Source organism: Ziziphus jujuba, chromosome 3 (assembly GCF_031755915.1).
Source record: "Ziziphus jujuba cultivar Dongzao chromosome 3, ASM3175591v1".
Classification (NCBI taxonomy): Eukaryota; Viridiplantae; Streptophyta; class Magnoliopsida; order Rosales; family Rhamnaceae; genus Ziziphus; species Ziziphus jujuba.
This window is the reverse complement of record NC_083381.1, coordinates 3,859,543-3,931,631: the sequence shown is the minus strand read 5'-3', so window position 1 is coordinate 3,931,631 and position 72,089 is coordinate 3,859,543. Positions and strand designations below refer to the sequence as shown.

The 72,089-nt window shown below is 33.1% G+C and overlaps 2 protein-coding genes and 1 pseudogene across 3 annotated transcripts; 2 read left to right on the top strand and 1 right to left on the bottom strand.

Annotated features, from left to right (window-relative positions):
- The first annotated feature begins 7,233 nt into the window (after nt 1-7,233).
- LOC132803269 (disease resistance protein Roq1-like) lies at nt 7,234-8,105 on the top strand. The gene is made up of 2 exons (XM_060815860.1): nt 7,234-7,520; nt 7,634-8,105. The coding sequence occupies exons 1-2, from the start codon at nt 7,234-7,236 to the stop codon at nt 8,103-8,105; spliced, it is 759 nt and encodes a 252-aa protein (XP_060671843.1).
- Nucleotides 8,106-46,237: 38,132 nt separating this feature from the next.
- On the top strand, nt 46,238-50,014 carry LOC132803215 (disease resistance protein Roq1-like). 2 transcript variants are annotated; one of them, XM_060815546.1, is made up of 2 exons: nt 46,238-46,870; nt 49,146-50,014. In XM_060815546.1, exon 2 carries the CDS (start codon nt 49,256-49,258, stop codon nt 49,793-49,795), a length of 540 nt encoding a protein of 179 aa, XP_060671529.1. In that variant the 5' UTR covers nt 46,238-46,870; nt 49,146-49,255; the 3' UTR covers nt 49,796-50,014. The 2 variants fall into 2 exon arrangements, with proteins under 2 accessions (XP_060671529.1, XP_060671528.1); XM_060815545.1 differs by having other exon boundaries at nt 49,162-50,013.
- An 8,159-nt stretch (nt 50,015-58,173) lies between these two features.
- Nucleotides 58,174-65,825, bottom strand: LOC132799377 (pentatricopeptide repeat-containing protein At5g16420, mitochondrial-like; annotated as a pseudogene).
- Nucleotides 65,826-72,089: the final 6,264 nt, after the last annotated feature.

Here is a 72,089-nt window from a genome sequence, read left to right as displayed (position 1 = left end):
AAATCTCAACCGTGAAGCCAAGAGCTGATTAAAAAAAAAAAAAATACTGTTTTAATATTAAGGTGACCTAATGTAAGCTTGATTGATATATTGTACTACATAGTAGTCTATGATCAATCTGGTACACTCTAAAATACAGTATTAATGTTATCTTTTAAAATTTTTTATATAAAAAGAGTTACATTCTATTTTTCTTTGAATTATGAAGGATAATGAAGCAAAATTTATCAATGAGTTAGTTTTAAAGGTATCAAGAGAATATGTTATTTTGCCAAACATTTCTGAGGACTCATTTGGAATGCTTTTAAGCATGGAGAAGATGATTTCATATGTTTATAAGCCAATATTACATTTTAAATATAAGCTAGTAATACATTTTGAAATCTTAATCCTAAAGCGATCCAAGAGTTAAGTAACAAAAAAAAAAAAAATACAGTTTTAATATTAAGGTGACCTAATGTGAGCGTGATCGATATATTGTACTACATAATAGTCTATGATTGACATGGAACACACTAAAATACAATATTAATGTTATCTTTTAAAATTTTTAATATAAATCTCTGGTGTTATATTCTATTTTTATTTGAATTATGAAAGATAATGAAGCAAAATTTATCGATGAGTTAGTTTTAAAGGTATCAAGGGAATATGTTATTTCGCCAAACATTTCTGAGGGCCTATTTGGAATGCTTTTACGCATGGAGAGGATGATTTCAAATGTTTATAAGCCAATATTACATTTTAAAATCTTAACCATTCAAAGGATTCAAGAATTGATTAGAAAAAAGTTACAGCAGTTTTAACATTGAGGTGATCAATGTGTGCCTAATCGATGATTGTCTTTCAAAGTTATAGCAGTTTTAACATTGATTTCAAAGTCTATCTTGTGGACAAAACATTCTACATAATTGACTATAACTTGTTGAAGTGTGGCAATTTTGCCACTTGATGGTGCATGTCACCGGCTAGCATGCACACCTTGGTATCAAATCCTTTCCTTTTATGAGTTTATATTTTTTTTTGTATGTTTTTAATTTATGCAAAGTATATTTTGATAATGTTTTGTGCCTAAGTTATGTATGCAAAAGTATAGGCAAAATTATGCACAAAAGAGTAGGAATGTTATGCTTGAAATGCCTATGGTGCTGGATTCATAATTTCCAGCAACATAGTTCTACTATTTATCTTATATCTCAGGTTGCAAATGGAGTTTTGGGCTGAAATTTTGAGGGATGTCTACAGACATATATAGAAGACTATGGTTCAAATGTCAGGTCCAAATGACATGGGAAAGTCCATTTTCTATTCCAAACAGATTGCTGTATCTGATGGGCCCAGTATGCAGAGTATGGGTCAGTTTTGGAGCTGTTTGGCCCATGATCCGGTTCCAGAACATTCCTAGCTCTTGGAACAATATTTATTGATGACCAAGGATACTTCAAACCAAGTTTCATAAGCAGATACAAAGGGGAACTAAGTAGGTGAAGCTAGTTTGGTTGTTTACCCAAACTAGTTAAACAATAGGAACTTAGTTCAAACCATGTGCCACTTTTTACTATATTTGGAATAGACATGTTGCAGCTGGTTTTTGACTCTTTTGTGTATGAAAAGTTAGGTGTTGACCATTTTATTTTTTAAATTTCAAATACTTTACTCATTTTGTAAGCTCACATGCTTGGCATGTGTGAACTAGTTGTAATTTCAAGCTTATATTGTAAAATGAATGAAATGGCTATTGATCCAAGCCTTATTTTCAAAAGCCAACGTGTTCCTCTTCTTCTTATCCCTTCTTCAACACCTTAGAACACTTTAGGAACCCTAAAAACCAGAAAACACCATAACCAAAACCTAAAAACACAACTCACACACAACCATTCCCAAGAGCATCACCAAAAGCTTGCTTGTTGCTAACACTTCAAGCTAGCTTGCTCTTGGTCATAACCTTCTCACCCCAACAAAGTGGTATCAGAGCAAGGCACATTTTTGTGAGATTTGTGAGGTTTTTGGGCTGGTTCGTTCCTTGAGAGTGAAGAGATACTTGAAATCACAAATATATTTTCATATTCCTTCATACTAGAAAGCAACATTCACATGGCTTCTTCAAGTTTTTCAACTCCTTCTCCTCCTATCTTCAATGGGGAGAACTACAACATTTGGAGTATCAAGATGCAAGCCTACTTGAAGGCTTATGGTCTTTGGGAGGTCACCATAAATCCCCAAGAACCCGAGCCTTTGAGACAAGGGGCAACGGTCAACCAAATCAAGCACCATGAGGAGGAATTGGCTAAAGGTTTCAAGGCTCTCACCGCCATTCATTCTTGTATTAGTGATACCATTTTCACAAGGATAATGGCATGTGAGAGTGCCAAAGAAGCTTGGGACAAACTTCGAGATGAGTTCCAAGGAAGTGCAAGGACAAGGCAAATGCAAATCCTTAACCTAAGCAGGGAGTTTGAGACCATCAAGATGAAAGACAAAGAAACGGTTAAGGAGTTCACCACAAGGCTTCTTAATGTGGTGAATCAAATTAGGGTGCTAGGTGAAAGATTAAGTGACCAAAGGATTGTAGAGAAGGTGTTGGTCTCCTTGCCCGAGAGGTTTGAAGCTAAGATATCTTCATTGGAGGAGTCAAGGAACCTAAATGAAATTTCCTTGACCGAGTTGGTGAATGCCTTGCAAGCTACGGAGCAAAGGAGGAGGATTAGACATGAAGAATCAATGGAGGCTGCATTTGTGTCTAAACAACATCAAAAGACACAAAATCAAAAGAAGAACAAGCTTAAAGTCATAAAGGAGAAAGGTGAAACTAGCAAACCCGAGAGGAAGTCCTATGAACCTTGTCACCATTGCAAGAAGAAAGGTCATCATCCAAGAGGGTGTTGGTGGAGGCCGGATGCATTTTGCCATAAATGCCAACAAAAGGGTCATGTGGAGAGAGTATGCAAGGCAAACAAGAAAGATAAGCAACAAGCAAATGTTGCTAAAGATAATGCAAGTGATAGTGAATCCGAAGAGTTGTTTGTTGCTACTTGTTTTAGTAGCATCAAGAATGATGAAGGATGGATCATTGATAGTGGAGCAACACACCATATGTCTCACAAGCATGAGTGGTTCACAAACTTGGATAGGAGCAGCCACAACAAAGTCAAAATTGGAAATGGAGCCTTGATGGAAGTGAAAGGCAAAGGAGATGTGGTGATACACACCACCAAAGGTATCAAAACTATCCATGATGTTCTCTATGTACCTTCTTTATGTGAGAACTTACTTAGTGTAGGTCAAATGCTTGAAAACAAATATGCATTACACTTCTCAAACATGACATGCACTATAGTTGATCCACATGGAAATAAATTAATGTGTGTTGGAATGAAGAACAAGAATTTTAGGTTGAATATGGATGAAAATGGTGCATCGGTTGCATTGAACACCAAAGTTGAGAACACCTCTCAACTTTGGCATAAAAGACTAGGCCATGCTAGCTTTAAGTCATTGGTAGGCACACATGAACTTGTTAGAGACATGCCATTGGTGGAGAAGCAAGAACATGTGTGTGAAGTGTGTCAAAAAGGAAAGCATACTAGGCTAGCATTTCAATCTTGTTCTTGGAGATCAAAGGAGAAGCTAGGACTTATACATTCGGATATTTGTGGTCCTATGAGTGTTCCATCCTTAAATGGCAACAAGTATTTCATAACTTTCATTGATGATTACTCAAGAATGTGTTGGGTGTATTTCCTTGAAAGAAAATCACAAGCTTTGGAGAAGTTTGTAGAATTTATGAAGTTAGTGCAAAATCAATCCGGTTGCACTATAAAGGTGTTAAGGACGGACAATGGTGGGGAATACACAAGTGAGGCTTTCAAACAACTTTGTAAGGATCATGGTATAGTTCATCAATTCACTACACCATACACACCACAACAAAATGGTGTATGTGAAAGGAAAAACCGTACCATCATGGAGATGGCTAGATGTTTGTTGTTTGAAAGTGGCTTGCCAAAGAAGTTTTGGGCTGAAGGAGTTAATACATCCATCTACATCCAAAATAGGCTTTACTCCAAGTCTTTGAGGAGTAAAACCCCATTTGAGCTTTGGTTTGGATATAAGCCTTCTCTTGATTATCTAAGGGTATTTGGAAGCATTTGTTACATCCTAGTACCACAAGAGAAGAGAGGAAAGCTTGATGAAAGGTCACAAGTTGGTGTTTTGGTTGGCTATAGTGATGTGACCAAGGGATATAGAGTGTATAACTTGGAAACCAAGAAACTTGTGATAAGTAGAGATGTGAAAGTTGAAGAGGAAGCTAAATGGGTTTGTAGTAAGGAGGAGTTGGCTAGTATGGATGAAGACAATCGGCGTGAAGCTCATGATAATGATGAGGAACAAGGAAATGATGAAGGTGCTGCCCATGATGATGAATATGATGAGAATGAGCTAGAAATCTCCATAGGGGCTGATTTGGAGATTGGTGATGGTGTGAGAGGCACAAGACCTCTTAATGAGATTTATGAAAGGTTTAATGTGGCATTGAGTGATCCAATCAATGTCCATGAGGCTATGGTAAGAAAAGAGTGGAGACAAGCCATGCAAGATGAAATCGATGTGATAAACAAGAATGACACTTGGAGCTTGGTAACAAAACCGAAGGGAAAGAATGCTATTGGGGTGAAGTGGATCTTTAGGACCAAGTACAATCCGGATGGGTCCATAAATAAGCACAAGGCAAGGCTTGTTGTCAAAGGATATGCACAACAAGCCGGTGTGGATTATGGAGAGACTTTTGCACCGGTTGCAAGGATGGAAACCATAAGACTTCTTCTTGCAATTTCGGCACAAAAGTCTTGTTTAGTATATCACCTTGATGTGAAGTCAGCCTTCTTGAATGGAATATTGAAGGAGGAGGTCTATGTTGTGCAACCCGAAGGTTTTGTGAAGAAAGGAAGTGAAGAGAAGGTATACAAGCTACACAAGGCCTTGTATGGCCTTAAACAAGCTCCTAGGGCATGGTATGCCAAGATAGATGGTATTTTGACAAAGCATGGATTTAGGAGGAGTCCTAATGAGCCTACATTGTATATTAGGACTCATGGTTGCATGGTGTTGGTGTCTCTTTATGTTGATGACCTCCTAGTGACCGGTGGTAATGAGAAAGAAGTGAGCAATTTCAAAAGTGAGCTAGAATTGAACTTTGAGATGTCTAGCCTTGGAGAGATGAAATACTTTCTTGGAATTGAAGTTGTCCAATCATCCAAGGGCATCTTCATATCTCAAGAAAGCTATGTGAAGGAGTTGCTCAAGAAGTTTGACATGGAGGATTGTAATAGCGTTGCCACACCTATGAATGAAGGCACCAAGTTGGTGAAGGATGATGATTCTCCAAAGGTAAATCCTTCCATCTATAGAAGTTTAATTGGTAGCATTTTATATGTATGCTCTACTAGACCAGATATCATGTTTAGTGTGGCTGTTTTGTCAAGATTTATGCATAGTCCATCACAAAATCATCTTAGTTGTGCAAAAAGAATCCTAAGGTATTTGAAAGGAACTAGTGATTTTGGTATATGGTACAAGGATGGCATGAATGAAGGTTTGCTTGGTTATAGTGATAGTGATTGGGCTGGTTCTTTGGATGATAGAAAGAGCACATCGTGCTACATTTACACTCTTGGAAATGGTCATTTCTCATGGAATTCCAAGAAGCAACAAACCGTTGCACAAAGCACCGCGGAAGCCGAGTATATTGCTTGCTCAAGTTGTGCTAATCAAGGTGTTTGGCTTAGGAAATTATTGGAGGACTTGAGCTTGAAGCAAGAGGAAGCCACGGTGATATTGTGTGACAATACTTCAGCAATAGCAATTGCACAAAATCCAGTCCAACATGGGAGGACCAAGCACATACCGGTCAAGTATCATTCCTTAAGGGAATTTGAAGCAAGTGGTGAAGTGAAGTTGGAGTATGTGACTTCCGAGGAGAACTTGGCGGATATCTTCACCAAGCCATTGGGAAAGAAGAGATTTGAGATATTGAGAGGACTTCTCAACGTCTCATACAAAATTGCCAAGGAGGAGTGTTGAAGTGTGGCAATTTTGCCACTTGATGGTGCATGTCACCGGCTAGCATGCACACCTTGGTATCAAATCCTTTCCTTTTATGAGTTTATATTTTTTTTTGTATGTTTTTAATTTATGCAAAGTATATTTTGATAATGTTTTGTGCCTAAGTTATGTATGCAAAAGTATAGGCAAAATTATGCACAAAAGAGTAGGAATGTTATGCTTGAAATGCCTATGGTGCTGGATTCATAATTTCCAGCAACATAGTTCTACTATTTATCTTATATCTCAGGTTGCAAATGGAGTTTTGGGCTGAAATTTTGAGGGATGTCTACAGACATATATAGAAGACTATGGTTCAAATGTCAGGTCCAAATGACATGGGAAAGTCCATTTTCTATTCCAAACAGATTGCTGTATCTGATGGGCCCAGTATGCAGAGTATGGGTCAGTTTTGGAGCTGTTTGGCCCATGATCCGGTTCCAGAACATTCCTAGCTCTTGGAACAATATTTATTGATGACCAAGGATACTTCAAACCAAGTTTCATAAGCAGATACAAAGGGGAACTAAGTAGGTGAAGCTAGTTTGGTTGTTTACCCAAACTAGTTAAACAATAGGAACTTAGTTCAAACCATGTGCCACTTTTTACTATATTTGGAATAGACATGTTGCAGCTGGTTTTTGACTCTTTTGTGTATGAAAAGTTAGGTGTTGACCATTTTATTTTTTAAATTTCAAATACTTTACTCATTTTGTAAGCTCACATGCTTGGCATGTGTGAACTAGTTGTAATTTCAAGCTTATATTGTAAAATGAATGAAATGGCTATTGATCCAAGCCTTATTTTCAAAAGCCAACGTGTTCCTCTTCTTCTTATCCCTTCTTCAACACCTTAGAACACTTTAGGAACCCTAAAAACCAGAAAACACCATAACCAAAACCTAAAAACACAACTCACACACAACCATTCCCAAGAGCATCACCAAAAGCTTGCTTGTTGCTAACACTTCAAGCTAGCTTGCTCTTGGTCATAACCTTCTCACCCCAACATAACTGATATGATACACACTAAAAATAAAATATCAATGTTATTGTAAAATGTTTTGTATTAAAAATATTTAATACTTTTATTGTTACGTAGTACATGCTCAGTTACCACAGTTGTATTTTCATGAAGGGATATAATCAAGCAGAATTTATCGATGAATTTGTTTTAAAGGTATCAAAAGAATATGTTGGTTCTCCAAAAATAATTTTTGATGGCCTATTTGGAATGCATTTACGCATTGAGAAGCTGAAATCATATGTTTATAAATCAAACAATGGCGCTGAGTTTATTGGAATATGTGGGATGGGTGGTGTAGGCAAAACAACAATTGCTAGAACCTTTTATGAATTGGAGTCTTCTCAATTTGAGAGTATTAGCTTTCTTGAAAACGTTAAAGGAAATTATCTAAAGTCCCTTAAAGAACAGCTTCTTTCGGATACTTTGAGGGGAGAATACACAACCAACTGTGGAACTATAAGAAATAGATTATGTCTTAAAAGGGTTCTTATCATTCTTGATGTAGACACTTGGTAATTGCTCATGGAGTGAAAGCAATATACGACGTGGAGCCATTGGATGATGATAAATGCTTGCAACTCCTTACTTGGAAGGCCGGCTTCGAAAAGGATCATCTTCTTTCAGATGAATATAAAAGGTTGTCTCAACGTGTGGTAAACTATGCCAAAGGCCTTCCATTAGCTCTAAATGTCTTGGGTTCCTCTTTACGTGGAAAAGATGAAGAAGAATGGAATGACCGATTGGAAAGACTCAAAAATAACCCCAACGACAAGATTATGGGAGTACTTAAAATAAGTTTTGATGCACTGGAGAACGAAGACAAGAATATATTCCTACTCATTGCTTGCTTTTTCGAGGGAAATGGTCACAAAGATTATGTTACAAGCATACTGAAGAAGTGCAATTTCAATGCAATAATAGGTATAGGAAATGTTAGTAACAAATCTCTCTTGAGCATTAAAGATAACGAAATCTGAGTGCATGATTTATTGCAAGAGATGGGTTGGAAGATTTTGGGGGATAAATCGCTTGCGGAGGACCATGGAAGAAAGATTAAATTGTCGAATGTTACAAATGCCTTACATGTTTTGAAGAGTTGTTTACCCACTCCTGCACAGAAAAATCGGTGGGAAAAAAAAAAAAAAAAAAAGAAGTAAAACTTATATTGATGTGGGAGAGAATGGAGTACTCGAGGAACCTAGTGAGAGTGAAAAGTGTATTCCTTTCCAAACGGCAATGAGGAATCTACAACTGCCTCGCCTATATTATCAAAAATCCCCATTCAATTTCAGGACAATCCTCCTCAACGAAAATTTCTTAATAAGCAAACAAACTATTTATATATATATATAAACGATGGTTTGTTTGCTTTTCACCGTTTCTGGTGAACCAAAAGAACAAAGATTAAAAATTGTTTTCTTCAAGAATCAAACACCTGAAAAGGAGAAGATAAAAGATACCCAAAAGAGAAAAATGAAAGAGGTGGAAAACTCAACGAAAGAAAGCATCAAGAACCAATATTGGAGCCATTGCAATAATATATATATTTGTACACCAGTTGGAAAAATCCGTATTAAGGAGTAAAACAAATCACCGATTAATAATTAAAACCCCAAATCTCATTATATATATATATATATTCAAGTGGAAAACAAGGAGAGAAAACATAAGAATTAATAGTAATACCTCCAGCTAGTTGTCTAACAACTGCTAGAGCCTAATAAAATCCTCCTGATAAACCAAACGGACGCCTGAAGGAGACATATAAGAAGCGGCTATGGTGGCTATGGTGGCCAGTACTCCAGAGCAGCAGAAGAGTTAACTCTATTTTTCCAGTCTCCAAACTAAAACAATATCAGAAAAATGCCAAACTCCGAAGTTGTAATACAGAGGATTTCGAAATTCAAAAGTGTATAAAAGTTTTGAGATGTTTATACTTAAATTTGACAGGATTGCATATAAGTTTAATAGTATTTAATTCAGATTTTAATGGATTTTATAAAAGATTATTAAAATTTTGATATATTCAATTAAGATTTTGTAGAATTTTTTTTAAATATAATGGTATTTAAAAAGTTATTAATTTTAAAAATTGATAGATTTTAATGGATTTGAAAGGATTTTAACAGTGAAATTGTGAAAAAGAATTATCAATATGAAATCTAATCTTAATCTCAAAATTTTCATTAGATTCTCATAAATTTTTTATGAAATCTATAAAATTTCATTACAATTCATGGGAGTCTAATACTACATTGAATTGAATTAATATATTTTAAGCTAAGAAACTTAAATTAATATATTGAAATAAATATTGAATTTGGTTTTCCATTTTTTTTTTTTAAAAGAGCCAATATAAAAATTTGTTGTAGTTGTTTTTTTTTTTTTTTTTTTTTTTTTTTTTTGTTAGATATTTTGTGTAATCTAACTATAATCATGTGACTCACTTACAAAGTTTATTTATACCAATAATAGAACTGGCTTGCTTATTAACCTTTTCAGTAAAGCCCTTGGATATACACTATCTGCAATATTTCAGTTGATCCATTGAATTGAAGGACATGTTTTTTCTAAAAGTTTAATTAACTTATTCTCTGTTTTTATTATTATATTATTGTTATTATTCATTATATATTACATTTATTATTATTCCTATTATTTTTCTATTAATTATTTTGTATATATATATAAATAAATTGGGAATAAGTTACTAGTGAGAATAAAATGATACATATAATTGATATTAGAGTTATGAGGCATAGGCGTCTATAATACCTATACGGTGAAAAACTGAGGGAGAAATGTTAGAGAGCAGCGTGTCCATTAGGTACTACTTCTATCACTTTTTTTTTCTTTTTCTTTTTTTCTGTTTTGTAGATCAAAAAAATTTATTTTATTAATAATTCAATGGCTATGTTTAAAAGGTTACTACATTGTATTTCAAATACAATTCTATAATTGTGTATAGATCCTTGATTTACAATGCTGCAATTGATATATGTTTAATTGTTCATTGTTATGGTAGCACTAACAATTGGTATTAGAGCCAAGATACATAAATCCATAAACTATATCTTTATGTGTATTTTATGTGTTTTGCATTGTGAAAGCATTGGGATTCTATTTTTGCATTGTGATCGATATTGGTTTGAACGAAATTAAATTTTGAATTTTATTAATTGACTTGTTTCGATCTTTTTGGAGCCCTTTAATTGTATAAATATATATATATATATATTATATTTTATGGGAGAATGCGTTTTTTTTTTTTTTTGCACAAAAAAATTGGAAAAATTATTTTTTGCATGAATTCATGACTTGGGCTATGTTGGAAATTGATTTTCGAGTTGAATAGAGTGATTTAGCAACTTCAATTTGGCCTAAAATCATGTGAAATCTGGCAACAGTGCGAAATTCTTGGTCGACAAATTGATGTGTTTAGGCATTGGCCTACTAGCGATTATAAGCCTGTTTGACATTGGAATCACATCACGGGTGTCTAAACGAATCAGATGGCATAAGAATCACAAAAAACGGTGGTCAAAATGTTGAGTATTAGGTGGGTTAACCATATAGGTCTGCGACCCACTTGCTTGGAAAACGCATCAAACTCGACCTAATTGAAGAAAGGGAAGACCTGAACGATACGTCCTGCTGTGTCCTCTGCTAGCATCATCATGATGACATCAGCACGATGTGTCATTTGCTGACGTGAGCAGCTGACGTCAGTAGCTGCTTTATAAAAAAAAATTATTTATATTTACTTATTTATCTTATATGTGGTTTTATTCATTTATTTATTTATTATTATTTTATGAGAAATTATCTCGATTCCCGATTTATTAAATTAAAATGCCCAAGGTTCAAATTGATTATTTTTAGTGAAATTGTTATTGCTTTATGCTATGTTTGATATAGCAGTGAGGATTGGCTAAGTATTTGCCTATCGCAAGACCTGATATGTCCAAACCATAAATTGTCATGAGGCTTAATGCCTAGTTGGTGTAGTGGTGTGGAATTTTAAGTATTCACATGTCGTGAGACTTAATTTGTCTATATCATAAAGTTGTCAATGTAATAGAATTGACATAGTAAATGTAATTTTACTTACTCACCTATAGTGAGGTTTAATTTTATTTAATTTATGGGTGTCAACTTGTCGTTGGCATAGCAGATAGGATGTTAAATATATACCTGTCAAAAAACTTAACTTGCCTATTTTATGAAATTGCCAATGTAACTCATATTTTCTCCCACTTATGAACCAGGGTCCATATGGGTGATTAAACTATCCTATCGGTGGTTTAATTATTTGGTAGGATACTTGGAATGGCAGTGAAAGTTGATTAAATACCATGAATCACAGAATCTGAGTTACCCTGTTGGTGACTTAGTTCAATGCATTTGATTTTGATGATTTTATTGACTGTTTTTATGACATGTATGGGTATCCTTTGTACTATGAGGACCTTAGTGATATTATGAGGTTTGATATGATTGAAGAGGGCTGGGATGATAGTATTTGTATAGTGCTTGTGATGTATTGTATTTTTGTTTTTTGTTATTTCACATTTGATAGCACCCCTAATACTCTGCTTGAATGCCATGATAGAATTGAATAGACTAATTATCAGAGGTGGCAAAAGATTCTAATAATATTTGACCCTTATAAAGCTAGATATGACTTTGAAAATTAGACCACCGGAGATACTAAATATTTATAATATTACTGAGGTTAAATGTTGTATAAGGACTTCAAGCACTTGTATAAGTGTTATATGATGGTTATGGAGAATGACATATATGATTCTATATTTTATATATTATGTTATATAAATATTGTTCATGCCTCTTTGAAATTAGTAGTAAATTTATCAATTTTGATAAATTGAGAAACACCACTATTTGGATTTATTGAACTCTATTGTGTACGGTGGAGTTAATGGTGTGAATGAGTTTATCGTGAAACGTTCCACTTATTATATTGATCTCACGGACAGTGATAAGGAATAGTAAGTTGCCTGAGATTTTATGTGGTATTTTATGGTAAAGTTGGTTTATAAGTTGCTGCTTGTATTAATCTCCTTGTTTTGTTGTTGTTACTCCTTCAGTTGCCCTAGCATATACCAAAATTTGTAATAATTCTTTATATTATGGCTATAGATATTTTTATTACCTTTATTGATAACTTTTCCTATTATGGATATGTTGAGATTAATAGTAAGAAGTTAGACTTTTGGTTGTCTTTAAGGAGTTCAAGATGAAAGTGAAGCTATAGAAGAATAAGAAGTTGAAAGCTATGAGGTTTGACAGGATGATGAATATTATTGTAGATATGACAAGATTGGACAAAATCCAATGTCATTTGTAATTTATTTGTTTGAATGTGTCATTGATATGTAATCTACAATACCACGTACTCTTTAGCAAGTGGCATAGTTCAAAGGAGGAACCACTCTTTTTATGGATATTGTGCAGTGTGTTGGTAAATTTTAATTTACCATTGTTCTTGTGGGTAAAAAGTTGTGCCTAGTTTATACATTTTCTTATGTATGAGGTTGTAAAGCTAAGGTTATGATGTATAATTCCAATATTGAAAAGTTAGAACCTAAAACCTTTAATTATTATTTTTATTGGTTCTTATAAAAAAAAAAAAAAGATCCAGGGTTCTTGATTTCCATGTTCATCTTACACTATCAGGGTCGTTAAGCCAAATATGGCTATTTATTTTGTGAATGTTTTAGTCTTGATGAGAGCAAAGGTCCAAATATTTTTATATTTTAGAGAGGAAAGTGTATTGATTCCCAATGTTGATGTTCTTGTTAGAGATTTTATTGTTTTCAATAATTATGGAACTAGTAGTCATTTAGGATTGAACCCCTTGAGATAGAATGAGATATTCTGGTTGCAGTTAATGCTGATGTTTGTCTTTTGAAAAGGTCACAAAGAGTTCGAAATTTTATTATACCTGATAATTATGAGGTTTTGTTTGCAGGGGCATGAGTTTAACATAAGTGATGAATTGAATCTAGTCACTTATGAGGAAGCCAATAAGTAGTTCAGTGTCTCTTTTTTTGTACAGTTACTTAAAGGTAACAAATCTATTAGGTGCAAACAGGCCTATAAGACCAAGAGAGACTTCAATAGTCAAGTTTACAGGTATAAGCTGGACTTGTTACCCAATAATTTAGTCAGTAATGAGGAAATTAACTATAAAGAGACGTTCTCTTATGTATCCACAAAGGATTCATTTAGAATCATTAAGGCAATTGTGGCTAATTTATTTAGAGTTTTATTCTATGGATGTTAAGACTACTTTCTTAGATGGAATTTTTGTATTCAAACGTGTATATATATATGGTCCAACCAGTATGCTTCCAAGCAATAGGGAATGAAAATTTGCTTTGTAAACTTAAGATATCTATTTATGATCTTAAGTAAACCTCGTACAGTGATATCTAATTTTTGATGAAGTTGTTACCTAAAATGATTTTAGAGAGAATGCAGTTGATCTGTGCATATGTTTAAAGGTCAGTGGGAGCAATTTAATATTTATAGTATTGTATGTTAAAAACATATAATAGCTTTCATTGATACTAATCTATTAACCGAGATAAAACTATTATTATGTAGCCATTTTTTATATTAAGGATCTTAAAGAGGTTTCATGGGTACTAGAAATAAAGATTCTTCGAGACAAGGCTAATTGTGTATTGTAATTGTTTTAGTTAGAGCCTACATTGATAAGATTGTATTAGATTTTCATATGCACAATATTCTCCTACTATGGTTTCGGTGGTATTGGTGAAAAGCTCTCTAGGATTCTATGTCCCGAAAATGAGAGAGTGATAAAAGGGACAAAAGGGACAAATTATAATAGTGCAATATTCTTTTGCATTTAATAATTTGTTGTTCACTCAAGATTGCACACTATTGGATATTATGTTGTGGGTGTGTTCATATAAATGTTTGAGTAGTCCCGGTTATGTATACTATGAAACAGCCAGTTTCGATCTTAAGATCAATGCAACAATACTTTGATGTAGTGGGGTTTTGTGAGCTAATTATAATGACTGTATATTTATAGATGTTTAAACGTTTAACATCGGGAATGTTATTTATCATGGAAGTAGAAGTTATTATATGAATTAGTATTGAACAAACACTTATAGCTTCATTGATTGTAGAAACAGGGTATAGGACATGTTTTGAGACTATGATATATGTTTTTGGGTTCACTTTTGTAATATGGCCAATAATTCTGCAACTGTATCATTTTGGTTAAGGTATCATTTTGTTATGTACAGGCCTCTTATAACATGATGGCAGACCCACTAATAAATGCTAGCCTATAGACTTGTTTGAGAAGCATATATCTCTGTATAGGTATGCAGTAGTTGAGATTGCGATAGCTCGGTTGGAGTTTTATAATCTATAATAATTTCCATGTTGTATATAGTATATATTGAGTATTTCCTTGTGAACAGTATATGTATGTATGTGGATCATTATATTATGATGTTTATTACATATATTGTTGCTCCTTATGCTAATAAGCCTATATGAGACTTTAGTCTCTGTATATATGTGTATATTGATCCACAAGTACGATGGTGAATCCTTACTACTTAGTTTGAGTATGTTGTTATACCCTGTCGACTCGCAATGTGCTTCAATGAAATGTTATCGTATGTTGGGAGATTGCACTCGATAAGGTAAATATCTATCACCTAGACTGAGTTTATGGCATGCAAAATGCTCAGTTGAAATTGTATCTAGTTTTTTTGGAAATTTACTGAGAGAATCTCTACTATTTAGTCTGGTATATTGTTATGACTTGTTGGCATGCTATATGTTTAGATGAAATGGTATGTAGTGAGTTTGTTGTTATTTGTGATGATTATGTAGTCCAAGTGGAAGACTGTGAGACATTTTGTGTGTACGAGCCATAATCATGTGATTCACTTAAAGATATTGTTTATACTAGTAATGGGACTGACTTATTTATTAATCTTTTTAAAAAGAGTTCTTGAGTACACACTTTCTATAATACTTCAGTTGGCCCATTGGACTGAAGGATATGTTTTCTCTAAAGGCCCAATTAACTTATTCCCTATTATTATTATTATTATTATTATGATTCATTATATATTATATTTATTATTATTTCTATTATTTTTTTATTAATTATTTTGTATATATATAAATAAATTGTGAATAAGTCACTAGTGAGAATAATATGATACATACAATTGAGATTAGGGTTATGAGGCATAGGCATATACGATGTCTACTTGGTGAAAACGTAAGGAAAAATATTAGAGAGCAATGTGTTCATCAGGCAGTGCTTTTGTCACTTTGTTTTCTGTTTTACAGACTAAGAATTTATTTTATTTATGATTCAGTTACTGCATTTCAAATGTTAGTACATCATTTTCTAATTACAGTTTTGTAATTGTGTATAAATCCTTAATGTATAGTGCTACAATTTATACATGTTTAATTTTTCGTTATTATGGTAGCACTAACAATTTTTGGAAGTTATCTCTTAGAAAATGTTATTTGATTCGAAGAAATCCCCAATTACAATTTCTTATGCAAACGGCTACAAATTTTTATATTTTGGTTGAAGCAATTTTTATGTGTCAACCCTTCCACACATTATTATTATTATTATTATTATTTTCTTTATGCTGGAAGACCCTTATATTTCAGAATTATTATTTATCTTTATCATTTTTTACAAGATTTTTTAAAATTTCTTTTCTAGCATTAATAGTAACAGTGTGCCCGTGTATCTTAAGCATAGAGGCTGTAATACTCTTAAGTCTTAACTATGGCAGTTGTAATACTCTTAGACCTCATCTCACATGCGAAATGGGATTAAATATAAGAAGGTGAATTCGACTGGATGGACGTATTGGATCATTTCTTTATTATTATTTAGCACTTTCCACAAGAATGACATCCTGAATAATAAGGAATATCTTGTATTCGGATAAAAAATGTTGGACAACACATTACCAAATTCTTTTATCAAATAATACATATTATTGTTTGAAAAATTAATATAACATAAAAATACTAATTCTAATATTTGAATTTTAAATAAATAAGTGAATTATAAGTATGAATCAATATAATATTATTTAAATATGAATCAATATAATATTATTTTATAAACAATTTGGTTCCATTATTGACTTGTTTGGTACCATTATTGACTTGCATAATGATAGCATAAAAGTGAACATGTGCCATGACACATCACATATCCATAAACACCATCAATTGGTTTGTAACTTGCAACTTCTTGCTATAAATTGCAATTAATGGAATCAGCAACTTAATATATGTTAAATAGAATTAGTTAAAATAAACAAATAAAAAAGTTGTCAATTGGATATAATGTTTTTTAGATTTGGGAAAAGTCATTCCAAACTCTTCTTCTTCTTCTTCTTCTTTATTAGTTTTTTATTTTTTTGGTCTAGGACTTGTTTACATGCAGCATACTAAAAGTGCCAACAAAAGGTTCAATAACACCTATGTAATTTTTTCAATTTTTATTATTTTTTAATCATATGGCGTTACTATTTTTCGCTTGCTTTCCAATAATTAGTTTTAATTTTACAAATTTACTTTTTATATTTGTTGTTGTAAATGGATATGATATGGTTTTTATATAATTTTATTTTTCTCAATCTCCAATTAATTAGTGTTGATTTTAAAAGTTTACTCTCTACATTTGTGGTTCTAAATTGATCTGATATGGTTTTTAGGTAATTTTATTTTGCTTGCTCTCTAATTAATTAATGTTGATTTTATATATTTATCTTTCATATTTGTGACCCTCAAATGGATATAATATAGTTTTTAGGTCTTTGTACTATTTTTCTATGCTTACCCTCCAATTAGTGCTAGATTTTACAAATTTGCTTCATATATTTGTGGTTTGAAATGGATATGATACGTTTTTAGATAATTTTATTTTGCTTGCTTTCCAATTAATTAATGTTGGTTTTACATATTCATCCTTCATATTTGTTGCTCTCAAATGGATGTAATATAACATTTAAGTATTTTTTTTATTTAATATCATCACTTATATATATGTGATATTTTTGTTAGGGTTGGTATTCATGAAGAAATTAAGAATTTGTTAGTGCTACCAATCTTTTTCGACTTTCTGATATTTCTTCTTGTTTTAATGCTCCATTCTCATTTTCCAATTTAGAATACTTTTTATATTGTATTTCATTTTATATGCTGAAGTAGTCTAAAGAATGTTTAGGATCGGCATGCATTTTGTATGAGTTCTTTTTCAGACCAAGAATACTAAAAGGATTCTTTTGCATAGTTTGGAGGTTTATTATTCTTTTTGCTATTTCATTTTTGGATATTTGGGAATGGATATCAACTTAGGTTATTTCCCAGAAAAGTAGCTATTACCATTTGGTTCTCTACAGGAAGTATTCCTTTTGCTATTTCCTATGAGTTTTTCCTTTTATAGCAAGTTACTTTAACCCCTTGAATTGCAATCTAAAATTTTCTAATTAAATCCTATTACGTATGCAATAGGGGTGTATAAAGTTATAATAAATCCAATAAAATCAACCAATTCAATCCAACTAAATTAGATTGGATTGAAAAGTTTTAAATCCAAACAAATTGGATTAGTTATTGATTTTGGTATCTAAAAATAACCAATCAAATAAATATATAATATGTTAAAATTTTATTAAATTTAGATGTGATTGTTGGTTTTCTATGATCGTTGGTTGTTTATGATTTAATCCATTTGTACTCTTTTTCTATTATTCTATGTTTTATTTATTTATTTATTTATTTTTGGCTTGAACTATATTTTATGTTTTATGTTTTATGTGAATTACAACTGTAGGTGCTTTTGATATTGGCAAGATGTAGAAAGTCAGTTACCAGTCAAAGAGCACCCAACTCTAACTAAATAAACTTACAATATTTTTCCTTTTCAAATACTTAATCCTTGTTTTTTGTGAAAGCATTAAACATAAAAAGTAAATTCATAATCTCCTATTTACATTATTCCAAATTTTTAATAGCAATCATGACATTGAACAACTATATTTTTTCTTTAACAATGTGAACATGAAATTTTTGATTTGTTATAACTAGAGATGTTACCAATTTTAGATTGGTTCTTTCAAATAGGAAATCTTGGTGTTCGAAAAAAAAATCAAATTAAATAATATTGCTAAAGTTTTTTAAATTATAAGATGTGAGCTACAACTAAATATGATATAAGAAAGTTATTGAGCACAAAATTTATGTGTTGGTATAATTAATATTTGTAATATCAATTTAACATAGTTATTGACTCAGACAAAAGCGAGGCATGTCAAACACACCTAATGTGAGAGTTACATGCACCTTGCATTTGGTTGTAATCACTAAGCTGAGTTCATCCAGGGTTATTAGTCAAGCCCATGGTCACTTGCGTGGATTTATATCTTTGCATTGTAAGAAATAGTGTCATTATGATTACTTGCATGTTTCAATGTATATTCCTACTAGGATGAAAATGACTAAATAAGTTCTTTAGAGGGGATGGCTGGTCGACGAGGTGTTGGGCTAAACCACCAGCATAGGTAAGAACTTTTAATAGCATGCTTGTAAACCACTCTACTGTTCTCTCCTCCGAGACACAATAAAATGAGTACTTTTATTCAATCGTGTTGTTGCCTTATGTGTTTGCCTTTTTTACTATCGATTATTGTTATTTGCTTTGTTGCTTGTTTGGTACTTGCATAATACTAATATTGTGTGGGCTGTTTGTTTGCGAGGAACACTAACGGTTGGCTTCCTACCCGCGAAGCGCTAGTAAGCACCGCACGATCCATTTTGCACACCCAAAGGAGTGGAATCGTGATAGTTAATATCAAAGTGCGATTGCAAGTTAAATCACAGAGATGCCAATGATGACGAATGAGATGCGATTTGATGCCATCCATCAGCAGCTCAATGAGCTCGCTGGGATTGTGGATGCACATGTCAAAGGCCACAACTGGCATGAGGTCTTTGAAAGGTGGAGATGATTGATAACTTAGCAAGTCAAATGAGAGCACTCAAAAGGAAACAAAACTTGTGGGGGCCTTTCGAGCTCAACTATGAGCAAGCAAGATGGAGTTGTGGAAGAGGCAATAATAAGTCTATTGACTACTGTGACCGACTTGATAGAAGACTTCCAAGCCACCATAGAGGCATTCAAAATTTAGATGGGACAGATGAATACCAAACTCACTTTCACTATGCGGGTAGTGGAGAACCAACCTGCTACCCCGATGGGAGTGGAGTACGGGTAACTCAAAGTGCCCAAGCCTCAGGCATATGGAGGTGCGCATGATGCAAAAGAGCTTAAAAACTTTATGCTCGACATGGAATAATACTTTCGAGCAGTGAAACCTGATTTAAAGGAAATGAAGGTGACAATGGCCACAATGTACCTAACAAACAATGCAAAATTGTGATGGCGGTCCAAATATGAGGACATTAAGAACAAAAAATGCATTATTGACACATGGGACCAATTGCAGAAGGAACTCAAAAACCAATTCCTTCTCGAGAATGTAGATTACATTGCCCGTCTGCATTTAAGAGAGTTGAGACAAACTAGCAATGTGAGAGAGTACTTGAAGGCATTCTCAGCACTCATGCTAGACATCTGTAATATGTCAAAAAAGGACAAGATCTTTTACTTCTTGGAAGGTTTGAAACCTTGGGCCAGGACAGAGCTTCAACGACAAAGGGTGTAGGATCTAGCTTAAGCGCTAGGGGCAGCAACATGCTTAATGGATTATTCGACAGAAATCCCTAACAATAGGAGACCCCAACTTCCTCCATCAAATACCAACAGTGGTAGGTTCGTTAAGCCTACCAATTTCGTAAAACATAGGGGAGGTGACAACAGGAAACCCCTCAGCATGAGAGACCATTCATCTCGGACTTTCAATGCATTTAGGACCAAATCTAGACTTATGGTGTGTTTCTTATGTAATGGTCCACATAGAGTTGTTGAGTGTTCTCATAGAACTGCCCTCAATTCCTTACAAGCTTTTATTCGCACACAAGAGCCCATGAAAGTGCAAGAGGAAACAATCGAAGCAAGAGAAGATAGTGCCCAGGTTGGGGCACTAAGATTCTTGAATGCCCTCAATAAGCAGGCTGTTCAAGCCAAGAAGATCGATGAGAAAAGTCTAATGTTCGCGGATGCGATGATTAATGGGAAGGTCGCGAAGAGCGTGATGGTGGACATGGGTGCCACCCATAACTTTTTCTTAGAAAGTAAAGCTAGCAGATTAGGCTTAAGCCTACACACAAATGCAGGGCAAATAAAGGCTGTGAATTCTAAAGCCTTACCCACAATGGGTTTACCAAAACAAGTGCCTCTTAAGTTGAGATCTTGAGAAGACTGTGTGGACTTAATTGTGGTCCCAATAGACAATTTCGATGTCGTCTTCGGAATGGACTTTCTAATGAAGAAGAAGGCGATCCATATTCTTGCTGCCAATAGCTTGTTGATGATAGGAGAGCAAACTAGAGTGATCCCAGCACAAAGAAAGCAACTAAGTGACTCCAAATTCTTATCGGTGCTATAGTTTAAGAAAGGGTTGAGATGCAAAGAACCTTTTTACGTAGTAATAGTAGTGGCAAAAGAAGGCGAGCCCTCGACATGACGTTGACCACAAAATTGAACTAATGCTTGGAGTGAAACCCCTAGCAAAGGCACCCTATCGAATGGCTTTCCTAGAGATGGCCGAATTGCAGAAACAGATGATGGAACTTTTGGAAGCAGGGTTCATTAGATCTTTAAAGGCACCATACAACACCTCAGTGTTATTTTAAAAAAAGAAAGATGGAAGTCTATGCCTGTGTATAGACTACCAAGTGTTGAACAAAGTCACCGTGTAGAACAAATACCCAATCCTTTTAACTGCGAACTTGTTCGACCAACTTAGTGGTGCTAAATTCTTCACTAAATTAGACTTGAGATCAGGATCTACCAAATGAGAATTACTGAAAGTGATGAGGAAAAAAATACTTGTGTCATGCGATATGGGACTTTCGAGTTCTTCGTGATGCCATTTGCTGTGACCAATGCATCAGCAACATTTTGTACTGTTATAAACCATGCATTCCAAGACTTCTTCGACAAGTTCTTTGTGGTGTATATGGATGATATTGTGATTTTCAGCCCCACCCTTAAAGAGCATGTCGAGCATATTTGATTGGTGTTTCAATGCCTTTGGGAGAATCAATTATTTCTAAAAAAGGAGAAATGTGCTTTGGTAAGAGACGAATTAAATTTTTAGACCACATTACTGAGGAGGGGAAGATCTGCATGGACATGGAGAAAGTGAAAGCGAATGGAAAATTCCTGCCAATGTTAAAGAACTTAGATCATTTTTTGAACCGGCAAACTATCATCGATTTGTGAAAGGATGCTCCAAGAAGTCAACCCCTTTAATGGAACTACTAAAGAAGGATGTGTCATGTGAATGGAACAATGAGTGCCAAATTGCATTTGATGAGTTGAAGGAAGCTATGATGAATGACCCGATCTTAGCACTTCTAGATGTCATGAAACCATTTGAGGTACAAACTGATGCATCAGACTTTACTTTGGTTTGAGTCCTACTTCAAGATGACCACCCCATCACCTATGAAAACAGGAAGCTGTTAAGGGCGGAAAGGAATTAAAATGCCCAAGAGAAAGATATGCTTGCTGTGATTCACTGCTTGAGAACATGGAAACACTAGTTATTGGGTTCAAGAGTCGTCGTAAAGATTGATAACTCAACAGTTAGTGACTTCCTCACGCAGCCAAAACTAACCTCAAAGCAGGCTTGTTGGCATGAATTTATTGCGGAGTTCGACCTTCACTTCAAACATAAGGTGGGACCAATAATCAGGCCGCTAATGCATTGAGTCATAAGATCGAGCTTACAGCATTAAGGATGCTAGCTAACGTGGTAGCCAGCACTATAGCTACCACGATGCAAAAGCTTATAAGACAGCATTTAGGGGGAGAGTCATGCAAACAAAACATCCTAGAATTGTGTAAATAGGGGAAAACATGCCAAGTCAGGGAGGAAAATGGCCTATTGTGGACCAAAGCGGATAGATTGTTCATCCCAAGATCTGGAAATTTGAGAAAGATGCTATTGCAGGAATGTAATGATACCCTATGGGCTAGACATCCGAGATGGCAAAAAACATATGCCTTGATCAAACAAGGGTATTACTAGCCACAAATGCACGAGTAGTTTATGGACTACACCCGAACTAGTCTTGTGTGTCAACAAGACAAAATGGAGAGACAGAAACCACTAGGGTTATTGGAGCCACTTCTTGTCCCTACCCATCCATTGGAGAGTGTAGCACTTGACTTTATCACCAACCTTCCAAAGATCAGAGATCTCTCTAGTATTTTGGTGGTTGTGGACAAATTCTCAAAATATGCAACTTTTACGCCAACCTCAAAGTATGGCATGGGTGAGGCAACCACTCGCCTATTCTTCAAGTTTATAGTAAAGTATTGGGGTGTGCCCCAACATATTGTTAATGATTGGGATGCTAAATTCATAAAGTCTTTCTAGACAAAATTATTTGGGTCCCAGCTTAACATCTCCTCTAGCTATCATCCACAAATAGATGGGCAAACTAAAGATTCGATGGCATGTTGAAGGAATACCTACAACACTTTGTCAATGCCAACCAAACGAATTGGGTGAAACTCCTTAATATAGCCCAATTCTGCTTCAATGGGCAAAAGGGACCCCCCAAGTGCAAATGCCCATTCGAAATAGTTAACGATCAGAAACCCCTGTTGCCACATACAGTCAATAAGTATCAAGGTAAGAATCCAAAGGCCTTTAACTTTACGAAGGAATGGAAGACCAGCATGGAGATAGCCAAAGCCTACTTAGAGAAAGCGGCCAACCAGATGAAGAAATGGGTGGATAAAGAGCAGAAACCTTTGGAGTTGAACATGGGAGATATGGTGATGGTGAAGTTAACATAAGTTAAATTATGCTAGCTAAGAGATAGGGACCCTAGATTGAAAGAGAAGTATGAAGGGTCAATGTCAATCATCGCCAAAGTCAGAAGAGCCTAATATAAGGTGGTAATCCTAGAGTGGATGAAAGTGCACCCAATATTTCATGTCAGCAACCTCAAGCCATATTGCCCGGACAAGGAAGATCCAATGCGTAATAGTCAAGTCAGAGCCAACATCAACATTAGGCTGCCGAAAGATTTGAATAAAATCTCATAAAACCCAAATCCCAAATATACTTCACAAACAAAGAAGAAAACCAAAAACAAAAAATATCTTCATATATATATATATATATATTAAATTCTAAATGAAGCAAAGAAACTAACCACATATACAGTGCAAAATGAGAAGCTTTTATACAAACCCATTGTCAAGCAACTTTGGACCTTCCACATAAGTATAATTTTAAACCGCATCATCGACTTACGCACTCAATTATCTTAGGCAAAACTCCTCTCTTTATAAAATAAGGAAGATGAAAATATTCAAAATCCTAGTGGACTATAATGATATTTAAAAGATTTATCCAAAAAAAATTGAAAATTATAAGAAAATTCCAAACCAATGAGATAATAGCACTATGCAATCTCATAGAATATATCATTCAAATCATCTTGTTATCCATCGACCTACAAAAGCAAGTTGATAATGAAAATGTCAGTAGACATTCAAGCAACAGAGAAATGGCAATGCGTAAGAATTATTAAAGTTACTAGAACAAGAAACTTCTGCAAAAACTAGACCAACTAATGGACATATTGTACTCAAGATTCCATTCCACTATCAAGTTGGTGCAGGAATCAAAAAGAAAATCAACAGGACAATGCTCCAAGTATTTGGAAATATACGTATATGTCATTTCAAACACCGACATAATTAGCAACAACAACAATAATGATGCAATGACTACCTGCTACACCATGACCACCAAAATGCACACTAATAGAAGCTAACAACCCTTAGCGTGTTCCCTTCTTTGCCCTAACACACAAAGAAAGAAAAAATAAATAATAAAAAAAAGGGAATAAAAGATATGCACAGTGAATATATTTTAACTAATAACAAGGTTTGAGTACAGGAACCCTCTAGTTGGAGACATCAATTTGTGGAGGATGAAAAGAAAGCACAAAGACAATAGCATAAGACCAAACATTAATTTAAACCAGAGAAATAGATAGATGTAAAAAAAGTTGTATAGACCCGATAACTACTGGGCACATTCGATCCATTTATTTTATAATAGAGCCTTATTAATATATATATATATATAATAAAAAAAGCCCTCAAAAATCCATTTATTTGTCTGCTACATAAAATGGACACTCCATAGGCAATCAACGAGAAAAAGAATCCTCAAGACAAACAACAAAGCCTAGTGCTCTAAATAGTTCAAATGCCTGAATTTTTGTTATCTTGTAAGAGTTCATCCTATAAACAAATCCTATCACCTCCCTTCCATCCCTATTCATCAAAGTTTCATATATCTATCTTTTTCAATTACTCATTGAGAAAATTGAGCCAAGTATACCCTTGTATCGTAAACCTATGAAAATACTTACATAAAATTATTAAGGTTTGCCAAGCCAATTTGTAACCATCTAAGGACACACATATTTACATAATTCAAACCAAAATAACTCTACACTATTGCCCACAAGATAGAACAATGATAGAACAATATGACCACAATATCTAAAGCAATACATAAGCATAAATATTAAAAAACAAAACAAAAAAACAAAAACAAAAAAGGAAAAAAAAAATTCTAAATTCAACATTGGTCATATGGATGGACTTCATTGCATTTGCAACATGCCTTCTTTTTTTTTTTTTTTGGGTGTTCTAAACGATAAATATGTTGGAAACTTTGTACCGTTGTAAGTTATCTTCCAATTGCATTATGAATTCTTCATGCATTTGCTATTCTTGTTAGAGATTTTGGCTTGTGATTTATCACTTGCTTTTGCCCAAAAAAATTGGATTAAAAAAAAAAAACTCTTATTAGGAATATTATGAGAGTTGTGTTTTCTGTTCCTAACTGACAATGAATAACAACTAAAAAGGACTGAGATCCACTTCGTTTGCGAATTCTAAAGAGACCAGTAACAAAGTCACAGAGTCTTGAAGGAGACAACTAAGTAGCAAATTCAGCAAAAGTAGCTATAAAAAGATAAAAGGAATTCCAAAGTAAAAAAAATATAGGAGAACAACAATAAAATAAATGAAGCAAAAGAAAAGCATATAAAAAGATACAAAATGAAAAAAGAAAACTTAGAGTTAAAGATAAATAAACTAGACCAAAAAGAATAAGTGCTCACATGAGTACATAAAAAAAAAATTGCGTTTAAAAAATAATGCATTGAAAAGAAAAAATGAAATTCATAAGTTCTAAATGATTTGAGTAAAAACAACAAACTAAAAAATGAATAAAAAAGCAAAATTTTTAACCAATCACATCTTCTAGTTGCTGCTATTTCTCTATGATCCCCATTTAGATCAAACTAAATCAACCAAAAAAAAAAAAAAAAACAGAATGAATGAATATAAATCCTTTGAAGACTACCCATTTGATGCAACTTCTCCATATGAAGGTACCCAATACTATCCATCTTATGGCGCTTTATTTATTTTCAATCAAATTGATTGTCGAACCATATATATATATAACCATAATCAGAAACAATAATCTTTAGCTTCCACAAAAGGCTAAGAGTGCTAAGAACCATATAAACCTTAAAGATAAGTCCTTGACGGTCTCATCACTACCTTGAGATGTAGTGCGACACAACGGAAACTTGTTGCATGCTAAGTTCAAACTTCCCCTAATCTTTTGGAGAGAAAAACCAACATGTTCGAACCTTAAATGGTCTAGTTATATAAGAAATGAGTTATGCAAATTCTAGTAACTCACTTTCTAATTTGGGATTATCGAGTGTTTTCTCATCAACTCTTAGCAAATTATTCTTAAGTATGCATAAGACAAGATCTCTGACAATCTTGCTGTATTTCCTATATGTAACCCACTACATATAGCACTCTCCATTCTAAATCAGGGAGTAATTCCTGTGTATGTAACAATGATAAAGCATCCAGGATAAACAGAAATTGCACTAGAATACAAAACATTCGATGTCGAATGGAAACAAAGATGAAAAATTAAAGATAGGTTACTAGCATCACACTGGTAGGAATCATTCCTAGGAATCATAGGTGATGTACGATAGAAACAAAGATAAAAAATTAAAAATAGGATTTTAGCATAATGCTAGTAAACTCTAAGAATCACTCGTGAAAACCATAGGCATCACACTTATGTTTGTTTTACATCTCTAGTGGATAAAATCTGCATCTCTATTATCATCGATATTCTCTTTATATAGAGATCTAAGTACATGAACTTGAAAACACATAATTAATGAGGTACATGTCTCAAGAGATATTAATGACCCTAGATATTACTAGCTAATTAGATACGGTTCATGTCCATGAATTTAGATTAATTCATGAACCTTCATTAATAATGTGGATATTCTTAAGACTTGTATTAAAGGTACTAAATCATGTGCAGATGGTAATATGTCTACACATGGTAATCTGTCATGCAAAGGTTGTACTGGCTTACCATGCAAAGTTTGTATTGGTGGTGTTAAAGGAAAATCATGTACAACTAATATTAAAGGAAACCAATCATCAAAGTCAACTGGACATTGATCCTAAAGAATGAGATTCATCCTTACAAGTCAAGTATTGATGTCTGTTTATTTTTGCTTATATTCATTTACAATGAGTTATGACATTACCTTATACAATTCATATGGTAATATATAGTATATAATAATCAGTTTGTATAATAGGATGAAGAATAAGAAAAAAATAACATTAACAGTTCTTGAAATTCTTTTATCTTGCAAACAAATTATTATTGAAGTATAACCTTCTGTGCTGACGTGGAGATAGGCATTGAGGCGAATAAGTGGAGTTGCATAGGTGTATTCCATCTTGGCTTACATGCCAAGTGTCATAAAACAGCAAGAAGAATGTGTGTGTGTGTGAAAGTGTGAGAGAGAGAATCTGAAAATTATGCTTTATAATAGAATTTGTAATCATTGCCTTTATGATGTAAGAATTGATATATACAAGTTAAGCTCACATTTTTCAGTCTTCTAACTTTTCTCTTAAACTTTCATCATCTTCTTTACAAATACATAAAAATACACAGAGCTTTATTGTAACACCTCGTCCTGAATCACCGAAAATTTTCATGTTGACTAAGGTTGATCGGGTTTGACTGTTGACTAAGTGGGTCAAAATATTGACTTTTTGCTCTGGATGGAATTTTGCATTAACCAATGAGCCATTAAAGAGCACACATTGATCCGAGTTTGTAGACTAGTAGCACATCGAAAATGGGGCTATGGTTTAAAAGTTATGAGTGAAGCAAGATACGACCCAGATTGGTCAACAAGCCCAAGTTGACTTTTAGTTACGTAGATTCTAGTGTTGACCCATTTATTATATGAAAGTGCTTGTCGATACAAGTCCGTAACTAGTGGCATGCCTAATTTGGATCTACAGTTAAAAAGTTACGGGTCTATAAAGTTATATCCATATTTTCCAATACTGATTTTTACTGGGTAGCAAAATATTTGAGAGAGTCATTAAAGTTCTGCCATGTGTCACCATTTGAAAGTTGCCTGTATCATGGTTAAAGAGAGACATGTGTCATGATGGAAAACTACCACGTGTCATATTAATTAAGTATTATATTATTATTTGATTATTTTAATATTATATTATTTTATTTATTTATTTATTTTTCTTTTCTTTTTCCTTTTCCTTCTCCCCATGTGGGGACATACCACCCACCCCCCGACCCTTCTTTTTTCCTTTCTTCTTCTTCTTTTCTCCCCCCTCTCTCTCTCTCTCTCTCTCTCTCTCCCCCCCCCCCCCTCTCAGTTCCATCGGAATTTAAGTTTTTCTAGTCACCAATATGCTACATGTGCCAGAGGGGTGGAACGAAGGTGAAGAGTGCCGGCCGGCAGCCAGAAAACTACAACCAACCATCACCAAACGCGCCCAGATCAGGCCTCCATCACCAGTGATGGCAAGTTTGGTCTTTCAGCGATTCGGCCATTACCCGACCAAATTGATACTCCTTTCCAATATTTTTGAACCCTTTGAGCTCAATTTTGAGGTCCATTCAACTCAATTCCTTGTTGTTTGAGAGATATGAGAAGTTGAACTTTGGCCAAAACTTTCCATTCATTTTCTAGCCATCGCCGGTCGAATTGCAAATTATGGTGGAGCATTTTGAAAGCTGCCATTTTTGAATAAAACATTATTTTTTATTAGGGTAATCTGAAAATTATATCTGTTTAATATTTAAATAATTATTAATTATATGGAAGATGCAAAATTGTGTTGAATTGAATAAGTATGGTCACGAATTAATATTTTTAAAATTTTGGAAAATCTATAATTTTAAATTGCTATTAAATTATTGTTAATTTTACTGTAAAATTATGGTATATAATAAAATGTATCTTTATATATTAATTATATGTGAAATAGTAGGTTTAAATGATATTTTTTATACGAATTTATATATATTTTATAATATTTGAATATTTAAAATTCATGTTGTATGTTGAATGTTTAATAAAATTGTTATTTAAAATTATGATGCCAAAGCTATGTTGAATTAAATATGTATATCATTTAAATTATATCTTTGAAATTAAGAAATTGTAGTCTTCAATTGTTGTTAAGTTATTGTTAATTTTATTGTTGAAGTTTGACGCATAACAAAAGTATTCTTATGTATTTAATTATATATAAAATATTATGTGATTTTAATGTAACTTTTGGTATAAATTGATTTGATGGTTTGAGAAAATAATTATGTTACATTACTGTGATTAAAATATATATTTATGTATATAATTATTTATTTATTTATTAATGGATTTGGGTTATGATGATAGAAATCAAAATATTTATATTGATGGATTTATGAGGATGGATTAAAAGAGAATATGAAATTTTATGGATTTGATAAAAGTGTACATATTTAAATGTATTTTTTTAAAATTCAAATTTTATAATATTATACTATATTTTATAATATTATATTATATTATTATAAAATTTTATCAATTTTCGATGCGCCATACACATACCGGTGTTCTGTAGTTGTGGATGTGATGAGCGCATAAATTGTATACTCTCCCGTGGTTGCCATCGGGTCGAGGGCAGGCAAGATTGATATTGGCCATGGCTGGGATTGAAGGTTATAGCATTGGCGTTGTTGGGATGCCACGGCAACCGGATACAGGTTCTCTTCTTAACATCCCTGTCAGAGTGGTATTCGAGATGTTGGGTACCACCTGATACCACTGGTATATACGTACTGGTGATCTGCATAACATCTGTTGTTAACACGCATGTATATAGGGTTATCTTGTGAGATGTTATGAACCTGAGGGTAGGCAGGTATAATGAAGAGTGAACATCAGCCCCCCCCCCCCCCCCCCCCCCCCACCACCATGGCCAGGATGACTGTTGATAGCATTGGTGCCAGTGGGACGCCAAGGTGATCGGATGCATGTTCTCTTCTTAACACCCCCCCTGGTCAGGCGGTGCTTAGGATGCTAGGTACCGTCGGGCATTACTGGTACATAGTATATGCATCAAGTATCTTTGTATATATATATATATATGTATGTTATATTATATTATATTATATATGTATGTATCACACCGTACAGGGGCGACGATCTGATGTGGTCCATGAAGAGTTAGTTTTGTAACTATGTTGCCTACGAGTCCAGGGGAATGGACGGCCAATTTAGGCAACCACCCTCAGACTGTACTGGTAGCAAGGTACTGGCGATAGTTGAAATCATGGATCACGCAGCATATTAGAGGGTATCGTTCGTACCTCCGATGTGAGTGTATATTTTATAATATGTTTTGAATTTTAAATATTATTTTACTTATATTATCTTAACTATTCATAATCTGATTTTTCTAACATTATACTTAATTGCTTTTATTGTCATTACAATTGTTAATATTATTCTTATTATTAATATTGTTATTATTATTTATCATAATTTCGTTTACAATTATTTTCATTGTCACTCTTATTATTATTATTATTATTATTATTCCTTATCATTGATATGGTCAATCATTATTATAGTCGCTATTATTAATTGTTGTAATTACTATTATTGTCATTAATGTTGTTATTGTGAGTATTGTTTTTTTTATTATCTATTTATTCATTATTGCAATTATTATTATTATTTGTTTTTATTGTTATAGTAATTATTAATATTATCGCCATTATTATAATTTTTATTGTTACCATCATTCATTATTATTATTATTATTATCATATGGTATCTCTGGACAAGTATCATAGCCTATGGACAAGAAAGATAGCTACCGGACAAGTATAATAGTCTTTAGACAAGTAGTAGCCTTTGGACAGGCGTGGTTATGTGATAGCCCTTGGATAGGTGATCACATTCGGATAAGTATAATAGTCCTCGGGCATGTATGGTAATATGGTAGCCCTCAAACAAGTTATATTAATACTATTATTATCATTAAAATGGTTGGTATTATTATTGTTGTTAATGTAGTGGTTGTTTTACCTTTCTTTATATTTTACGCATTGGTATGTTTGTAAAACGACATTTGAAATATATTTGAAATGCATGGTATTAAGTGGGAGGTGTGGGCAAATGTGAACGTTTAAAGATATACTTTTGTTGTTTATTTATTAAAGCATTTCTATTGTATATTTTTATAGTTTGATATCGAAGTGTTGCCATTTGTGTAAGTTATTGTAGTAAGGTGGGAGGGATAATGTGACACTATATAAAAGTGCGTTTTTCATGCAGGAAATTTTTTAGGCATGTTCTACCCTTAAGGGAGATGCCGCCGGATTTTCCATAGGACAGGTTTCCTTGAGATCAGGGCTTGTCTAGGGTTTCGGGAAGGGATCCTGGATGGGTCCTAACATTTGTAGCTCCATTAACATGGTATCAGAGCTCGGTTGAATCTGAGTTTGGGAGTAAACACAATGAGGTGAATCAAATTTCAAACAAATCTAAGCTCGATTGAAGAGGATAAGACCAGCATAATCAATGGTTGGATCTGAAGTAAAGGCTCCGATATTCTCGGCCAAGAATTATAAGTTCTGGAGAATCAAGATGGTGACCATTTTCAAATCCTTTGGGATTTGGAGATTCGTTGATAGAAGAATTTCAATTTCTGATGAGAAGAAAAGGGGGAAGAATGGAGAAGCTTAAGGAATTTCAACAATGGAGGATGATGAACAGATAATGGAGTTCTACATGAAAGATGCAAGAGCTTTAGCAATTATTCAAGGTGCTATTTAAGATCAAATTTTCCTGAGGATAGCTAATGTAGAGACCTCAAAAGAAGCTTGGGAGCTCCTGTTCAAAGAATTTCATGCTGATGATCAGGTAAGATTTGTTAGATTACAAAGTTTAAGGAGAGAATTTGAATATACTACGATGAAGGAGGATGAAACATTGTCTAGCTATCTTACTAGATTGAATGATCTGATAAACTAGATGAAAACATTTGGAGAAAGTCTGTCAAATGGAAGAATGGTTCAAAAGGTTTTAATTAGTTTGATAAAAGCCTATGAGCCTATATGTTTAGTGATAGAGAATACTAGGATTTGGATTTCGTAGAATTTCAAGAAGTAGTTGCAATTCCTAAGAGTCAAGAGAGTTGGAATTTGGTATGGTTTTTAGGTTTACTTGGCCAAGAGTTGTACACAAGGTGTTAGTCTTGTGCACAACCTTTAATCCGATTTTTGTTTGGTGTTTAGGTGATTTTTGTGTTTGTTTTTGGTATTGTGATATTGAAGTTTGTTAGGGTTTTTGTTTGGAAGGAAGAAGAAGAAGAGAAGATGTTAAGGTTCAAAACACCACACTTGACAGCACGCTCATTGTTTGCTTTTCATTAATTTGTTGCATATATAGATACAATACTTGTCTCACACATGTGAAGTGTGTGTGAGACCAAATGGAAGCCTTTAAAGTTCAAAATTTTCACATTTCGCACTCAAAATTATGACACATAAATGTTCAACCACCAGCTCACATGTGAGTGCACAAATATGGCAAAGATTGGTGAGAATTTGAATTCAAAAAAACTATCTCTTTCCAAACCAGGTAAAGCTCTTTTGACCTGATGGAAGGTTGGGATATCTTCATCCAAATTGCCTGATTTTTGATATGTGGCATGTTTAAATATTGAGGATAAAATCTCAAGAAAACCAGGTCTAAAGGAATTGGGTAAGGCCTTCAATTCTTCTCAAACCCGTGGCCCATAACTGCTGGAAATCTCAGCAGTTATGCCAACTTACAACCTGCATATCGTGGGCTTCCCAAGTCCTTTTTGAGTCATTCTTTTTGAGATATTTTCTTTTACATGTCTATTACAGCATATCCAAAAATCATATCCTGGTTCTAAAGACCCAGAAAATTTTAGCCCCAAAAATGGACCTATGTTGCTGGAAATACTATTTCCAACACATAGCCATTTTACAAAATAAAATAAATACCCAACAAACACACAATTCCTAAGCTAAATACAATAAAACTTAGGCATTCAAAAGGCATTAAAAGGAACATAAAACATAGACATAAATATTGCATTGGATCATTCAACTAAATATTTCTTATAAAGAAAGAAAGAGTGTGCAAACCTTAGTGGATTTTGGTTTGCACTAGTTAGCAAGATTACCACATTTTCAATAAAGAGCAGAGACTTGAATTGCAAGTCACCAATTCTACAGATAAAGCCTTCTCTATTTTATCTGTAAACTCTAAAACACAGGACAAATGAGTAATACACTCAAATGCAGCTAAGTTTCAGAAAACATGGACTCCAAGAAAGAAGAAACGGGAACCAAAGCAAAGGTTTCAACAAAGGTCTCTATGAACATCTCTCACAGTGGAAACAGATGGCAAGTTGGTGGTAGTCAGGAGAACTCAAAACCACAGTGTAGAATTTGTGGTAAGTATCATTTTGGAGAATGTAGATTTAAAGGAAAAGCAAAGTGTCACAACTATGATAGATTTGGACATTGGACAAAAGAGTGTCCAAATGGGAAGAATGTGTAGAAAGCTAATTGCACATGACAGGGAACATAAACCTCTTGACTGATGTTAAAAGAAATTTGTATGGAAGAGTTCAAATGCCTAATGGAACATTAGAGAGTATAGAAAGGCACACTTATGATTGATACTGATAGAGGCAAAAGGCATATTAAAGAGGTAATGTATCTACCTGGATACATTATTATCTAATGTTTGGTGGAGGAATGTGTCATGTTTATGATGGACCTACATTAGAAAACTTGGTTATGAAAATTAGAGCAAAGACAAATTGATGTTATCCATTAACTATGGGAACAACTTGCTCTAAGATCTCAAACTGACTTCAGTGTAGAAATTTGGCACAAAAGAATGGGACATCTTCACTTAAATGCATTACTTGAATTGAAGAAGAAGGATATGGTTTTGAGATTACCAAAACTTGAAGAAACCATGAAGATTTGTGAAGGATGTTAGTTTGGAAAGCAACATCGAGAAGCATTTCAAAAGGATAGAGCATGGAGAGCAGAACAGCCATTGCAATTAGTTCATACTGATTTGTGTGGCCCAATGCAGACAGAAACTCTTGCTAGAAACAGGTACTTTATGCTTCTTGTGGATGGTTGTACAGATATGGTTTGGGTGTATTTTCTAAGAAACAAATCAGAAGCTTTTACTTGTTTTAAGAAATTCAAATCTATGGTTGAGCTTCAAAGTGGGTTTAAAATCAAATGTTTAAGAAGTGATAGAAGAGAGTTCTTATATGCTGAGTTTATTAACTTCTGTGAACTTGAGGGTATTCAAAGGAAAATGATAGTGGCTTACACTCCTCAACAGAACGGAGTAGTTGAAAGAAAAAATCAAGTGTTGTTGAAATGGCCAAGGCCATGTTACATGACAAATAGATGCCTTATTATCTATGGGGAGAAGGTGTGCATACAGCTGTATATTTGCTAAACAGATACCCTACTAAAGCCTTTGACGGTGGAACTCCTTTTAAAGCTTATATTGGAAGAAAACCTGGTATCGTACATTTGAAAATTTTTTTCTCTCGTTGTTATGTTCATGTTCCAACAGAGACAAGGCAAAAGTTAGATCCTAAAAGTATAAAAGGGACCTTTGTTGGATATGGAACATGTGAGAAGCGTTAGAGGGTATTCGATCCTATAGCCAAGAAGCTGATTTTATCTAAAGACATTGTATTTAATGACGAAAGTTCATGGGATTGGAAGAAACTGCAAATAACGGAAGTGAAAATGTCATTTCTGCAACAATTGACAAATGTAAGGTTTCAGTAGGGAATTTAGTATTTGAAAATATTCATCAAACACCAAAGAAGTCAGTACAGAAGAGGCTACAAGCAATAGAAGTGGCATGTCAAATATGCATAGAAGCTCAGGTATGAGTTCTGCACATTCAGAAACTAATAGAATATATGCTGAATTCGATCATACACAGTCAAATGGAAAAGTCTTACTGATATTTTGGCTTAATGCAATAATTACATCATTTAGCCTGAAAATTACAAAGAGGTAGCTCAAAATTAGTCTTGGATCAAGGCAATGACAAATGAGTTGGAGATGATTGAGAAAAACAAAACCTGGAAGTTAGTGAACAGACCAAAAGATAAACCTGTGATTGGTGTTAAATGGGTATATAAGACTAAACTCAATCTTGATGGTTCAATTCAAAAGAATAAAGCCAGATTGGTGGTTAAGGGATATGCACAAAAACTAGGAGTGGACTTCAATGAGACTTTTGCTCTTATTGCTAGACTCAATACCATCAAAACCTTAATTTCTCTTGCAGCTCACAAAAGCTGGAAATTATATCAGCTTGATGTTAAATCAGCATTTTTAAATGGTGCGCTGTATGAGGAAGCTTGTGTAGAACAACTAGATGGTTTTGTTATTGAAGGGCATGAGAATAAAGTGTACAATTCATACAAGGCATTATATGGATTGAAACAATCCACCCATGCCCGCACAACCGATAACCCGCTAAGGTGCTGACCCGATACAGATGAAGACCGTGCCGATCACTAGGGCTGAAGCTAAAAGGTTTAGGGAAAACCTTGCTGCATTTATCCAGGGAGTAATTCATTCTCAAGAGGGCTTGTCCATGCCTGAAGATCCAAGGCCTATTTTGGGCATATAAGTGGTGGAAGCTGATACGGACCTGGGTAGCGGTTTTGGTGCATTTATGGAGTCTAGACAGAATGAAATGGTTCCAATGCTTCATGGATTCAATAAATATGTCTAAGAAGTCATGGAATCAAGTCAAAGCAGCTTCAAAAGCATCCAAAAAGGGGCTGTGCGCAAAACATGGAAATTTGGCCGGTTTTGCTGTTTTTCTTGTTGACTTTACTGTATTTTGCTGAGTTGGCTTTTTCTCTTTCCTCCAAGCAATGGTAACATGTGGGACTTCATGATCAGACTATTTGGCATTCTACAAAGCATATGGAAGCTGATTTGGAGCTTAAATTGGCCAAAGTCAACTTAGTCAAAAAGATATTGTTTTAGTTTCCTAATTTGATTTCTACTTTTTGTTTTAGGAAATTACCTTTACATTTAGTTTTTATTTATTTATTTGATGGACAAATAATTTTAGGAAAGTTATTATTTTATTATTTTCATTTTAAATTAATAAATTCTTAATTCAAAATAAAGGAATTAATTAATCAATATTAGATTAGGAAAGGAGAGAGAAAATTTGATCACATTAGGAAACAACAAGCATGGCCGGTTTTCCCTTTAGCTTTTAGGGTTTTATTTTTTTTTATTTTAGCCTATAAAAGGGCTTGTTTTTTAGGAAAAACACACCATTAATAATAATCATAAATTATTTTGTGAGATTGAATTTCTCTTTGTTCTTTTGAACACCTAAAATACCATTAGTGAATGAGTGTTTTAGTTTTGACTTATCAATAGAATATTCATCACCTATTGTGGCATTTTCATTACACCAAGGTTTCTAATCATGGGTTAGTTATGGGTTAAGGTGACCATTAGAACTTGAACATAATTAGATCCAGGCTAATATAATATAGGTTTAGGCGCAGGTCATCCTAGGTTCATATCATTTGGTATCAGACCCGAATTTTGTTCAGGTTTGATCTATCTTTGTTTGTTTTATTTGTTTTTGTGTTAATCTACAATTTTAGCATTAGGTTAAGGTTGCTTCTATCATCATACACGTTCTGCATCTTATAGAGAAAAAAAAAAAAACTCATTCCTAGTTAAATTAGGTTTTCCTAGTTTTTACCGTATTTTTGCTTCCTAGTTTGTTGGTTGTTTTTCATCATTATTCTTGTTAATTTTGGTTTTTGTTGATTTTTCTTTGCTGTTTTACTCTTAAATATTTGTGTTCATATATTCAAAAAAAAAAAGAGAGGGTTTGCGGCAACATATACAAATTTACAGAAAAAAAAAAAGAAATTACAAATTTGCATTTTGTTGTTGGCGGCCTCGAGTTTGGTGATTATTTGGTGTTGGAATTGCAATTTTGGTGTTGATTCTTGCTCTGATGTTGTCTTATGTTCTGTGAGTAAAAAAAAAAAAAGAAAAAAAAAAGAAAAGCCGAAGTTAAAAAATAAATAAATAATAATCGATTTGTTGAATTTGGTGTTGAAATTTGTTGCTGGAAATTTCTTGGAGCTACTAAATTGTTGATTATTTATTCAATATTTGGAGTTGATGGAGAATCATTTTTGTTCCTAGATATTTGAATTTTGGGTGCTTAAATTATTTGGATTAAAATTAGTTAAAGGATTTGATACAAAACTTGAATTACAAGAACAACAAGCAGCACTATTCTTTAATTTTGTTCAAATTGATTCTTATTCGTGTTTAAAATTATTTTTCTAAACTTTTATTCTTGAATCCTTAATTTCTTACCATCTGGTCTAGTTCTTATTGATTCCGAAATTTTCCTTGTTAATTTGCCTTATTTTGCCTAGGAAAGCCGAAAACTAGGTTTCGTCAATTCATTCGGTATTGCTTGCTTTTGTTACTGTTTTGTTGATAAGTTAAACTAAAACATACTTGTGATCTAATTTCTGCTTTGTGAGTGTTTTAATTAGAACTTTGAGATAATTCTTTGAGTGGAAAAAGGCAAGAGTATGTGAGCTTAAAATAAGGTAAAAGCCGAAACTAGTGTAAAAACACGAGTGTCGAGATCTTGATTGAGTGAACCACATGAGGGAGTGATTTTTGGTGAGAATTTATTTTATTTTACATTATTTATACTAACATGGCAGATTCAAGGTTGAGGAAAGGAGATCTCCCACTAAGAATTAATGAAGAAGAATCCGTAGGATTCCATGGTGATTCCCGAGCTACGGGAAGTGGTGAACAAACGGACATGAGGGCTATCTCGGAACAATTGCAGTGGATAAATGCTCAATTTGACCACATAAATCCAAGGATAGATAGAATAGAAACGTCTCATGGTGGACTGAATTTAAGGCAAGAGTTCCATGGAGATTGAGGTCGAGGTCGAGGATGCCGTGGACGACCTAGAGAGGAGTTTAAAGAGGGAAACTTTGGAGATGATTTCGAGGAAGGAATGGATGAAATGTTTGCTATCCAAGAGAGGCTAGGCCACGGGAGGTATAGGAGAGAGGAGGCAGATTATGATCTTGGCAACATCAAGGTAAATATTCCACCTTTCATAGGAAAAAGTGACCTGGAGGCTTACTTGGAATGGGAGGAGCGTATGTAGATGATTTTTATTATCACAACTATTTGAAGGCCAAGAAAGTTAAGTTGGCAGCAATGGAGTTTGGACATTCTATCTAAGCACCAAAGAATGAGGTAAAATCTGATCTTAAATATTCAAGATCTAAAGAAATTATTTGTTTTCAGTGCCAAGGATGAGGACACATTGCTAGCTAATGCCCGAATAGAAGAATCATGGTGTTAAAGGGTAATGGTGAGCTAGAATCGGAAAGTGAATAAAGTGAGTGTGAAAACAAACAAGGAAAGGAAGAACTTGAAGATGAAGCCGAGACACTACATGCACCCAAATCTAAATTAAACTTGGTTTCTAGGAGAGTGCTAGCTGTATATAAGGATGATTCATGCATTATCCTACTAACAAACATTTCGGTACAGTAAAGAGAGTACTAAGATATATTAAAGGGACTTTAGACTATGGCTTATAGTATGTCCAAGGAAAATAGCCTGTGTTAGTGGGATAATGTGACAGTGATTGGAGTGGTTCTGTGGATGACATGAGGAGTACATTTGGGTATGCTTTCAGCTTTGGAAGTGGAGTGTTCTTATGGGCTTCAGTCAAGAAAAATTGTGTTGCAATTTCCATTGCTGAGGCAAAATACATTAGTGCCTCAGAAGCAACTTCACAAGCAATTTGGCTTCATTTTATGCTTGAGGATTTTGATGAAATGCAGGTTGAAGTCACTCCTCCGCATTATGATAATATTTCAGCTATTGCCATCACCAAGAATCCAGTGTTTCATTAAAAAGCTAAGCATATTAACAGGAGGTATCATTTTATCAAAGAGGTTTTACAATATGGAGTTGTTCATTTGACATATTATGCTTCTAAAGAACAAATTGCAGACATATTTATGAAGTCTTTGCCAAATGATCAATTTAATTACTTGAGAGAGAAGCTTGGAGTTATTTCAGCACAGAGCTTACAGAGGAGTGTTAAAGTATAACCTTTTGTGCTGATGAGGAGACAGGCATTGAGGTGGATAAATGGAGTTGCATAGGTGTATTCCACCTTGGCTTACATGCCAGGTGTCATAAAACAGCAAGAACCTGAGAATTATGCTTTATAACGGAATTTTTAATCATTGCCTTTATGATGTGAGAATTGATATATACTGTTATATTGAAAAATGCAATACAAGCTGAGCTCACATTTTTCTCTCTTCTAACTTTTCTCTCGAACTTTCATCATCTTCTTTACAAATACATAAAAATACACAAAGCTTTGTAGCTCCATTAAAAATTATTGACCACTACTTATTCAATTCCTATTCTCCATCACCTTGTTAGCAAAGTTTCTTGGCTACAGGATCTAGTGGTTGTTCAATATCTAGTTCAATGGATTTTTGTTTCTTGTTAGCTGCCTTTGTTGCAACCTTATTGATGGGCTTATCCGCAATTAGTTGTATTTGAGATTCTTGATCCCATCACTTACAAGGAACAAAAATAAAAATAAAAATAAAATAAAATAAAAAGCACACTTTATGTTAGTATATATGCCTAGAAACCAATCACACATACAATGGATATAGCATGGTGATCCAATGTCACTGGTGTAACAACATGTCCGTGAAATAGTAAACTATAATTTGCTATATAAAGAACCTTGCAAAAAAAGGTTAAGCATCTCTTAAGGTTATAAGATCAAACAACATTTACTTTTAAAAACAACTCCTGGAACAAAAAAATATTGCTCCATTGATAATGATAGAATATAATTATGAAGCTGAAAACTTAAAGAACATATGAAATAATATCCATAGGTTAACAAAACAATTTAAACTTTCTAAAGATGAAAACTAAACTCCATGACTGGTTAATCAATCAAGGAAAATAATATAATGAATGTTTTCCACGTGAATAATGAGCAGAAATTTTACTTTTGAAAAAATATCACATGAGCATGATTAAGCTACAAATAATACCAGAGCAGGTTCATCTTCTCCCATGACTCCTTCACATGATTTTCGTCCACATCTTCATCATCCCATCTGTTTCTGGGTTGCTCTTTAAAAAGAAAATGTGGAACTTGCCTCTGAAATAAATATGTTCCTTGGTAACAGATTTAAATACAAAACAGAAAGACAAACTTCATGCCAGCTATATATAAAAAGGCTAATTGCATCTTCTTGAAAGATATCAGAAATAGTTTTGGATATAGGCTATGGGTAACGAATAGAGGATCTCATGTTGAGATAATTATTGGCCCATTTAAACAAAAACTAACACTTAAGAAACTGGCTAAACACTAAAGAAGACATCATATTAATATAAATCACTGACCAAATTTAGTGGACCAAAATTGATGTTTTATCATGTAAAACCATATGACAATTAAATACACAAATTGTACAAGTCAAAATTCTCTTGCCTAAATAATGGGATGCAAACAGCATATATAAGAAAGAGAACTATGACCCTGGTTCTTCATCTGAACCCATTACTCTAACTGAACTAGCTGTTGTACAATGTAAATAAATATTATGCCATTAAGAGAAGTTAACATTAGCAAAGATCAAATTTTAAAGTATTCAAACATGTAGCAAATCCCTTATGAAAGCTATGATCTTAGGAGTGACTTAATTATAACTTAAATAACACAGTATTAGAAGTTATTGAAGCAAGTTCAGTTCCCGCACCTTAGAATGCTGCTCTCTGAATTGCTTTGCATTCAATTTATGTAACCTTTGTGCTCTTACAGAAGGACATGGTAGCATGAACATCTTCCATTCATTTGAAGAATAAGCTCCCACTGGAAGAAGCTAGTAACTCAACAGAAATCCTCATAAGAACAAACTCCATCTTTGAAATGATGGAAACAATTTGTGTCTCTCACAGAAATTTCTCTTCCTTCAAAATTAGAGATGAATTTTATAACCACATGGCAATCACAACAGATTCTAAGGTTCTTAATTACTCTTAAAGGGTACCCTGGAAGTGTCAGGTCCATCCAAGATCCTTCGCGGGAAGCCTTCACAAGCCCTGATCCTAAAGAAACCCTATCAGACTCTCCAATGAATTGGGCTACATCTCCTCTAAGGATTGGACTTACCATAAAATTCCATGCACAAAAAACACACTTCTAAAATATGATCTTATCCCCCCCACCTTAACTACAATTTATTTTCGCAAATTTCAGCACTTCATAAAAAAAAAATAAACAGAGAATCAGTGCAATATCAAATAAATAAATACCCAATGTAGCATACAGAGCAATTTAAAGTTACAAATAGGTATCAAATTTAATATAACAAAATATAAAAAGAAATATTATAGATAGGAAGGAAAAGAAAAAAACAAAAGAACTGCTCGAAAGACAGCAACGAACTAAGGAGTCAAACTCACCCCGGACGGTCAATGTCTACCAAACCTGAGCCTAGAGGAACGGACTTAAAAACGTGAGATGCTGATTATCTTAGTGAGTGACCATAACTACTACATAAATAATAGTAATAACAACATAAAATAAAATTAATTAATTAATAATAAATAAAGACATAATTATATATTGTAAATAAGTAAAATTACATTTTTTCTTAAAACCCTCATGATTCACTCAATTAGAAAGGTTCCCCTTTTAAAACAATTTTTCCAAAATCCATTATTTTTTAACCCCAAAATTCAAAAAATAATTAATTAAGGGAAATGCAATTAAAATATCATAAATTGAAAATGTAAAATTTATATTGAAAAATAAAATCAATAACAATCATTAAATTGTAAATAAAATGTCATAAATTGGAATAAAATTAAAATCGCAATGAAAATTTATATTAAAGAAATTTTGAAATAAAAAGAAAACTAATTGCATATATATATATATATATATATATTATAAAATGTAGAATAATTAAATTAATGAAATAATAATAATAATAATAATAAAAGAAAATATTTTAATGGATTTTAAGATTCAAATTGAATGGAAATTAAAATGCAATAAAATTCATAAAAAATATATTTTTTTTATTTAAAATGCTAATTTACTCCAAATAAATGAAAAAAACATGGTGAAATCAATTTTAAATCTAAATACCTTTTAAATCATTTTTATTTGAAAACCATGTAGGAAAACATCCTGATGCACCACACTATATACCAGTGATGCCAGGTGGTACTCAGCATCCCAAGCACCACTCTGACAGGGAGGTTAAGAGAGAACCTATATCCAGTCGCCTTGGCATCCCAATGGCACTGATGCTATCAAAAGTCAACCTGGCCATGAAGGAAGGTGGTTGATGCTCACTCTACATTATACCTGTCGACCCTCAGATCTGTGACTCTCATAGGAAGACCCTAAAAACCTATGCGCTAATTATATATACTGTATAGAACTCCAGTACTATATAGTGCATCTAAAACCAATAAAATCATATATTTTTCAAATATCGAAATCTCATAAATACCACTGGATTAAATACCTCTTTTCAAATCCATAATCCACATTTCCTTTGAACCATCATCATAAATCCATCACTTTAAATCCATCCATGTAAATCCATCAATTTTACCACAGTTAAATACAATCCACAAATATTTAAATGCATAACTATATATTTTTAACATAATAATTTAAAACAAATATTTTCCTCAAGTCTTCAAAATTCAATATATTTGAAATTGCATTAAAATCGCATAAAAATCCACAAATACTTAAATTCACATGAATGCATTTTTATTAAACATAATAAATCCGCTAATAAATTCAACAACAATATAGCAATAACTTTAAAACATAAATTTCTTTAGAACCCAAAATATAATTTGATGCAACACATATATTCAAATCACCATAATTTGGTCTCAGAAATTTAAAAAACAATTTTTTTTAATAATTAAACACAAAATATATTTTTCAAAAAATCAAATAATATAATATATCTATAATTTCACTGCCCCAAAATAATTTTGAAGGAGGATTACTCACCTCAAACAAGTGAATCAATTAAGATCCTCAACGGCATTGGTCCCACGACCCATACGTGCACCTAAATATCAATGTTACACAAAACTGATTAAGTTAATATTCTAATCCAGTATAATACAAACTGGTACCTGGGGGAGCTAACACAAATGTTGGCCAAATTTTACAAATAACATACCGAAACGAAGCTCATGAAGCAAGGATTACGGATTGAGGCTTACCTTCCCGAGATCGGACTTGTGGTGGTTGGAATCTCACCGAAAAGGTTCTAAACTTAGTGTCCTCCAATCTCACAATCCGCCAAGAATTGAGGGAAAATGATCTTGAATTTGGATTCAGGGAGGTTGAATTAGAGGGAAAGGGTAGATGGGGTCATCAGAAATTCACCGAAACCAAATTTCCCGGTGCGTCACCGTGTCCACCAGAAAAACTCATCGCCAGTGGCTTGTCCGGTGGCCAACGGCCATGATTTTTGGTAGGGAGGTAGATCAGAGGATGGGTAAGACAATAGGATTGGCGATCTCAAGAATCGGTGGCTAATTTGGAAAAAAATGGCTAGAAAAGGAAACAGCTCCGTCACCGGAAGAACAGTCGATCTAGGCGCATGGGTGGCTAGTTGGCAGTGAAATTTGGGTGGTAGGCCGGTCTTCAGAAGGGCTTGCCAGAGGTCTAGCATGTGTAAGAGTTGGGTGGCCAGAAAAATGGGCAATAGTGGTTGGTCGAGTCTCACCCTTTCTCCTCTTTCTCACTCTTCTTCTTTCTTCTCTCTCTTGCCACCACCTCTCATTTCCATCCCATTAAAACGCCACCCATGGGTGCCATTGTGCACTCACAGGTTGGTAGACAAATGACACTTGGCACAGTATCGGTGGGCACTGTGCACATGTTTTACACACATTCACGATTACACATAAAATAATATTGTCTTTGAAAAACTTTACACGTCCATAACTTTTTAACCAAATGTCCAAATTAGGCGTACTGCTAGTGTATATGATACGAACTTAGGTCGATTTGCTCCTAAACCCGTATTATATTAGTCCGGACCACAATTAAGTTCAGGTTCTAATGGTCACCTTAACCCCTAATCAACTTGTGATTTGAAACCTTGGTATATGATGAAGACGCCACAATAGGTAATGGATGTCCTATTGATAAGTCAAACTAAAACACTTGATCTCTATTAAATGTTTTAGGTGTTCAAAGAGAACAAGAGAATTCTTCTCACAAATAATTTTTTAATAGAATCCCAAGCTCCTTCTCACTGAAAAATAAGTCCTTCAATAGGCTAAGGCTTACAAAACAAAAACCCTAAATCACATTAGGAAAACTAGCCATAGGTTTAGGAAACATGATGTGGCTGAATTTCCTTTACTTTCCTAAACTAAATTGGATTAATTAATTCCTTTATTTTTAGAATAGGAATTAATTAATTTTACTACTAAAATGAGGGTCCATTTGGTATAGTTGATGAAAGTAGAGTTTTAGTCTGTAGAGCTTTCTATAATAGATCTTTTTGAAAACGAATTTTTATTAAAAAGCTAATAAGTGTTTAGTTGTAAATAAAAAAACTGCATTAAATGCTCATTAAGCTGTATTAAATGCTTATTAAATTTCCATATAAGGTTAAAAAAAAAAAAAAAAGCTTTTTAAGAGAAGCTCAAAATTTGGGCTTCTCTAAAACAGCTTAAAAAAGCTTATTTTTTTGTCAATAAGTACTTATTGATTTTGCCAAACACCTTTATTTTTTGATAAAAGAGCTTTTGGCCCTCAAGTGGAGCTTTTAAGCAAAAAAAAACCCTGCCAAACAGAGTCTACTAAAATTCTAACTTTTCTAAAGTGATTTGTCCAACAATAAATAAATAAAAATAAAAAATAAAAACTATTTCCTAAAACGAAAGGTCAAGGTTCAAATTAGGAAACTAGTTGACTAGTTTTACAAATAAGCTATCTTTGTCCAATCACCAATTAATTTAGGCTCCAAATCAGCTTCAATATGCCATGTAGAAAGCCAAATAGGATTAATATTGGTTCCGATACGTTGCCTTTGTTAGAATAAGAAAAACTTGCTTGAACAACAAGAAACATCAATCCTAGCGCCAAAATGGTGCATTTTTGGCCAAAGTGTAGGGTTATGCGCACATACCTCATTTAAATAGCTTAGCTTTGGCCTTAACATGATTCCATGGCCTCATGATGATCTCAATCTCATTCATATTCTAACAAACTAATTTTCTTTCTTCCTGGAACTCATAGATGCTCCAAAACAACTTGCCGGATCCATATCTGCTTTCATAACTTGGATGCATAAGACAGGCTTTGGTTCTTCGTGTATTGTCATACCCTTTTGAATTTGAGTCACACCTTGTTTGAAGCTAACCAAGTTGTCCTTAAATCTTTTAGCTTGTGCCCTCGTGATTGGCTCCATCTTCATTTGTACAGGATCAGCATCCCAACGAGTACCCAGTTGTACGGGTACGGGCGGACTCTCATTATTATGAACTCGTATCGATGAGTACTGTACAACCACACATGAGTCAAAGAGTAAAATTTTACAAAAATAAAAAGTCAAACACGGCACCTTCGGATAATTCGGACAGCAAATTGTTTCGCTCATAACTTCCAAGCTATTGCTCCATTCTCAATGTGCTACTAGTCTACGAACTCAGGTCAATGTGTACTCTATAATGGTGCCTCGGTCAACATGAAAGTCTCTCCAAAGTAAAAAGTCAAAAATTTGACCCCATTTGATCAACAATGATCAAATCCGGTCGAACTCGATCACGTGAAAAAATTTCTGTTGTGCTTTAGGATGGGGTATTATAGGAGGAGTGTTTAGAAGCCCAAATGCTACAACCAACTTCTCACTATGTCCACACAAAATATCAGCCTTGTCCTGCACATCTACATCTTGTCCTATTTAATGGGTTTATCTTAAATAATCAAAAATTTGTTTATTGGCTCATGCCTTATCTGAATGTAAGCATTGTTTTGCTGTGCATTTATCTAAAATGGGGCCTACTTTAGATCAATTATAGATGGAATAAAACGCCTCAAATACTGTTGTTTTGACTTAATCTTGAAGTCCAATTATAAATATTTTAAATGGGACCCACTTAAGACCAATTAGAAATATTGTTGCAAAAACGGTTACTTAATATATTTACTTATTAATTAATCTCTTTCATTCCATGAATCTCGGCCAACAAGTGCGATCCATAGATCTCTAGTTATTTGGCCACTCAGAACCTTTGCTAAAAAAAAAAAGAGCACAAAAAAAAAAAAAAAAAAAGGAAAGACCTTATTCGTCTCCCACTTCTTCTTCCTCATCTAATTCTAAATCTCCAAAAAAGTATGATGTGTTCTTAAGTTTCCGTGGCGAAGACACTCGCAACAACTTCACATCGTTCCTTCTCCGTGAGTTGAAGGAAAAGGGAATTCATGATACCTTCATAGACGATAAACTCAAAAGTGGAAAAGATATTTCCGAACTGTTTAAAAAAATAGAAGAGTCAAGTTGTTCAATTATCGTTCTCTCAAAAAACTATGCTAATTCAACATGGTGCTTGAAAGAACTTGTCAAGATTCTTGATTGCAGGAACATCATGGAGCATATTGTTTTACCGATTTTTTTCCTTGTGGGACCAACTGATGTGAAAAACAAGACTGGAGCATTTGGAGAAGCATTTATGAAGCACAAACAAGATTTTAGGAATAAAAAGGAGAAAGCAAAAATATTGACCGAAAATGAAAGAGAAAATATCGAGAAAGAGCTTAAAAGTTAGGAAGATGCGTTAGCACAAGTCGGCGGAATTTCTGGATTCCCTTTGACTGAAAGGTAAAGTATCTCTTTTTCTTTTTCTTTCTTAAATTTTTCATAAAAATAACTCTTCCTTTTTTAATTGTATTTTTTGAAACAATCTTATAGATCTTGATTTATGATGGAATTTATTTGTGGGTATTTTGATTTAGGTAATAAAGGGAAATAGAAATGAGTTAAATTATTTGAATAAAAAGTAAGATACTCTTGGTGAAGAAAGGAAAATAGATTAAAGCAATTCTTTTTTTTTTTTTTTAATGTAATTGTTATATATGTTGTGGAAGCAATAGCTGCCTATTTATACAAATATAAAATCGATTTATTAACCGACTAAAATTATTCATAAATGTTTTAGGAAGTGAAGTTGCATAAATATTTCTATCAATTTCTATGAAATACTTGTTGTCTAAGTGGTTCTAGAAACAAGTATTTATTTATTTTTAATATCTCTTCAGAAATGTACAGCATTAATGGCAATAATTTACTTTAATTCTTACACGGATATTTGCGAATCTCTTAACTAAATTTTGTTTCTGGCCAGCTTTAACTAAAACTAAAAATGCATAAATGTTAGATCTGGTTGTATCTACTTTTTTTTTTTTTTTTCTCCTAGATCTGGATGGCATTTGAGTGAAAGTTGAAAGAATAATATTAAAATAGTCACCTTCTTGATTATTGCCTATTAATTTTTATTTCGTTTTTTGTGAGTAAAATTTAAACAGATATATCTGGATAAATTTGCTTTACCACATGTTTTGTATGCAGGTGGCTTTCATTTGAAATAATGAAAAAAAAATATTATTATGTGATGTGGTTGTAAAATGGAGATAAATTTGTATATGTCTCTTTGGTATTTTTCAAATGGATCATAGTCTATTTAAAAAAAAAAAAAAAGACCATGCCAATATACATATTAATTAAAACCACAATCTAACAAGTATTGAAATGAGAATTTAGGGGACTAGTCATATTATTTAGTATAAGATTTGGGAATTGTAAATTTGGGATCTTTAGGGTGCCTTTTGTAACATTTTTTTTCTTAACTACTTCTCAGTATACAAATTAAAAATGGCTTAAAACATGTCAAATCCAATATTTGAGATATAAATTTTGGAAAAAAAAAAAAACAATCAGATAAAACTTTAAAAATATAGACAACTCTTGAAATTGTTTCAATCATTTTATGCATATAAAAATCAGTTGTTAATTCTTTAAAGGGCCAAGATTAAAAATGCAATAGCAGCCTATATGAGTGTGGTGAATTAACAGTACGTATATTCTCTAATCCATGATCATATACTAAAATTCTCTTGCTAGTCTTTTTAGACCATGTATGCGCTTATTAGTGCTTATAGGTTGTTACTAGAATTTTAACTTTAGTCAAGGATCGTGCAAGTCTATATATATATATATATATTTTAGTCATACTCCATATAAATACATATATATTTTATGAGTCAAATTATATTTTGTTGAACTTATAAATTTAACATCATGACCTTTGATATAAACTTTTGGACTATTATTTCAAAGGTTAAGACTTAAAAGAAAAAAAAAAAATATGTTAATGACCTATTTAGATCATGTGAATTATTGAAATCCAATCTAGACAAAGTAGCTCTAGTAATACATTTTTATATCTCAACCCTGAAGCGATCTGAGAATTGATAAAATATATATCTATATTTAATAACATAGTTTTAATATTACAGTTTTAATATTAAGACAATCTAATGTGAACGTGACCGATATATTGTACTACATAACAGTTTCTGATCGATATGGTACACACTAAACTACAATATTAAGGTTACCTTTTAAAAATTTTTATATAAAAAATATTCAATACCTCTGATGCTACATTCTATTTTTCTTTGAATTATGAAGGATAATGAAGCAAAATTTATCGATGAGTTAGCTTTAAGGTATCAAAAGAATATGTTTTTTTACCAAACATTTCTAAGGGCCTAGTTGGAATGCTTTTACGCATGGAGAAGATGATTTCATATGTTTATAAGATAATATTATATTTTAAAATCTCAACCATTCAAATGATTTAAGAGTTGATTAAAAACAAGTTAGAGCGGTTTTAACATTAAGATGACCTGGTGTGTGCCTAATCGCCGATTGTCTTTCAAAGTTATAGCAGTTTTAACATTAATTTCAAAGTTCATATTTTGGACAACACATTCTACATAATTGTCTATAACTGATACGGTACACACTAAAAACACAATATCAATTAAATATTTAATACATTTATTGTTACATGGTACTTGCTAACTCACCACAGTTGTATTTTTATGAAGGGATAATCAAGCAGAATTTATCGATGAATTTGTTCTAAAGGTATCAAAAGAATATGTTGGTTCTCCAGATATAATTTTTGATGGCCTATTTGGAATGCATTCACGCATGGAGAAGCTGAAATCATATGTTTATAAATCAAAGAGTGGTGCTGAGTTTATTGGAATATGTGGGATGGGTGGTATAGGCAAAACAGAAATTGCCAGAACTTTTTATGCATTGGAGACTTCTCAATTTGAAAGTATTAGCTTTCTTGAAAATGTTAAAGGAAATGATCTAAAGTCCCTGAAAGAACAGCTTGTTTCAGATACTTTGAGGAAAGAATGCATAACCTACCGTGGAACTATAAGAAATAGATTATGTCGTAAAAAGGTTCTCATCGTTATTGATGATGTAGATCGTCTAGACCACCTAGAAACTCTGGCTGGGAAACGCGATTGGTTTGGTTCAGGGAGTAGATGCCATGGGTGCTTGTCGATTCTGAGAGATGCCCTGCCTCAATTGGCTGCCAATTTTCGTTATAGAAGCCCATATTTACAGTTTTCTGGTTTCAAAAAGGTCTGCAGAGTAGCCTGCCACCAACAGCAAAAGACGTCAGCAGCAACACAGTTACCACTTAGAAAGAGAGCTTCATGAACAAAAGGACACTACAACATATAATATGCAAGGGAAAGAAATACAAACTATATATTCTTTGATGAGCAAATCAACAGAATGTAAACAGATTCAATTTAGGTATTGCTAATAATGGTCCAAAACAAATTCATGAACATCTTTTTTAGTACAATATGTGTTACTTCCTCTTAGCTAACAACAGTTTGGTTTCAAATCCACATGATCAATAAAGCCAAAGCATGTATAAGGAGCATGGATGCAAAGAAATCACTATTAGGATAGATTGCATCTAATATTTTTGAATACTAAATTAATTTTCTCATGGTAGTGAAGCTAGTTTGGAATAAATTCTCACTCAGATCATTCATAAAAAATAACGATCAAAATAAATTTAAAACATAAATTCACAACCAATTTAGTTTGAAAAACCTAAACATGATATCAGACAACGTATTTTGGTTTCTTTAACCGTTAATCAGTTGATAGATTGATGAGCGTGGTTATGTCACCAAATCTATCTGGTAACTATGGGTTTCCAATCAGCCTGTACAAATAGTTTGCAAAGATAAGAAAGAAAAGCTGAAGACGGAAGTACATATCCATACATGAAAGAAAATACATCAACCATAAATAATCCAAAAGCAAAATCAAAAGCAAATAAAAGAAACAATTTTGGAACTTAAAATGTTTAGTATATTCCTTTGAGGACATGGTGCTGATAGCTCATAAAACAGATTCAACATGTCCTGTGGTGCAAGAGGGCCTTTTAGTACAAGGGAACAATAGGTTAGGCAACGGTGAAAAATAATTCAGCCACTTGATCCCAAAGAACGAGGACAACAGTTAAATATCAATTAACTGTTGTCTTACCTTGTGCAAGACCAAGTCACTAACCAACTCTGCACACCTTCCATTAGAAAATTATGAAACAAGTCCTTTATTGAAATTTCCTTAAAAAAAGAAAAAAAAAAAGAAAATAGGTATGTATTTTCTATGATAAGTAGTCACAAAGGCAGATAGGAAAGCAATGAATAAAGTGTCAGCATGAACCCAAGAAGTTTCTTAATTGAACCATGCCACCATAAATGTGTGTGGCATTGGGGGATTTAATCAGGTTTCTAAGATTAAAAAATATCGGAGCTTAATGCATTCATTCACCTAAGCCAGCAGATCAACAAAATTCACCCAACATTGCTACCACATAACAACTTAGGCTAAGAAAAGCAAGAGAAGGCAAGCCTTACTATAGCAGGAATGTCAACAAGCTGATAACCAGCAGAGGGTTTGACTGGCTCAAACGAGTTTCTTTCCCAAGAGTTGAACCAAAAATGAGCTGACTAGCCATCTTTATTTAAGAGTTGACAATGAACTAGAGCAGCTTTAGAATAGAGAAACAAGTGTGAACTTGGATGGCTGTAGATTACCTACAAACAGTACTGAGCTTCTTAAAACATTTGAAACTTTTGGCAAGTGTTAAAAAAAATACAATACAATCAATTCTTGATGATACTAAAAAAATTAAACTCTCTCTTACTCTTACCTATGTTACATGGTAATTCCAACATTTGATTGCAATATTGATGCTTGGGTTAGCAATATTGAGGTATAAGTATCTCGATCTAGTAGCTCTTCAATTAACAAAAGAACAATAAGAGATTCTTGAAATGAATGACGATAAAAATCAAGAGAAGCAGCCAGCATAGACAACTACTCTAATACGCTTTCCTACAGCCCAGTAGATATCTAATTGGGTGAAAGAAATGTTTCAATCAGTACATTACAATGTTTTTTAGGACATCATAAAAAAGGCAAAGATTGAGGTATCAAATTTTGAAGGCAAGGTAAATCGAATTGAATTTGTTGATTTGCTTTCTGCCTTTGAAGAATACTTTGATGGGTATGATATGATGATAATCGGAGAGTAAGATTTGCCAGAATAAAACTAGTAGGTCTTGCTAAAATTTGCTGGACGAGTGTTGAAAGAGCCATAAGGAGGATAGGGTACCCACCCATTGGTACTTGGCAAGAGATGAAAGTTAAACTTCGGGAAAGATAGATGCCTACTAAATATTATGACAAGTTATGTGAGCAAGCAATTACTTTGAAACAAAATATTATGTCAATTACTAAATATATGCAAAAATTTGATGAATTGAAAACTCTAAGCCTAATACATGAAGAGTCTGGTTCCTTGTTGGTCTAGTGGCCATTACCTCAGCAGCATCGATTTCAATGGAGGCATCCTCGATTCCTTGGTCTTCAGCTTCGATCAAATAAATCTCTGTATTTGGGTCTCTGTAGTATGATCCTCGAGATGAGTTCTTCCTTTAAAATACTTTCATAACTAGATGCTCGAGAGATTAACTCGAACAAATCATGAAACTCTATCCCCTCAAACTTTTTCTAAAGCTTATAACACAGTCCGCTCTAGGCTAACTTGACAAACTCTCTTTCTGGTATATCTAGATGACATCTGATCCTTGCCCTATTGAACCAGGCAATAAAGTTCTCCACTGATTCACCTTCCATCTGACGCAAACACCACAAATCAGCCATGGAGATCTCCGGCTCAATCCTGTAAAATTGCTCATGGAATTTATGCTTTAACTCCTGCCAAGTATGAATTCAATTTGGTTGCAGATTGATGTACCATGAGAAAGCAGAACCTGTCAAGAGTTAGCAAACAAATGGAGCTTTAAAAATTCATTAGTCCCAGCTTCTCCACACTAGATAGTGAAGCGGCCTATGTGCTCCACAGTAGACTGATTCTCTTCACCTGAAAACAAAGTGAATTTAGGAAAACTAAATCCCCTTGGAAATTCTATCCGATCAATGACCTCGGGGTAAGGCCTTCTGTAGGATGGTCAACCAACTTTTCTGAATGTGGGGCCGATCATCTCTTGGATGGTGGTCTCAACGGCCTCCCTATCCATTCCATGGCCATTGTTCATCCAGTTTCGGACATTATGTCCACGTCTCCATGTCAGGCCATGGTAGTCGACCTCGATGTAATGGTCTTCATTTTGGACATATGGAAAGTTTTGGCCATATTGTTCAGCATGCCCCCCACCATGAACTTGATTTCGAATAGATGGGAAAACATGAGGTTGAAAGTCTGCCCTTCTTCCATGAACATTATTTATGACCTAAAGGGCCTGCATGCCATAAGGTGCAGCTTGAAAAGCCCACACTGCATGTGGTACAGCCTAAAGGGCCAATACAATCTATTCTTCCTGGCCATTTCTAATGTTCTGGCCATTTTGGCCTTGATTCTCAGTTGGTCCTCCACCATGAATTAGGTTTCGAGCTGGTGAGGGAATATAAGGTTGCTGTTCTGGTGCGACCGTCCTTCCTTCATTTCCATTTGTTCTCACCAGAACAGTTGGTGCATCAATTCTTGACATGTTGATTTCAGGTGTGGCCAAAAAGGCCTACACCTATTCTTCTTAGCTAGTAAATGGCCTTGCACCACTCAACGAGGCTTGAGAAACCTGTAATTGTTGACGCAACAAATCCATAATGCTTTCCAACATTTGTTGCTGGGTCTCCTGAAATCGTTGTTAGGTTTCTTGGAACACTTCCATCTTCTTTTGACCCTCCTTTAGATCTTGGGATAGCTTAAGGATCAACTCCTAAGTGGACATCTCCGTTGAGTCGAGAATCTTGCCAGCTCCTTCCTCTTTGTTGTTGTTACTGGTGTCGGACTCCAGAGACCTTGATTGAGTTTGAACCATTGTCCTCGGTTGAAATTTTGTGTGTGTCCCACCAGGCGTGCCAAAAAGATATGTTGGGATAATGTCAGAAAATTTCCAACAATTTGTTGTCTCCTAAATTTGTAGGCGTGCCACTTCAAACCTATAACAGTTCAAAGAAATAAAAGAAAAATGTGTGCCAATTGAATCCAACTCCTCGGACGATTGTATTGATTATTGGAGAACAAAAATAATCTTACAAGATCCGATTGCCTTAATAAATGAAGGACTTTTAAGATATAATTTCAACTAGAAATAACTAAGAACAATAAACTAAAAAAAGTAAATTCTAATGAGAATAAATTAATTATTCTATATTCTTATAGTCATTTGTGGAGGTGTATCGAGCCCCTCTCAAAGCCAATGGAGCTTCAATTTATATAAGAGAAAATGGCTAAATACTTTATGCACTTTCGATATGGGACTTTTGCACAACTCCAACTTCAAAATTTCAATTTATACATGTGACAATTACATGAAGATTTAATGTCCAATCAATGTGGGACCACTACCAATTAATTAATCTCTCAAAAATAATATTCCAATAAATTGGAAATATTGATTTGGAAAATTAATATTTTGGCCCAAACAGTTTCTATGATTAAAAAGTACTGAAGCTTAATGCATTCAATTCACCTTAGCCAGCAAACTACCAAAACTCACCCAACATTGTTCCCACATAACAACTTAGGCTAAGAAAAGCGGGAGAAGACAAGCCTTACAATAGCAGGAATGTCAACAAGCAGATAACCAGCAGAGAGTTTGACTGGCTTAGGTGAGTTTCTTTCCTAAAAGTTGAACCAAAAACAAGCTGACTAACCATCTTTATTTAAGAGTTGACAATGAACTAGAGCAACTTTAAAAAAGAGAAACAAGTATCAACTTGGATGGTTGTAGATCACCTACAAATAGTACTGAGCTTCTTAATACATTTGAAACTTTTGGCAAGTTTTACAAATACACGATATAATCAATTCTTGATAATACCAAAAAAATTAAAATCTCTTTAACTCTTACCTATTTTACATAGTAGTTCCAACATTATTTATTTTATTGTTCCTAGGATGCAAGCGAAATTTTTAAATAATATATTCTGATTCTAGCTATAGAGAATACCAAATTGTTTAACAATTCTATGAGTGAGTAAAAGAAGGGTAAAGAAAAGGAAAGGCTCAGTTTGTTAAAGCATATTAATATTTTCCAAGTAATAAATAATACCAAACATAGAGTAAACAAAAACAAGGGGTAAATGAAGTAAATATGACATCAAAAATTTAATTAAAAAAATTTGTGAGCCACCAATAAGACTTGTCCCCTCTCCAATTCACCAACAATTTTATTAAAGAATAGACTCCATGAGTTATTGTTAATGACTCCACTCGACATTGTCATTAAAAGAACTTGTGAAGCTTCCCCTTCCTTTTCCAAGTCATAGAGGTCATCAATCAACATACTATAAGTAGTCATGTTGGGAAAACATCCTCTATCCAACATCTCCTCTAAAATTCTAATTCCTTCCTCTGTTTTACCAATATCATCCCACAACCTACCTGCCTTGCACAATTCACCCTTCTCGCACTGTAACAACCCACCTCAAGATTATAAATTAGAATTTAAATATTATATGGTTTGACTGGGATTGATGAGTTAGACTATGAATGAGCCCTAAATTTGACATTTTATTGGTCAAAAATTTTGATTTGACCAGTACATCATAGCGTAGAACTTGTTGATACAAGTTTGTACACTAGAATGCCTAATTCTGAGTTATGGCTGCCCATCACAGACACATGCCAGATGTCCAACAAGCTCACCTCTTGGCGACGTCAGCTATGAATTTTCATGACCAACCGTCTGATGGTGCACAAGGAAAAATCTTAGGAGCTTTTTTTGCCACCAACTAAGCTCTTGGACCAAGGTAAGTATAACATCTATTCGACATCTCATGGGATTTTTGTCGAAAATAAAGTTCATAAATTTTGGATAGCATTTGATAATTTTTCAATTTTTAAGTCGATTAGTTTAATGTTGGATAAAATGAGACTGTGTTTGGATACTATTGGACAAATTAGATGAAATTGAAGTTGGAGTACTGTAATTAGATGTTGGTGAGATCCAATGGACAATTTAATTTCATTAACTTGGCCTCTGGATGAAAAATCCCAACTTTGGGTCCTGGATATTTAGGTTTTACAGTATATAATCTGACTATTTGGTATCCAATTTTAGAAATTTTAGAGTTATTAAAATTATTTTAGGATATTGGTATGCACCCAATGTCTTTGGTTTAATTTTTGGAGCCTAAAAATATTTTTTTATTATTTTAGGTACCAAGACTGATATTGGAGACAATCCGGCGATGAAACTGGGTTGAGCTGTGATCTGTGAGTGAATTTTATTTTCTAAAATGATTTTGAAATTATGTATTGATTACATATGATATATAAATTACCTTATTATTATTTTTGAAATTATTAGAATTATATGCTTTATTACATGCTATAAAACAATTATGGTATATTAAAATGAATGGTTTAACATAAATAAATTTTTCCATATAGCTATATGAGTGTATATATATATATATAGAGAAAGGCTACGGTGTAGTCCGTCTGCATGCGGATCCATACGAAAGCCGACACTTCTTAAATAAAAGCATCAGCTTTGCTGTGTACACATACACAGCAAAGCTGATTCTTGTTTTAAAAAATGTAAGCTTTGGTGCAGGTCCGCATGCAAATGGGTCGTACTGTAGTCTCCTCCTATATATATATATATATATGTTCGTATTTGTGAGAATGTTTTGATAAGATAATTATGGGTATTATTTAGTAAATTTTATAAATATTTGAAATTATGAATTAGATATTGGATTGTGAATTATTGCCTATCATACTATATCATGGATATGGATTTGTTGGGATATAACTACAAATACTTATTTGGCCATTTCTTGCTTGATCACGTGATTTTTGACATCGGATGAGAGGTTTTAATCTAAGACGCCTTTGGTCACCGAGGATCGCATTGATAATTTGTTTCTCCACCTGTAGTCAATTATACACTAGGAGAATAGTTGTAGTCTTACGATATGTTATAATAATATAATAATGGATATGGTATGGTATATAGGGATACTGTTGTTACACTACGAATACATTATAGGTTTTTATGTTTTTTTATTATTGATGTTTATAAATAATGATTCATAAAAATACTATTTTATTTACAAAATGATGGATATTATTTGATTTTAATTTCTATATCCTATGGTTTTTTAAATGATTATATTGGAAAAAATCATGAACTTTGTAAAAGATGTTTATCAAAATAAGGAAACATTCAAAAAGTAAAAGTGAAATCTTGAGAGAAAGAATTTTTTAAAAATAATATTTATTTTCATAATATCTTACTTATTTGCTTATTAAGCTCATTTCATATTTTGTATTTGAAGCTCTTACCTTCCCAAGTAGCAAATTCCTTCGAGTACCATCGGATCATAAGTAAAGTTCTAGCATGTTGGCCAAACTGCTATGAACTGGTAAATGACAATGACTTTAATATTGAATCCGGTGTTGGCTTCCAGTTAAAAATATTTATTCGTACGTTAAAATATCAATACATTTAGGTTGCTCTGCCATAAAAACAAAGATGTCAAGTCCTTCGATACAGAAAAATGGTGTGCTTTAAGCAATGTAGAAAAACGGAGAAGAAAAACAAAAGAAAAATCATGGTTTTTTCTTTTTTTTTCTTTTTTTTTCTTTTTTTTTAATGTTAAATGGCTAGTGTCCAACATAAAGTGGGGGCATTAGATAAACACACACACACACACACACACATATATATATATATATATATAACTTTGCCTGGGTTTTAACCTTACGGATTTCTTGTATACATCCAAAGATATGGTGGAACATGAGAGCATAATATAAGATAAGCATGCAAATTGAGTATACATTATTTTTTTGATTTCATATATTTTTGTACCTTTGATTATAATAACATGCTTCAATCTTCGTTCATGACAAACATATTTCGAACCCATACCTGCTACACCATCCCTTAGTTCTGAAGTTCATAAAGCTAAAGAGATTATTTTCCCAGCAGCGCTCATAGTTACAGTGACATTCGTAGGAGGTTTTAATCTACCAAGGGGTTACAAGAGAGACAAAGGTCCGCAGCAGGGAAGTGCGGTTCTAAAGAAAAATCCAGCACTCAGGACATTTATTATAGCAGACGCCATGGCCATGGTGTTTTTCTACTACCTGTGCGTATAATCCACCAGTCCTTAGCAATGAAACAAGGCAAGAAAAAGGACTCTTCATGCTTCAATCTCGCATTCAACCTCATCATATTTGCCACGATGGCAATACCAATTGTGTTTATGACAGAAATGTACACAGTTTTGGGAGTTCCCTACGGGCTTGGAATTCCCATTTGCCTCATTGTCGGTTATTGTTTCATGTTTTCCTTTAACAAGATGATGGGTCAATACCAAGGATAAGGGGCACACCATTGCAATTAGAACATTAAAATTTATAACATGGACCAATGATTCCCATTGTTCTCAAACTCAGACAATAAAACCATGTCCTTAAATCCACAAAGTTTCTAACAGAACATTAGTTTCAGCACCTAGTGAAATAAAGAACACAAACAAGATAAACTCAAATTAATTGTTTTCTGAGTTCACAGTCATGACGGCTCATCTCTCTATACAGTAGTTGAAAAATGCTCTCATTCAAATGTATTAATATCATATGTACATGTGTAGGTGTATAACTACAAAGACTAGCATATCACGAGCAAAGCAATGGTAAGACACTCCTCTTCTACTCAACCTACCTCTGAATCCTTTGGGTGTTCTTGGATGACAGAACAAACAAGAACATTATCTTGCGGAATTTTAGCGAGTAATGCTTTTGCAGCCAACAGGGCTTGATAATACCTGATACTGTTCAGAAATAGAAACACCAAAACAGGCGGACTAATCATTTCTGAATAAATCAAAAACATGATTATTTCTAATTTCACCGAAGGAAAAAAAAAAAAAAAAAAAAAAAAAAAAAGAGTAGTCATTTCTAACCTTAAGTAATCAAAGACATTGTAGGGTGCATGGAAGGTCAGTGCCACACCCACTAATAGCCCCTTTACCTAAAGAATGTGTGATAATGTTAAGTTCAGGCATACCATGCAAAATATTAGGCTACCTCCCACATTAAAATTATGATCTCAAAATATAATATGTATTGATATTTGCATATGATATGGATTACAGAACATTAAAAGAACTTGGTGCTCAAATTGTATAACAATCTTCAGGGAAGAAACATATGATGGAAGAAAAAGTAAATAATTAGTAAAGTGCTAATAAACCAGAGGTTCCATGCAAATTATGCATATCCTCGAAGATTTCACTAGCAATTATGCTCTTATGCATGGTATGAGAGATGACTAATACCTGATATTACCTCTCATACAATCAGAAGCAGTCATTGCTTTTACAACTGTTTTAACAATCTCTGAATCTTTTGGTTGGGATCTAACCAGCAATACAGACAGCACTACAAGCAGATGTGGACATTAGTATCTCTTAAAGTTAAAATCCATCAAAAGTAAGCTTTAATCTATAAGGTAAAAACAAAAGGTAAATATAATTTAATAAGTAAATAGATAAACAAGCAAATCAAAAAAGGTATTTCACAACTCACTGACTCTGTGATAATCACAACTTTAACAACACTATTATTATTATTATTTTTTTCCCACCTTGTGGACAAAATGATCGCCTTCAGACTTTAATATGCTTATAACACAGTTTTCAAGATTTCCTCTTTACACCATAAGCATACATCCATTCCAATAAGATTAAATGATGTATAGAGCTAACTGTTATATAAGAGAGTCTATAGGGCTAACTGTTATATAAGAGAGTCTTCAATTAGAGTAAAGAATCAGTACATGTTTTCATTTTACTCAAACTTTTATCTGCACAGCTCATCCATGCATGCAGGACCAGACCTATAGGTAATTAGATGAATGCCAAATGCAGAAGTCTTAAGGAAAAAAAACAACATTATGCTTCAATCTTGATATAGATTTCAAATCTGGACCCAGTGAAAATGTATTATGCAATTGACTAAAGCCAGAAAAACCATCCCTATGATATTGGTCATCTGTCTGAAGGGCCTAAAATTTCACAGTTTAAAGACCAAAATTTGAGACTAGACCACCAAAACATAAATATATGATGATAATAAACTACATTTTATATATATACGGTGGCTATTAACATTGATTACCTTCGAAGATGACATGAAGCAAAGCATTGAGCATGTATCCCATGGGTGCTTTTACATTCTGAGAGACAACCTGGCTTAATAGGCCGCCAATTTAGTTATACAAGCCCATTTTGATTGTTCTCTGGTTTCACAAAGGTCTGCAGGCGTAGCACGCCAACACCCGCAAAAGACATCAGCAGCAACACAGTTACGACTTAGAAAGAACTTCATGACTTTAACTAATGAACATGACAACATACAATGCACTGAAGACAAAAATGCAAACTGTATATTTTTTTATGCGAAAATCAACAGAAGGAAAACAAATTAAATTTATGTCTTACTTCTTAACTAACAACAATTTGGCTTCAACTTTCAAATCCAGCATCACCAAAAAAAAAAAACAAAGTTTGTACAAACAAAACAGCTGCAAAGATGTCACTATTCAGGATCAAATTTTAAGACAACATTGCATATAATATTATTGAATATCAAATAATTTTCTCGTGGTAGTGAAGCTAGTTTGGAACAAATTCACACTCAGATCCTATATAAACAATAATGATCAAAATAAATTCATAAAATAGATCCACAACCAATTTAGTTTTAAAATACTAAACATGATATCAGACACTGTGGTACGGTTTCTTCTGCCCTTCAATTGATAGATTTCATGAGTACAGCACTGTCACCAAATCTATCTGGTAACTCTGGTTTCCAATCCTGTATAAAAAATTGCAGCAAAAAGAAAAAAAAAGGTGAAGTATATATTAATAGACTTGTGCAATCAAGCTTAAGACATAGGTACATATCCATATAAGAGAGCAAATATATCAACCATACACAACCCCAAAACCAAAAATCAAATCAAAAGCACAAGAAACAACTTGATGCTTTATATATTTAGTATATTCTTTTGCGAACTTGGTGCTAACTGCTTATAAATCAATAACAACACAACAAAATCACAATTCCTATGGTGCAGGAAGACCCATTAATACAAGGAGAACAAAGAGGAATGGAATGGTTGCCTCTTACTAGGAAGATATAGTGTTAGGCTAAGGTCAAAAATAATTCAGCTACTTGATCCCAAAGAATTAGGATAACAATTATATTTCAATTAATTGTTGTCTAGGCTTGTGCAATACTAAGTCACTAACCAACTCTCAACACCTTCCATCTGAATTCTCAGAATTATGAAACAAATTCTCTGCTCAAATTTCCTAAGGAAAAACTAGATATGTATTTTGTACCGAAAAAATAGCAACAAAGGCTGATGGGCAAGCAATGAATAGATGTCCACACGAATCAAGAAGTTTCTGTATTGAAGCATGTTACCATTAACGTGTGGCATTGGGAGATGTAGTTATATTTCTAAGATTAAACCATACTGGGAGCTTAATGCATTCACTTCACCTAAGCCACAAGGCCTTGTGGTACAGCAAACCGCCAAAACTCACCCAAGATTGCCATTTTACCACATAACCACTAAGGATAAGAAAAGTGGGAGAAGTCAAGCCTGCAGCAGGAATGTCAACAAGCTGACTAACCAGAACAGGGTCTGACTGGCTCAGATAAAAGTAGCACCAAAAACATGGCCTCATCTTTATAAAGTGTTGAACAATGAACTGTAGCAGCTTTAGAAAAGAGAAACAAGTATCAACTTGGAGGGCTGTTGACCATCTACAGACAGCATTGAGCATCTTAAAACACTTTTGGCTCAGCATTACAAAAATACGATACAATAAATTCTTGCATTAAGATCTCTAACTCTTACATATGTCACATAGAAGTTCCAACTTCCAACATTGACTGTAAAGATTCTTTTTAATAGTCCTGGTTGCAATCAAATCTTTTGAACAATATATTCATTTCCAGCTATAGAGGATACATAGATGCCAAAAGTGGGTAAAAGAACATAAAAGGAAAAGGAAAAGGCTAATGTCATCTAAAACATATTAATCATAACAAAGCAATTGGCAAAAAGATTTTCCAACTGATAAATGATACCGAACAAAGAGTAAACACAAAAATAGATGAATGAAATAATTTTGACATGAACCATTTAAAAAGAAAAAATTGTAAACAGATAAGGTCACCTTATTCCTAGGCCACCAAGGTATTGGCTCCATAGATATGTCATATATTCAAGAATTCTATGTAGCATTGTCCGACAGTATTTGGTCAAGAACACTTGTCCCCATACCCAATTCACCAATTATTTTATTAAAGAAGAGAACCCAGGATCATTGTCAAAGACTCCACTCGACATTGCCATTGGAAGAACTTTTGAAGCTTCTCCTCCCTTTCCCAAGTCATATAGGCCCTCAATCAACATATTGTAAGCAGTCTCGTTAGGAAAACATCCTTTATCCAACATCTCCTCTAAAATTCTAAAACCCTCCTCTGCTTTACCAAAATTACAGAAGCCCTTTATTAGCATATTATAGGTGAACACATTAGGAGCACATCCTTTTTCCACCATGTCATCCCATAACCTACCCACCTCACACAACTCCCCTTTCTCACACATTCCTGAATAGGTATGTTGTAAGTAAGACCAGCCGGAATTGAACCCTTCTCAAACTGATCAAATAATTTCCTTGCCTCCCATATTTTACCCTGCTTACAAAGCCAATGTATAATTGTACTTGTAATCGCACTATCAGGGGTACAATTCTTCTTCAAAAGCCTTTTCCACAACACACAAGCATCTTCCACCTTCCCTTGATTGCATAGTACATCAATCACCTTGCAACAAAGTGCTGAGCTTGGTATATACTTCTTCTCAAGCATATCATCCAGCAAGTTAAGTGCTTTACCAGACTTGTTTTCTTTACAATAAGCTTCAATCATAACCCCATAAGTAACATCATTTGGGTCAATCCCATTTTCATCCATTTCATCCATCACCTTAATAGCATCAGCCAATTTCCCCCGCTTAATGTACCCAACCATCAAAATGGTATAGGCAAAGGCATCAGGTAGCAACCCTCTATCCAAAATTTCAGTAAAAACCCTTTTGGCACCAACCATATCACCCCGTGAAACATATCCACCCATAATGATTGTGTAAGTGACCATATTAGGGACCATTCCCATGGCAGGCATTTCATCCAACAACTTAAGAGCACCACCTATGTTATTGCTGTTGCATAATGCTTTAATCAAAATGTTACAAGTAAACAAATTGGGCACCACGCCAAATCTCTTCTTACAATTTACAAACACCAAGGGTACCAAAACATAGCGCTTGTTTTGAACCAAAGCATTCAACAAAGTATTCAAAGATCTCACAGAATGCTGGACACTGAAATATTCAATGCATAGAAAGGTTTTCAACGACAATTTTGGTTGACCTGCAAGGCCATAATTACAAATGATGGTAATAAAAAGTTCTTTACCGCATTTTCATTGAGATTTGTGTAGGCAGGAGAGCAGGGACTTGTCTTCTTCAAAAGCCCGGGCTCGTGAGAGATGTTGGATGATGGCATGGTAAGTTTTGTAGTTACGGGAAAAGCCTGGGTGGAAGTTTCCAGCATAATGGAAGATTTGGAGGGCAAGGTCAAGATTCTGCTGGCTAGTGATCATTGAGACAAGGCGCTTTGGGCAGAGGTGTTGGGGCCAGGGCTTGATTGGGGGAGTGAGTATAAGATTCAATGGATAAGGAACAGATGTTGATGGTGACACCAGTAACCAACTGCAAAAATGAAGTGGCCAAGATCTTGGGCAAGAGGACATGATGGCAGTGGACGTGGTAACGGTGACACAACATACTGTGCCCCTAGTTCATTAATTTCTGTTTCTTGACAATCTATGAAAATCAAACTTCGAGATCTAAGAAACCCAAAAGTGATGATTTATTCAAATCTGCAAGTAAGAAAGTAAAATGATTAACTGAACTTTTGATGCATTATATCCACACACGTTAAGGTAAATCTAAAGGGGTAAATCATAAAAACCAAGCATTCTTGTTAGAGAAATGGCACTTAAAAAAATTAAACTCGGAACGAGAATTTTCCAGCAAAAGCTAGACCAACTAATGGCCACAATGTATTCACAGATATTATTTTTCCTTCATTAAGTCAATGCAGGAATCGAAAGAAAATTAACATGTCAGAACTCCAGGTGTTTTGAAATCTACGGATGTCAAGTCAAAACACCAATAAAATTAGCAGCAGCAATAACCAAAATGAAGCAATTACCACCTACTGCTCCATCACCACCATAGTGCACACTAATAGAGGCTAACAAGCGTTGGCCCTTTCCCTCACACAGCCAACACACAAAGAAAGTAAAAAAATAGAAACCAATCCATGCAGTTAATAAATTTAACTAAGAACAAGGCATAAGAACATAAATCATTTAGTTGGTGAGACATCAATTGATGAAGGATGAAAGAAAGAAGATAGATATTAATAGAAAACATATAAATTTATGATGGGTCAAGAATTAATAGAATGTAAAGCAAGGTCTACAAACATGATTTACAAGGCACTTTTCGTACATTTTTTAATTATACTATTAAAACAATGCACCACCATTGAATTATTTCATATTAGTTTCTTTAAAGAATTCCTCCGAAAACCATTTCTGGATATCTGTTAGAGAAAATGGACACTTCGTAGGGAAGCAGGAGGAAAAAGAGAATCCTCAAAACAAAACAAAAAAAGCCTTGGGCACAACTAAACTAAAATAGTTCACATGTCTGAATTTCCGTTTACATCCACAACAAATCCTATCAACTGTCATCCATCCCTATTAATAAAAGTTTCAAACTCTCAATCTTTTCCACATACCCATGGAGAAAATTAAGCCACAGTCCTATATATGCAATGGTAGCCTATAAAAATACTTCTTACAAAACTAATAAGGCTTACGAAGCCAATTAGTTACCATGTAAATATAAATATATTTACCAAACCAAGAAAACATAAACATATTCACATAATTCAAACCAAAACAATATTACAATACTATCTAATACAAACCAATATAACCACAATATCTGAAGCAACATACAATCATAAATAGCAAAAAATAAAATCTCTAAGTTGAACACGACAATGTGGATGGACTACTTTACTCTTGCAATCTATTCACTTTTTTTTTTTTTTTTTTTTTTTGTTCTTCTGTTAGTTGGTTGTTCAAAATGATAAATTCGATGGAAAGTTCACGTTGTTTACCCACTTCTTCATAGAAAAATTGGAGAAAATTTAAAAAAAAAAAAAAAAGTAAAAATTAACTTGATGTGGGAGAGGATGGAATACTCGAGGAATCTAGTGAGAGGGGAAAGTGTTTTCTGTTCCAAACGGTGATGAGGAATCTATAACTGCCTGGCCTATATTATCGAAAATCCCCATTCAATTTCAGGACTATCCTCCTCAACGAAAATTTCTTAATAAGCAAACAAACTATAAATAAATATATATATATATATAACAAATAATAAACGATGGTTCCTTTGATTTTCACTGTTTCTGGGGAACCCAAAAGAACAAATATTGAAATTTGTTTTCTTCAAGAACGATACACTTCAGAAGAACAAGATAAAAGATACCCAAATGAGAAAACTGAAAGAGGTGGAAAACTCAACCGAAAAAAAAAGCATCAAGAACCACTATTGGAGTCATTGCAATATAAACATACACCCGTTTGAAAAATGTGTATTAAAGAGCGAAACAAACCACCGATTAATAATTAAAACCCCAAACTTAATCTCATTTTAAAATATTATATATATATATATATATATATTAAGCGAAAAACAAGAAGAGACGACATAAGAATGAATGGTAGTTGCTCTAGCTTGTTGTCTAACAACTGCTACAGCCTAATAAAATCCTCCTGATAAATCAAACGTAGGCCTGAAGGAGACAAAGTAAGAAGCGGCTATGGTGGCTATGGTGGCAAGTACTCAGAGAAGCAGAAGAGTTTCCAGCGCTCTGTTTTTCCAGTCTCCAAACTAAAACAATTTGAGAAAAATGCCAAACTCCTTGTATTTAATTTTTGAAAGAATAGAAAATTCTTATATACCATTTTTCTTTTCTTTTTTTTTTTCTTTTTTTTATATGGCGCAAATTGTAATAAAATTCTGGACAATTTTGGTTTTTGTTAACTAGCTTTTTTTTTATTATTATTCGCCAAAAAAAATAAATAAATAAATAAATCTTTAATCTAAAGATGACTTTTTGAATATGGATGTAAAGACTATAAATTAATTTATGCCAAAAAAAAAAAATAGTCAGGTGAAGTTGGTAAATTGATATAATAGCATGAAAATCTAATGCTACATTGAATTAAATTAATATATTGAAAAAAATATTCAATTTGGTTTTCCATATTTAAAAAAAAAAATGCCAACATAAAAATTCATTGTAATTGTTTTTTATAGAAATTAATTTTTAGTTTTTGGTTGAAGCAATTTTTATGTGTCAATCCTTCAACACAACATTATTATTATTGTTGTTGTTGTTATACTTTTCTATATGCTATAAGACATTCATTGTTGTTGTTGTTGTTGTACTTTTCTTTATGCTATAAGACATTCATATTTCAGAATTTTTTTTTTTTTTTTTTTAGTATTCTGTAAGAGTGTGCCCATGTATCTTAACTACAGGGGCTGTAATACTCTTAACTATGGTAGTTGTAATACTCTTAGGCCTCATCTCACGTGCAAAATGGGATTAAACATAAGAAGGTGAATTGGACTGGATGGATGTATTGGATCATTTCTTCATTATTATTTAACACTATCTACAAGATGACATCCTGGTTGATAAGGAAAAGGAACACCGTGTATTTGGATGCAAAAACGTTGGGCCAACGCATTACTAAATTCATTTATCCAGTAATACATATTATTACATATTATTGTTTGAAAGATTAAAATAACATAAAAACACAAATACAAATATTTGAATCTTTAAATGAATAATGGAGTTATAAGTAAGAATCAATATAATATTATTTTATAAATAATTTAGTACCATTATTGACTTGTATAATGTTAATATAAAAGTGTGAACATGTGCCATGACACATCCATAAACACCATCAATTGGTTTGTAATTTGTAGCTCCTTGCTATAAATTATAATTAATGGAATCAGCAAGCAACTTAATACTAAATGATGTTAAATAGACTTAGTTAACTATACTAAAAGTGCCAGTAAAAGGTTAGATTGCACTTATGTAATTTTTTTAAAAATTTTTATTGATTTTTTTAAGCATATGATGATATTATTATTTTTTTTTAACATTATTAATTTTGGAATTAAAATTTGGATTTTTTATTGGAGTAGCACCAAATGAAATCAAAGTTCCAGGCTTACTACAATGAGTGAGAGATTGTTAGATTTTTACTGTTAGAGTAAGCAAATCCATTGATAAGGCTCGATTAATAATGAAATAAAAGATCTTTAAAATAACTCTTTGAATGATGAACCTATTTAATTGGTTATTAAAAAATAAGAAAGAGCTCATTAATTGAGTCCAAGGTATTATCAAATTCCAGAAGTATTTAGCATTATATTTATATATTGCTTACTAACCTCCAATCATATAAGATTGTACATATTATTTTCTAATAATTAATAATTTTAATAGGAAGATCAAACATCTTAAGAGAAAAACAGAAACTGTAAAGTTTCAGTATGTTTTTTAGATTAATCTTTTTATTTTTTTATGATTGGATGTACCCATACTGAAATCTGTTATGTAGAGAATAGTTTGAAAGGTTTTGTGGATTCAAAAAGATATTTCTTGTACTACTACGAGTAGTAATGGATAATGAAATTATATTTATCATATACTTCATTCAACTGTATGATTGTTGACTTCTATCATATGATTCAAACACTATATCCACCTTATGTTGGGCACCATTTGCCATTTAACCCAAAAATAACATATTTCTGTTTCATTGTTAATCTCAGATTTCTTATTTTGGTTTTAGTATTGGTCTCTAATTCAAGATCCATGTTGATCATCGTTTGACATGTTACATAAAAGATGACCAAGAATATATTAAAAACCAACATAGAAAAATATCTTTCATTTACAATGCATATTAAACATTGTTTTTCATGTTAAACATTGTTTTTCATGTTGAATGAGAGATGAGCAAGAATGTATAAAACCAATATATAAAATGGAGGGAGAATGTATAAAACCAATATAGAAAAATGGAGAAGGAAAACAAAAGAAAATTTAGGTTTTTTTTGTTGGGTTAAATCACATGTGGTCTTCAACATAAACTGGGCATTAGATAAAAACTATATATATAGTCAGTCTCTCATCAAACCTTGATGGATTTTTCATCATGACTTCCTTTTCAACTTTTGAATTTTTTTAAGGGCTGAAATTTAAAGATGTATTTGATGTTTATAAGAATCCTGACAGGTTTCACTTTATTTTTTTAGGATTTTAGTATTTTACTAGACTTATATAAAACCACAAATACATCTTTAAATCTCAGTACATAAATATATCCAAAGATTGAAAATTAAAGACATGATAGAAAATCCATCAAGATGTCTTAATGAGAGATTGAATTATCTTACTAGTCTCCAATCAAATAAGATTTTACATATTATTTTCTAGTAATTAAGAATCTCAATAGAAAAATCAAATACTTTAAGAAAAAACAAAAATTGTGAGGTTTTAATGTGTTTTTCAAATTCACTTTCTTTTTTTCTTTTTTTTTGTAATTGGGTGTACCCATATATAAATATGTCATGTAAAGAATAGTTTAAAAGGTCTTGTTGATTAAGAATATATTTTCTATATTGCTATAGGTTAGTAATAGATAATGAAAATATATTTATCATATATTTCATTCAACTGTGCGGTTTCTGACTTCTGCTACCATTTAACCCACAAAATTTCTCTTTCGTTTTTCATGTTGACTTTCTTATTTTAGTTTTAGTATCATCTCTCATTCAAGATGCATGTTGATCGTTGTTTGACATGCTGAATGAGAGATGACCAAGGATATATTAAAAACCAACATAGAAAAATATCTTTCATTCACCATGCATATTAAACATTGTTTTTCATGTTGAATGAGTGATAAGCAAGAATATATAAAACCAATAGAAAAAAATGAAGGAAAACAAAAGAAAAATCATGTAACTCACAAGTGGTCTCCAACATAAAGTGGCATTATATAAAAACTATATATATATATATATATATATAATCAGCCTTTCATCAAACCCTGATAGATTGTCCATCAAGACCATCTTTTCAACTTTAAAATTTCTTCAATGACTGAAATTTAAAAATGTATCTAAGGTTTATAAAAATCCTGATGTGGTTCACTTTGCTCTCCTACAGTTTTAGTATTTCACTAGACTTATATAAACTACAAATACATTTTTAAATCACAGCCTATAAATATATCCAATGATTGATAAATAAAGTTCTAACGAAAAATTTATCAGGATGTCCTAATGAGAGATTGACAATACGTATATTTATATATATATTTTTGCTATAGTGGCTTGTACCTTTATGGTAGATGTAGCACCTCGCTTCAATTGGACAAGCTGTCAATTTCTATCAATATTATCCCTAATTTAGCCATCGAAATCAGACTGTACAGGATTTTTGTTTATACTTCCTAAGAGAAAGGGTTTTAATATTCTCACTAGACTTACATGAAACTATAAATACATTTTTGAATCTCAGCCGATAAAGATATTTAAAAACTGATAAATGAAATTTTGATGGAAAATCCATCAGGATATCCTAATAAGAGATTAACAATATTTATGCAAATATAATTTTATTATAATAAATTTGCACCTTTATGGTGGATGTAACACCCTGCCTCCACTAGCGAACTTATTTTTTCAAATGAAGATGTGTGTACTCTTAAGAAGAGTACATGTGAAACAAATAAAAAATTTATTAGGAACAAGATCGGCTATGGGATTTTGGGGGCCTTTGGCCAATTTAGAGGTTAGTTCTTTGTATAAAGATTTAAACTACATAATGATTACGATAAATAAAAACAATATTTTTTGTTATATTAAAAGATTCAAAATTATAATAGTAATAATTCTAAAAATTCACTTTAAAAAACATAAATTAAAAAAAAAAAAACAAAAAACTGACATGTTCATATGGAGGCTGCCTAAATGAAGATCTTTTATTTGTGAACAATTGGTTTGGAATGGAGTGGCACACGTTGAAAAACAACACCATTTTTATAATTAATACTAAATATTATATTTGGTAAAAAGCAAAATATGATGGAAAGATTTAAAAGATAAAGAAACTAAAAAGGTTAAAATTTTGATAGAGATTGATATATTGTGTATATCTAACAAACAAACTTTAATCACACCAAAATTATATTTTTATTAGAAAAATAATTATAATTATAATTTATTTTTGTAAATTATAATATCATTTATAACTATTAATTACTATTAATAAGAAAACATAAAAACATAAAATAATGAAAGAGACCATCGTTTATTATTATTTTTATCAAATATTTAGTATTTCTATTTTTAAAACTATTTTAAATATTTAAAAAAATTAAAATATATAATCTGAATAATGGGCTGACCAAAAAAGCAAACCTGTACCATCGCACACCAAACTCATCAGGGCCGGCACTGATAGGGAACACTTTTACAGGATGGACAACTCAGTGGAGTGAATGTCCACTATTCTCACGCGTACGAAAAATAATAAAAAATCAAAATCAAAAGAAAAGTTGAATGATAGGATTTGATAAAATTAGATCACAAAACCGCGTGAAGGGGGAAGAAATTACTGCTGAAATGCAAAAACAATTAATGAATATTAATCTATTATATTTTTACTTATTTATTAAGCTCCTTCATTTCATGTATGTCATCAAGTGCGATCCATAGATCTCTAGTAATTTGACCACTCAGAATCTTTGCCAAAAAAAGAGCAAAAGAAAATGGAAAGACCTTAATCGTCTCCCTCTTTAATTTAATTTATGCCCAATAAACCAATTAGGCATTTTTATTTATTTATTTAAAACCCACCTATTTAATGGGTTTATTTTAAATAACCAAAAATTTGTTTATTTGCTCATGGCTTATCCGGATGCAAGCATAGTTTTAACTTTTACTGTGCATTTATCTTAAATGGGACCCACTTTGAATACTGTGGTTTTGACTTAATCTTGAAGTTAAAGAATAATATTAAAATAGTCACCTTCTTGATTATATTGGTTTTATTTCGTTTTTTGTGAGTAAAATTTAAATAGATACAACTGGATAAATTTACTTTACCTCATGTTTTGTATGCAGCTGGCTTTCACTTGAAATAATGAAAAAAAATATATTATTATGTGATCTGGTTGTAAAATGGTGATAAATTTGTATATGTCTCTTTAGTATTTTTCAAATGCTCATAGTCTTTAAAAAAAATAAATAAATAAATAACTCATCGTTGCCATGTCACTATACATATTAATTAAAACCAAAACCTAATAAGTTTTGAAATGAAAACCTATAGGACTTGCCATATTATTTAGGATCTGGGACTTCTAAATTTGGGATCTTTAGGGTGTCTATTGTAACATTTTCTTTTTTCTTAACTACTTCTTAGTATACAAATTAAGAATCGCTAAAATAATGTCAGATCCAATATTTGAGATACAAATTTTGAAAAAAAAAAAAAAAAGATAAAACTTTAAAAATATAGATAACTCTTGAAATTGTTTCAATCATTTTATGCATATAAAAATCAGTTGTTAATTATTTAAAGGGCAAAGATTAAAAATGCAATAGCAGCCTATATGAGTGTAGTGAACTAACATGTATATTCTCTAATCCAGGATCATATGCTAAAATTCTATGTTCATCTTTTTAGCGCATATATGCGCTTATTAGTGCCTATAGGTTGTTACTAGACTTTTAACTTAAGATTGAATCCTCCCCTTCTTGTTTAGAAATCTAGCATTCATCAAGATAAAGACTGAACTTAGGCACTTATTGAAGGAGAACAGGAGGAAGAGTGGGCAGCACGGTAAAAAACCTTTGAGTATGGAATTTATTTACTTTATTGATTGAGTAAAGTTATGGTAGTTCAATCTATAAAGGAAGGACAATCGATCGCACTTGGAGCAGAACCACCTAACGGTGGCTCTTTACTCCCTCAAGACTTGCTTCTCATTTTTCTTTCACCCTTCACCCCATTTTATGTCAATAGGGAGCTACGAGCTCGGTCAAAAAAAGAATCGAATTGGGTTGAGAGAAGTTTATGAATCTAGTAAAAAATAAAAATC

What these genes read in the sequence shown, in the direction of transcription:
- LOC132803215 (XM_060815546.1), top strand. Translation starts at nt 49,256, where the DNA reads ATGCATTCACGCATGGAGAAGCTGAAATCATATGTTTATAAATCAAAG.
- LOC132803269 (XM_060815860.1), top strand. Translation starts at nt 7,234, where the DNA reads ATGAAGGGATATAATCAAGCAGAATTTATCGATGAATTTGTTTTAAAG. An exon ending in GTTAAAGGAAATTATCTAAA is followed by an intron (nt 7,521 to 7,633) that starts GTCCCTTAAAGA and finishes TTCTTGATGTAG; the next exon opens with ACACTTGGTAATTGCTCATG.